General features: G+C 52.5%; 1 pseudogene; it reads right to left on the bottom strand.

Annotated features, from left to right (window-relative positions):
* Window positions 1–14872: 14872 nt before the first annotated feature.
* On the bottom strand, window positions 14873–53143 carry LOC130038755 (patatin-like phospholipase domain-containing protein 4; annotated as a pseudogene).
* Window positions 53144–71932: the final 18789 nt, after the last annotated feature.

The following is a 71932-nucleotide window of genomic DNA, read 5'->3' as shown; positions in this document are numbered from 1 at the left end:
TGTTCCAAGGAACAATTCTTCTCCAGTGTCGAAAACGGCATGATGAGATTCACGCCTTCTTGTCTCAGTCAGACCAATGATGTCGTACTTGATCTTTCGCGCTTGTACCATCAGGTCCTTGATGGATGCATCTGATGCTAGCATATGTGCATTGAAAGTACAGATGGTCATTTTTGTCTTCCTTCGTTGTGGCAGCCTAGTTCGGCCTTGAGATTTTATCGGCCTCTCCTTTCTCATCCTTCTCAGTGCTGCCATGTTGGTGAAGCCTTTAGGGTCAGGTGAATGAGACCCATTGTAATTACTGTTTCTGGCATATCGAGTACACAACGAATAGCTTGCCAGGCTCTGCCGTGCGGGCGGAATACTCTCAGTAGCTTGCCAGTCTTTCCGAGAGGGATAGAGGCTTTTGGGGCGACCTCTAATCGCCCTCGTAGGTGTTACCATATTTGAACCCTATCAAATATGGTACGGCAATTCCGGAAGATGGGTATTTAGTGTCTTATGATGTGTCGTGTGGCCACGAAGCAGCCACGCGGGTCCGGAAAGCATCCTGGAGTGTGGCGGCGGCTGGGTAGTGGAGGTAGTGTCGGTAGTGCAGGTCTGCCAGTGGGGTATTTATCTGGTCCCAGTAGGAGTAGGGTGGGTCTTCTGTGCGCAATCCGATCCCTGGGTCTCTGGTGGTTGGTGGAAGCAGACAGGCAGGGTATGGTGGGGCTCCTGATTATAATCCCTTTGTCACCTGTGGTTGGTGGGAGCAAGCAGAGAACCTCTGTCCCTGGGTCCGTTGAGCCTGGAGTCCAAGGTATCAGAGAGTTCTGCTTATCTTGTTCTGTGGGTCTTCAGTCATGCATGAGTCTCGGCCGGAGCTGCCGAGAACCATTTATTAAAAGGATTATATAATGTATTCTGACATTTTATCTAAAGTATTTCACTTTATTTATTTATTTCACCTGTAAAGGTGATTAGAGGCTGCCCCAAAAGCCTCCATCCCTCTCAGAGAGCCTGGCAAGGTACCGAGAGTATCCCGCCCACACAGCAGAGCCTGGAAAGCTACCCCGTGGCGTACTCGATATGCCAAAAATAGTAACAATGATGGTCCTCATTCCCCTGACCCTGAAAGAGCCTTCAATATGCCATCGGGCTACAATAGCACGTGACAGGGACGAATAGAGACATTACTGGTGCCCGCTCAAGCAAATTGATGAACAATGGGATGACAGCGATACAGTGACAAGGATATCATTTCTGACTTTAAAGAGTTTAGCCTTCTTTATTTGGAAACATGTAATGTTGGAGAACTACAAATCATCCCTTAACTTCAAGTTGTTTTTTTGTTTTAACTACGTCCTTTATCTTCCATTGTACACAATGCCTGCCAAGACCAACAGCCTTCCTGTTTGTTCTTAGCGATATTGGCAGTGTGAATATTATTCTTAAAAAATAAAAAATTAATTTAAAAATATTATTCTTCATTCTGGGATAATGCTATGAGCTCCAATCATGTTAATTAAGTATGAAACTAAAACTGTTAATGTAAGCTAGTACTTAATTAGTGCTATGACTAATCCTCAAGTCCCTATATATTGAAATATCCATCACCCTCCACCTTCTTCATGAAGAAACTTAGAGAAAAGTCCTTCAGAGTTTCCAGCATCTCAGACGTTGTTTAGCCAGTTTCTGCTGTGTCTTCTTCTAGTCGTGCCAAGACTAGAAGCTATTCATGATGCTGCTTCCTCTCTGCAGAAACAAGAAAAGACATTTCTTATATTCCACTGGACCTCTCACCACAAGCCATTTCCTGGGTCTTCTGTTGGAAATTTGAAATTTTATCTGATGCTTTCTTTACTTTAAGAATACTGGGGCGGGGCTGGAGCGATAGCACAGCTGGTAGGGCGTTTGCCTTGCATGCAGCTGACATCGCCAGGTGTGACCCAAAAAGCAAAAGAAAAAAGAATAAACTGTAACTTTGACTGTTTCAATGTAGTTTTTTACCCCCCATTTGATTGTTTGAGCCTCTGTGATTGAAAGGCAGTTAATGGTGCTTTGCGTGCACATCATCCCGACACACATCTGGCACTGGGTACCCACCTCCCTCCCCCAAGGGCCGGGCTCAGTTTGCCCGCGTGTTGCCTTTGGCCCTCCTTGCTCCCTGGCTATGTCTCTGTAAGTCCTGCAGTGAGAGAGCACCGTGTCAGCCCCTGTCCCTCGGACTGGCTGGACTGCGCATGATGCTCATGGCTCCATTCATGGGGCTGCAGGCTGCATGATTTTGTTCGTAGAGCAGAGCGGGTCCCACTGTGTGTCTACGTCTCACAACTTCTTCATCTCTTGGTCCGTGGTTGGGCCTTTGGGTGGTTTCCACGTCTGGACTTAGCACTGAGTGGACACAGGCGTGCACGGGTCCTTTCGAATGGAAATCTTTGTGTTTGGGACAAATCGAAACCTTTCAATGTAGCTTGGAGACTCTTGCGAGCTGGAAAAAGTTCCTTTGGGCCCTGGGAGACGACTCACTAGGTTTGGGCACTTCTTTGCATGTTGAAAGCTCAGACTTTGAGGCTCTCGGGCCTCGCAGGAGGAATACTGAGCTGGGAGTACTTCTGAGAGCAGAAACAAATAACTTCCTGGAGCTTAGTTGTTAGTAACATGCACAGTTGTTCTGTCTAATCCAGACCACAGAAATGCCCTATTGAGGCGTAACATCGATGACGCTTACATGAAAGATATTTCAGTCAGATTTTGAATGAGATAAGTGGAAGTATTTTCTCCTCCAACTCCCATTTTAAGGGAATCTATTTGTCTGGAGGTCAAGGTTTCTCAGCTTTGACACTCGATCATTTTTTTGGCGTTTTCAGAGGGTGAACAGTCGGCGGTGCTCAGGGGGTACATGCTCAGGGGCTACTCGTGGCTCTGCACTCAGTAGTTACTGCTGGCCGTGCTTGGGGGACCAAGTGGGATGCTGGGCATCAAACCCCAGTCTGCCGCTGCAAGGCATCCCACCAATTGTTCTATTGCTCTGACCCACCCCCTGGATAATTTGTTGTTGTTTGTGAATTATCTAGTCTCCCTGAGATGCAATTACAAAGTTGTTGCTGATTGGGTTTCAGTCATACAGTGTTGCAATGCCAGCCCCTCTGCCAGTTGACATTTCCCACCACCAATGTCCCCAGTTTCTGTCCCGCCACCCTCCCCCCAGCCTGTCTCTATGGCAGGCACTTTCCTTCTCTGTCTCTGTCTCTGTCTCTGTCTCTGTCTCTGTTTCTGTCTCTGTCTCTGTTTCTTCCCCCTTTGGGCATTATGGTTTGCGATACAGGTACTGAGAGTTATCCTGTTTGTCCCTTTGCCTCCTTTCAGCACACAGCTCTTGTCCAGAGTCACCATTTCCAGCTGTCTTTGTCCTGGTGGTCCCTTCTCTGTCCCCCCGCCTCTCCCCCAGCCCCTGAGGCACGGTGGGTTGTTTGTTGGGGGCTGGCTGGCAGCAATTCTCCCCTCTTCCACCAGGTGGCAGTGGTGCACTCTCCCATACAGATAGTGGGACTGGTGGTTCCGCGCCTCCCTTCCCCTTCCCCTTCCCCTTCCCCTTCCCTCCCTTCCCTTCCCTGCAAGCAGACCGGGTGCGAGCAGCAATTCCCAGTCGCCGTCATGGGTCCTTCCTATTTAATTCACGGCCTCAGAATCACAGCCAAAATCAGATCGAACAGGACTGAGCACGGCTCCTCATGATATTATGCCCCCGCACGGTCCCCTGAGCCCCTCGCAGGTAAGACCTGAGTGCAGAGCCAGGAGTCAGCTGGGCATGGCCCCAGCGACCCCCAAAAATCAATAGAAAATCATTATTATTTACATATACTTTTTCCCTAAAGGCACTCTTCTGAACCCGGTAACCATTATTAGGTTCTAAGAAACCTTCCCAGGCAGCACATTAAAAACAAATAAATGTGCCTTTCTGACATTATCGTCAGAATCTTAGATGTATGTTTCAGATTTTCTGGGTACATGGCAAGTTTCTACTGTGTAACAAAATCAGCTCTTTTTTCCCCCACATTCTAACCCCTCATATCCTATGTCCTGTCTTGCAAAGTAAGCAGCTGAAATAGTTCATCGTACTGAAGGAGTTAGGATGTGTCTCAGAGAAGACGGTTTGAACCACAGACGAATAAATTGCTGTAGACATTTGTACGCTTGCTGACTCCCCAGCAGAAAGTGGTCACTGAATGAATGTGTCCATATTTATCATAGGTTGCATAAAGAAGAATAAACTGACATCCTGTTGCTCATTGTTCAATTTTGAATAAAGTGATGGGCTGTGCTGTATCGAATTGCAAGTTCTTACCCCACAAGAGATGTGATGAATGATATCCCCTTTCAACAAATGTATCTGCTAGTTCTGGCCTCCGGGAAGGAATTAGGAGACATCTATAAAAATTCAGACACTGTCCCATTAATCCGGTGAGACTTTATGATCTTACTTTTCCTCTGTAGTGAATAAAGAACACAAACATGAAAGATAATCACCCCAGAAGCCTTCCCGTTTTATGTGTTCTTTATGTGTTTTTAACAGAAAGGAGAATACGGGGCATTTTATAAGATGAAATACAGCGAGGCTGGCTGCAATTTAATCAGCACGGTATTCCCTGTGTTAGGACAGAAGGTACCTTTGTGACTCCATTGCTAATCTGCCTCCGGTAAGCAGACATCTTAATCTTTTCACAATCTAGGTCTTGTTCAGCCGGCTAGTTGATTTCACAAGTCAGAAAACCGACTCGTCTGAGCTGCATTGATGATGGAGTTTGGTGGTATCAATCCCTCTCTTAAACCTTTCAACATCCTGCCAATTCTACCCAGGTAGAGGAGATGGCGGTAAATAATTCTTGCCCTTGCTGTTTCTTCCTTTGAGTGGAAAGCTCATCCATAGTGTTAAGAGCCACCAACAATCTTTTCTTTTGCCTTTGGTCCCCAGACTAGAGCTTGGGGCAGATCCAACCTGCCCTCTGTTCTTGTTGATAAAGTTTTGTAGGGACACAGTTGCATCCATGACTTTCTCTATTGTCCGTCAAATCCAAACTGTCTGCTATTCTTGTCAGTAGTCTTATTCAGACACAGCCACATCTATTCCTCTTGGTACTGTTAAAGTCAAAGTGCCTGCTGTTCTTGTCAATAAAGATTTATTGAGGCACAGCCATATCCATTCCTTTCTCTGCTGTCTGTGATATCTGAACTGCCTGCTGTTCTTGTCAATAAAGTTTTATTGAGACACAGCCACATTCACTTGTCTCTGTCCCATCCAATTTGAACTGCTGGCTGTTCTTGTCAATAAGTTTAAGTGGGACACAGCCACTTGTCAGTAAGTTCTATTGGGACACAGCCACATCCATTCCTTTCTCTGCTGTCTGTGAAACCCAACCTGCCTGCTGCTCTTGTGAGTAAAGTTTTATTGAGACGCGGCCACATCTATCCTTTCCTCTGCTGTCAGTGGGTACTTCGGTGATGGAGCTGGGAGTTGCCATAGGGACAGTTTGAGCACAGGCTAGCAATCATGTCCTTCTGCCTCTTTCCAAAACACCTTGGCTGGCTCCTGCCTTAAGCTTCTCCCGTGGATTCTCCTGGTAGCTGGTGTTGCTTGAGTCTGGGCAAAGCTGGGTTCACTGTAGGTGGTTTTGGATGCCACGCCGTGGACTTTGGAAGGGCTTCCTGATGCTAGTACATTTACTACGCTTGCTTCTAGCCGTCACCCTTAGCATCTGTCTGCCAGATGTGAGCACATCTTTCATTTGCAGCTTGATCAAAGCTCGCTTGATCAAGGGGATTTTTCCCACCCAAATCTTCCTTGAGTTTGCAACCAATAGCACTCTCTCCTTGTGTCCTAGTTTTAAATTTTGTTTACAGTTTTCATGACTCAAAACAGATATTAATTTGTTCTCTTCAATGTTGTGGTAATGGCTCACTTCACCAGTTAGAACCAATACAGGATGCTTTGTTAAAATCGATTTTCAGGTCAATGGCAGACAGATCTTTAGTAGCAATGTGTCCCTTGAAGATAGAATTCAAAGTCACAGGGTGTCTTGTGTTTGAACCTGGCTACCCTCATCCCGAAGGAAAGTTTTAGTACATCCCATTTTCTAGTGGAGGTCTAGGGAAGCCAACCCAGGTCTAGGGAGCACAGACCCAGGAGTTTTCCTTTAGCACAGAGATAGGAGGAATCTAGAGCACAGACCAGGAGTCATCCATGAGCACAGAGCCAGAAGGAGCCCTGAAAACAGAGCCAGGATTCAGCTCTGGGCATAGAGCCAGGACTCACCCCGAGCACTGAGCCAGGAGTCAGCCCTGAGCACTGTCAGTTGTATCCCCCTGAGAGATAAGGCAACACAATGGGGAAACAGATCGTTGTTCGCAGAAGGGAGAGAAATGGATCCTGTGTTGATCCTCCTCGTTGGGTCGCGCAGGCAGAGCACTTCCCCGGGACTGTGAGCACCTCCTGTGCCCACACCAGACCCAGCGGGGACAGAGGAAGAGATCCCCGCTCCTGCCGCCCTGTGATGGGCCCTGTGGCCCTCAAGCACTGTGGCCCTGAGCCCTGTGCCATGTCCTATCTGGGGGACACCGAAGCCCATGGTCGGGGCCGGGGCTTGGCCACTCTGGACCGTGCCATGGAGACTGTGCAGAGGCACGTGGGCATGCGGGGAGCCGGGGGCACTGTCAGGCCGAGGCAAGGCCTGGTCGGGAAGGACTGGCCTCTGTGTTGGCCCGTTTCCTCCCCAGCTCCTTCTGCTGCCACAAGGCGCAGTCCAGTTGGAAACACCTCTTTCCCTTCCGTTCTGGCCCCAGGGAGCTTTCTCAGGCCGGGGCTGGTGAGAAGGCGCTGGGCTGGACATTTATCGCCTGATAATCCCATTGCAGCTGCTTTAAGTCGTGTTGGAGCAATAATGTGGAATCGATGAGGGGTCGTTAGGGGTGGGCTGGGAGGGGGGAGGGCGAGGGCCTTGGTGCAGGGAGGGAGCACGGCGGGGTTGGCGCTGGGACATTGTATGCCAGAAGCAACTGTTAGCAATAACTTTATGTATAACGGCCGTGTCATAAAAGTAACTTTAAAAAATTTAAAAAGCAATAAAAAGAGGAAGGAAGAAAAGGAAGGAAGGAAGGAAGGAAGGAAGGAAGGAAGGAAGGAAGGAAGGAAGAGCGGGAGGGAGAGAGGAAGGGGGAGGGAGGGAGGGAGGGAGGGAGGGTGTTCAGGCTGCCTTAGTGACACTGGATCTCTGCTGGGGGTCTCAGGGTACAAAGCATCCCCTCAAACTTTCCCACTTGTTCAGTTTGACCTCGCGGCTATTGCTGCCCTCTGGTCAGGGGAACTTTCATGCTTGTACCACAGCCTGAACCTGCGTTCCCCGACCCTGCAGGCTCCTCAGAAGCCAGCAGCCCAGAGCTGCAAAGAGGCGTTCAGGAAGGGAGCAGCACCTTCCAGAACAATCCCCAGGCAGCCCTCCTGGGCCCTGGAGCTGTGAAGGGGGAAGAGCCTGAGCCATGTCCACCAGGTGCCCCCAGAAACCCACATGCAGAGCCCTGAGCCCGTTTCCCCAGCTCAGGCCGGTGTGACGCAGTGAGGCAGGGATCTGCGCCACCCCCGCTCTGGAACCCGTCCAGCGGCTGGTCACTGCGAACAGGGCTCAGTGTCCAGGCGCTCAGCGTGACTGAGGTACCTCCTGCCCGTGTATGAGCTGTTTGTCCGTGTGGACACTGGGGGGTGCTGTTTCCTGCCAAAAGCTGCCTGTGACCTTTTCCTGATGCTTCTTTCATTCTATTATTTCCAAGGTTCGAGGAACATGGAAAAAGAGAGTGAGAGAAAGAGAGAGAATGGCAAAGAAAGAAAGAAAGAAAGAGAGATAGAGAAAGGAGGGAGGGAGGGAGGAAGGAGGAAGGAAAGAGAAAGAAAAGAAAGAGAGGGCGCTAGAGAGATAGCACAGCGGGTAGGACCAACCCGGGTTCGATCCCCAACATCCTATATGAGCACTACCAGGAGTAATTCCTGAGGGTCCATGCGCTTTCTAAACAGAACAAAGCATCCATATTTATGAAGAGCACCTGTCAGTCCTTTCCATGTTTAGGAACGAAAACCAGAACACAAGTATGTTGGTTTGAAGAGCATTTGTTTAAAAATGCCTTTCAAAGTGTCACTGTGCCACATTTTCATCGTGGCACTTTGGGGAATGGGGAACACATCTGGCAGTGCTCAGGGCTTCCTCCTGGCTCAGTGCTCAGGGATCACACAGGACAGCGTTTGGGGGATAAGCGACACGTTGGGGGTCGGAATGGGGTGCCTGTGTGGAAGGCTAGCACTTTGCCTGCTCCAGTGTCTCTGGCCCATAGATATATTATTTTCTGTAAACAACGCATTACCTGTTCCACATCCAAGTAGGCTGCTGAGAGGTGCCAAGTTTAAAGGTCTGTCCTTTCAGATTTAGCCCAGACCCTCTCGTGTAGGTCTCCTCTGATTTGCCTGGCCTGGGGCTTCTATAAATGGAAGGTTGGGACCGAGGCAGCAATGTTTCAGTCCTGTCGAGACCCGGACACTAGGCCAGAGAGTGGGACAGTGCCAGCAGCCAAGCCCACTGGGGTCCTGGCACCTTGCGGGGTTCCCCAGCACCCTCGGGAGAGATCCCTGAGCTCTGAGAGGAGGCTGGGGCTGAGCTGCAGGGTCCCCAGGAGGGGGCCACGAGGCACCATGTGCCCCTCGGGGACCAGGACAGAGAAAGGGCATCCTCTGGGGTTCTTTCCATCCAGCACCAGGGCCATGAGAGTCCCCCTCAGTGCAGACGCCTGGACAGTGGCCTGCTCTGTCTGCCCATCCCCCACAGCCTCATCCCACTTTCCTTCCAGACCCTGCCCTGTCCTGATGCTTGGGTCCTAGTCATTTTTAGATGTTAATTTAACTCTTTAAAATTTAGTGCTTTTTGGGCTGGAGCGATAGCACAGCGGGTAGGGCGTTCGCCTTACAAGCGGCCAACATGGCCGACCCGAGTTCGATTCCTCCGCCCCTCTCGGAGAGCCCGGCAAGCTACCGAGAGTATTCGATATGCCAGACACAGTAACAACAAAGTCTCCAATGGAGACGATACTGGGCCCGCTCGAGCAAATCGACGATCAACGGGAGGGCCTTTACCTTACCTTACCTTAATTTTTTAATTTAAAATCTTAATTTTAAAATTTTAAAATCTTCAGGCTGGAGTGATAGCACAGTGGGTAGGGTGTTTGCCTTGCACGCGGCCGACCCGGGTTCGATCCCCAGCATCCCATATGGTCCCCTGAGCACTGCCAGGAGAGATTCCTGAGTGCAAAGCCAGGAGTAACCCCTGAGCATCGCCGGGTATGACCCAAAAAACAAAAATTTAAAATCTTTTTTTAAAATTAAAACTTTTTATTGTGAGCTTTTAATTTTTAGTTTTTTAATTAAAATTAATTTTATTTTAATCAATTGTTTAATTCAAATTTTATTTTTAAATTTGGTAAAAAGGTAAATGCCCTCCCGTTGATCGTCGATTTGCTCGAGCGGGCCCAGTAACGTCTCCACTGGAGACTTTGTTGTTACTGTGTCTGGCATATCGAATACTCTCGGTAGCTTGCTGGGCTCTCCGAGAGGGGCGGAGGAATCGAACTCGGGTCGACCATGTTGGCCGCTTGTAAGGCGAACGCCCTACCCGCTGTGCTATTTAAATCCTTTATTTTTCCCCCATTTAATCACGGTGAGATACACAGTGACAAAGTTGTTCACGATTGGGGGAGGGCTGTCATCTTCTGTCCCCCTTTCATGATCTTCCCCTCTGGCCCCTTGAGAATCCCCTGGGAATACTCTAGAGATGCTGATACAGACTAGATTTCCTGCCGAATCTAGGCACCAAACACGTCAGTCTCATTGATGGTGTTTTGGGGTAAAAGTCAATGCGAAGGGAACTCCTGGGAAGCAGTAGAAGCTGGCCAGCCTGCTGCTGGACAACCTACCTACTTCGAGGCGTTTGGAAACTGGTTTTCTCCTGGCTCAGGACCTTGGTGCAGTCACTGGCAGAGGCACCTCTGCTACATCTCAACCTGGATCCTGTTGCACTTAGTGAAGATCCCTCTTGAAAGATCCCGGCTGGCTGGTGACTGGTGACTGGTGCCCTACAGGTGCACACACAAACCTGCATTGCACCGTTTCCGAAGAGGCTATTCATTGCGTTGCTGGCTGATGTGGTCCTTTCGGGGAATATCTGCTTTGCAAGATCTCTTTCCTTGTCGGAAATAAGAGCATGCACAAAAACCTTGTACCAATTCCATCCCGGCCACTCCACAGGATCCCCTGTGCACCGTCAGCCACCACCCTGAGCACAGAGCCAGAAGTATGCCCCGAGCTCTGCCAGGTGTGTCACAAAAACAAAGAAGAAACAAGAAATCTCCCTGTGTCCAAAGGCTGCCTTGCAGCGGGCCATGATGGCCGTGGCCACCAGCGATGGGATTGGTTCAGCTGCATCACCTTTGTGCTCACCTGCAGACGTGGCGGGAGAGAGGGCAGGAGGGAGAAGCCCAGGGCCCGTGGCTCTTCCTTCTCGTGCTCCTGGCTTCTCAGTTCCTTTTCTTCTCTGGGGTGTCCAGGAAGACGGGGCTGGAGCACACTTTTGGGGGACCAGACTGAGGGACGCTCTGCCCCGACATTGGGGCGCCCTCACGGGGGACTGTGCAGAGGGTAGGCTGGGTCCCTGCTGCTACTGCTGCATCCCACCAGGGCTTTCTCAGACGTGAATTCCTGCTTCTGAGAAAACATGCCAGTCTAGGGAGCAAGACTCCATATGTGACACCCTCCGTCTCCTTCCTGGGCCCCATAATCCTCGGTAACGCCCTGACTATAGGGGTCAGCAGTGGCACCAAATTACGTGTGTGTGTGTGTGTGTGTGTGTGTGTGCATTTCCCCCAGTTCTGGAGAGCCAGTTGCCCATCTGCCTCTGAAAAAGACAGTTCAGAGGCCAGTTATGGCCCTTCTTCTTTTCTTTTCCAGGATTGCCCAGAAGGCCTTAGAAAGACAGACTGAGTGTCTGGAAAGGTCCCAAGTGAGTCTGGCCAGAGACGGATGGAGGAAAAAGCAAGGAGGTCTGGGTGTTTATGACGAGATGGACACAGCCAAGCCCCAGGATCGGCTAACGCACATCTCAAGGAAAGGGGCTTGGCTCGGAGGCTGCCACAGCCCACGCTATTGAGACCTAAGCTTGCACTTCGATCCCATGCTGTGGCTTTTCCAAACAGTGGTTGTTCCCTGCTTCCCGCCTTGGACCCTAAGGAGGCTTTTAGCCTCGAGGCACTGGAGCCCCAAAGGTGAAAGCTCACAGGCTGGGAGGGTGCTTGGTGCATGGGAGGCAGCATTTGCTTCCTGGCCCCAGTCACCTCCTGCTCCTCGGAGCACTGTCAGGAGCCATCCCCGAGCACTGAGCCCTGCAGTCATGGGCACAGCCAAGCCACAGAAACGAACACTGAGAGCCCAGTGTTCTGCCGTAGACAGATTGAATCTGGCTCTCTGAGAGTGGGCGCCGGGCTCGGCTCTTTATAAGGTCCTCAGAGGTTCCTAGTGACCTAGGGTGGGGAGGATGGTGGACGAGAGGGAGAGGCAGGAGCAGCGGGAGCTGGAGGGGTGTTTCGCCTGTGAAGAGACTTGCCCTGCGTGCCCCTATGGTGGCCTGAGCAGGCTGGACCCCGGGCGCGGCTGTGCTGTGCTGGACAGGCATCCATGCGGGACCTTGTCCTTGCCCACCTGAGTGACCGCCTGTGCTATGCTGAATTTCCTCTCCAGATGGTATCAGGCTGTCTATACTAGGCTTGGTGATTGGCTCCCCGGGATGCACAGCAGGGCTCGTGCTTGGAGAGCACCATTGCGGGTAGGCAGGGGAGGCCACTGGGTGTGAGAAAGGCCTGGGCGGGCTGGTCAATGTCTTCTGTCTTCCTCTCTGAGCTCTGTGGTCGGGAGGAGCGCTCTGCAGAAGGAAGGCGAGGACGTGGATGGATGGCCACGAGGTGGAGGCTCTGGAAAGGGTGTGCACACGCCTTTGCAAACGCTGCCTAGGGGAAGGGGCGTTCCAGGGGAAACTGAGGGAGAGGGGAAGGCGGCAGAGGGCCGGGTCACAGGGAAGGAGAAGGAAGAGAGGAAGGCGGGGAGCGGAGGTGAGGGTCCCAGGACCTCCAAGTCTTCTTGGACCAAGCCCAAGGGAAGGTTTTAGGGGCGGAAATGGGGCGCCTTGGGGGCCCCCTGGGTCCCCTCCAGCCCGGGCTCACACCTGACTCCACCCGGACGGTGCCGTGGGCGCGGCCAGGAAGGCGTCCGCGTGCGGGGAACCGGGGTCCGCTCGCACCGCCCCTTAGACGCGCCCGCGCTGTCCCTCGGGCCCGGGCAGCCAATGCGGCAGCCAACGGGGCCTGAGCCTCGGCCCGGCCCGTCGAGGGCGCGTGGGAAGGCGGGGCGCGCGCGGGCCTGGGAGTCGCGTGGTCCAACTTTGCAGCCGAGTCGCGGCAGCCGCAGCGCGGAGCGGGGACCCGCAGCCATGGTGGCCGCGGCGCCCGGCGCCTCCCTGACCCTCTGCCTCTGGCTGGCGGCCTACGGGGGCGGCCTGGCCGCGGGCCCGCGCGGTGCGGCGGCCGGACGAGTCGCTGGGTGCGCCTCCAGGTGCCTGAGCCTGCACCTCACGCGCATCCCCGCCCAGGTATGCGGCCCGCGCCTCAAACTCCTTGCAGCTCCCCGAGGGTGGGGGCGGACAGGGGTGCCGAGGAGTAGTCCTGGCAGACCCCCCTGCGCCCTCCTCCTGGAGATGCCCGGGCGCGTCCTGCGCGCCTCTTCTTCCCGGGGGTAGACGCGGTGGGAATTTCCTGGGTGCGGCGGGAGCGTCGGTGACTTTCCCGCAGCTGGAGCGTGCTGGGCGCCTTGGCGGAGCGAGTCCCGCGATCCCCGGGACCCCCGGCCCCCGCGCGCTCGTCGCAGGTGGCGGCGCCCACACCTTGTTCTTGTCCTGGAGCGCGGGCTGTCTCGCCCCGGCCCTGCGGGCGCGTCCCAGAGCGGGTGTTGCTGGCGGCCGAGCGTCCCGGGACTGAAGCCTCCCAAGCCCCTGCTGGGGTCTGGGAGTTGCGCGCGCCTGGGGGTAGGTGCGTGGTGCCGAAGCGGGGCAGCCGGCCTGGCTCCGGATCTAGGGACCCCCGCAGTGGCCTTAGCGCCTGGTGCGGTGCCAGCGCAAGACAGGGAATCCCCAGGGTGGGCCCCTGACTTTTGCCGTCGCGCCACCACCCCTCTCGCTTTATCTCCTCCGACCGCGGGCTTGTTGGTGTCTGACTTGTTTCTGCCCTCACCTGCTCCAAGCCCCAACTTCTCAGCCTGGGGACCCGCTGAGCGCCGAAGCGCCCACTTCCCACCAAGTCCTTCGGGATAAATCGGGCGTGCCTCTCACGGGGGAGTGAGGGGGCACTTCCCTGGTCCCCAGGCAGGGCAGCGCTCTGTGGGGGCGCTTCTCCCTGTCCCTGTCCCTGGCTTCACCCATTCTTGCCTCCAGGGAGCCTCCGCGAAGTTTGCCCGGGCGCTTCTGTTTGTTCTTGAGAAGCCTGACGTGGCATGCGGCTGGAGTTGGCAGCTCTCCGTGTCTGCCTGCCCCACCCTGGGCTCCAGAGAGAGGCCTCAGGGAGCTTGTCCTCCTGGGCTGGCTGGCACCTGGTTGGAGGCTCTCTCAGGTTTCAGCTGCAAGCACCCCCCCTCCCCTCCCACACACACACTGCTGCGTGGCCTGCCCGCCCCAAACCAAGCTGAAGCATTCCCCCCCGCCACACACACACTTTTTTTTATTGAATTGTCAGCTGTTGTGATTTGTTTTACAGTTTCTGCGGGCTAAAGCAGGAGTTTAGACCAAGCCAATTTCCGTGAAAGCCTTTTCTTGTGGTCTCTTGGCATGATTTCTCTTCTGAAGACAAACTGCTGAGGGAACCCTGATTACATTTTAATTAGCTGGAGGTGAATTGCAGTGCAAATTGCTCAGTTAGGACTTAATAACTTGCTTTGGGTTCCCCCCTTTTGTTTTTGTTTTTGCAGTGAATTGCACAGTCCTTCCTGGGGGTTTATTCCGACGTAGTAATGCCTGTCTGACATATCCAAATGTCTGCGGGGATTAAGGCTTCCTTGGGATTGATAAAGACAACCAGCCCTGAGCTCTACCTATAAAAATCTCCTGCCCCCTAAGTAATTAGAAGGAACGTGGTGGCCTGGCACTGCAGCCAAGTCCTTACCCGCAGGTGGTATTGATTAGCTGTGTTGGTGGAAACCTTGGGGAGAGCCTGGGGTCACCCCGCCCCACCCACCAGCTTGTGCAAATAAGCCCTCCCCAGAGCTGCTCTTGGAGCAGGTGCCCTGTGCCGGCCAGGGCCCTCCTTGGGCGTAGCCACAGCTGCTGCTTGGAGGCAGGGCCCAGGGTTCTCCTGCTGCGTGGGGCCGCAGGGTGGACCTGGCAGGCTGTGGGCAGCAAGCAGCCAGCCGGGGATTCTCAGCGAGGACCAAGGCAGGCTTGCTGGCCGGTGAGCACAGCAGGGCCAGGTCTTGCCCAGGAAGGAGGCCCCAGACGCGTTCTCTCTGTTGCATGCACTGCAGGCGAGGCCTGGGGGTCACATGGCCCCTTCATCCCTGCACGACTCCAACAGCGGCACCTGTCATCCAGACCACAGGTGCCAGGATTTAGGGGGGGGTGGTGGCGCCTGGCATAGGCCCTGGTGAGAGAGCTCCCGGAGTTCCGTCCTGTTTCAGGCTCACATGACGGTAGCTTCTGCTAACGGCCCTGGTTGAGGCCGTTGTCCAAGAGCAGGCGAGGTCAGGAGGCGCTGTCCTCAGCAGAAAGCATTAACTGGAGGCGTGGGCGTGGGAGGCGTGGGCGGAGCACACGGTGGGAATGGCAGGCAGTGAGCAGGCAGATGATTGGTAGAGCAGGAGGTGGGTGTGGCACATGATGGGCGTGGCTTGTGGTGGGTGGGGCATGTGTGGGCTGCAGATGACTGGTGGGCTAGAAGGCGGGTATGGAATATGGTGCGTGGAACCTGTGTGGATCTGCTGGTGATTGGCGGAGCAGATAATGGGCCGGCAGATGGTGGATGTAGTAGACGATTGGTTGGGCAGAATCTAGGCGTGGCAATGGCAGGTGGGCATTCAGGTGTTGGATTTGATTGGTGGAGCAGATGATGGGCGGGCTTTGTGGTGGCCGGGCAAATGGTGGATGGGGCAGGTGATTGGTTGGGCAGAATCTAGGCGTGGCAATGGCAGGCTGGGCAGTCCGGTGCTGAATTTGATTGGTAGAGCAGATGCTGGGCGGGCAGAGGGTGGATGGGTCAGATGATTGATTGGGCAGAATATTGGCGTGGCAGTGGTAGGTGGGGCAGTCAGGTGCTGAATTTGATTGGTAGAGCAGATGCTGGGCGGGCAGAGGGTGGATGGGGCAGGTGATTGGTTGGGCAGAATATAGGCGTGGCAGTGGCAGGCGGGGCAGTCAGGTGTTGGATTTGATTGGTGGAGCAGGTGGTGGGAGGGCAGAGGGTGGATGGGGCAGGTGACTGGTTGGGTAGAAGGTGGGTAAGGCAATGGTAGGCGGGGCAGTCAGATGCTGGATTCGATTGGTGGAACAGTTAGTGGGCGGGGTAGATGGTGGGTGGGAGATGACTGGATGGGCAGAATGGGTGTAGCAATGGAAGGTGGGGCAGGCCGATGCCGGCTTGACCATGTGGTGGACAGGTCAGGTGCAGGCAGGGCAGCCCATGGGCCTGGCTGCCTTGGCGCTTCTGAGTTATCATTGTGCGTCTGGCCAGCCTGGGTCGGTCCCGAACTTTCTGCTGTCATGGACACAGTGAAGGTGCAGACACTCCCGTGCTGTGGACAGCGACCAGCAGGCCCGAGGGGCACGGAGCTGCAAGAGGCAGGTGGGGCCTTGGCTGGCTTACAGGGGTGGCTTCCCCCACGAGGGCCCTGTGACTGGGGCAGAGTTGTTCCCGCCGTGAGAATGTCCTGGGCTTCTGAAATGACCCCTGGGTCTCAGCGCCCCCGTTTAGGCCTGTCACATAGCCAGGAAGAAGTGAGAGCACGTGTATTTGCCTCCCCGCCTTTTTGGTACGTTTTCCCAATTTTCGGCCATCCCCAGGGGTACAGCAATTCTTGGCTCTGTGCTCAGGAGTGACCCCTGGTGAGGTTCTTGGGGGCCATATGGGGTGCAGGGAATTGAACCTAGGTTGTCTGCACGCAAAGCCAGTGCCTTCACCCCTGTACTATCTCTCTGGCCCTTTATTTGCCTCATCTCTCATTTATTTCTGTGACTTTCCAGCTTGGGAGCACTGTGCAGACCTTAGGGGCTTGAATGGGAAGCAGGAGGATCACCCCCGGCTGTGCTTTGGGGGACCCCCAGGGGTCCACGGTTGGAATCCAGCCCCGCCAGTAGCCTCCCTAGCACCAACAGGTTTCGTGAAAGAATGGAAATAGACTCGCTTCTCTCTTCCCGCTTTCCTGTGAGCCCTTTGGCTGGGCCATGGCGTTTTCACTACACTCTGCAGACGCTTTTCTGATTTAAGAGAAATTTATGGCGAACAACCATAGATTCGGCTGCCCTGCCTATGCCCTGCACTATGGCTGCGGGACAGACGTCTCTCTGCTCCGCCCACTGCCCACATCCCCCACGCCGCACGCCTGGCCTGTCCCCCAGTGAGCCTGGGACGGCTGCAGGGACGGTAACCCGGCAGGCCTGGGAAGTGGAGCAAGGAGGCAGAGCTGCCCCATCCTACTCCAATGGTCAGTGGGCCGTGTGCCCAGTGATCACCCGCTTGAATGCCTTGAGGGGTGCATGGGGTCCTCCACAGGCCCTGCTGACCATGTGTGTGCCACTTCCAGCGACAGGGCCCTGTGTGTCTGCCAGCGGCTGCAGGGACTGACATTCTGCTTTGTTCATTTGTGGGTGCTGTGTGTGTGTGTGTGTGTGTGTGTGTGTGTGTGTGTGAATGCCATCACAGATCACATCGATTGCCTTGAGCAGGCCCCAGTAACGTCTCCTTCGTCCTAGCCCTGAGATTATATTCAAGGCTCTTTAGGAGAATGAGACCCATCATTGTTACTGGTATTTGGCATATTGGGTACGCCACGGGGAGTTTGCCAGACTCTGCCGTGTGGGCAGGCTACATTCGGTAGCCTGCCAGTTTGTCAAAGAAGGAATGAGATGTCAGTGCCATGCATCTTTTTATTTTATTGTTTTGGTTTTGGGACCACATTGGGTAATGCTCAGAGCTTGGACCATATGGGGTGCTGGAGGTCAGACTCAGGTCAGCTGCATGCAAGACAAGCGCCCTATCTGCTGTACTCTCCCTCCCGTGCCCTGGAATCTTTCATGGCCTCACTTTAAGCTTCAAAAAGAGAAGAAGGGCTGGAGTGATATCACAGTGGGTAGGGCGTTTGCCTTGCACACGGCCGACCCCGGTTCGATTCCCAGCATCTGATATGGTCCCCTGAGCACTGCCAGAAGTAATTCCTGAGTGCATGAGCCAGGGGTAGCCCCTGTGCATCTCCAGGTGTAAAAAAAAAAAAAAGAGAGAAGAGTAGGGTGCTGGGCAGAAGTCAGTGCTCTGTGTTTTCAGGAATGTTTCCTTGTACTGAGAGTGACTCTCTCTCTCTCATGCTTACTGGGATGTGCATTCTTATACTGAGAGCGACTCTCTCTCTCTTTCTCTCTCTCTCTCTCTCATGTTTACTGGGATGTGCATTCTTATACTGAGAGCAACTCTCTCTCTCTCTCTCGCTTACTGGGATGTGCATTCTTATACTGAGAGCAACTCTCTCTCTCTTTTTCTCTCTCTCTCTCATGTTTACTGGGATGTGCATTCTTATACTGAGAGCAACTCTCTCTCTCTCTCTCTCTCTCTCGCTTACTGGGATGTGCATTCTTATACTGAGAGCAACTCTCTCTCTCTCTCTCTCTCTCTCTCTCTCTCTCTCGCTTACTGGGATGTGCATTCTTATACTGAGAGCAACTCTCCCCCCCCCCCCTCACTGGGATGTGCGTCCTTGTACTGAAAGTGACACACACACTCTCACTTACTGGGATGTGCATCTTTGAACTGAGAGTGACTCTCTCTCTCTGGATTACTGGGATGTGTGCATCCTTGTACTGAGAGTAACTCTCTTTCTCTCACTTTCTCTCTCTTTCTTGATAACTGGGATGTGCCTCTTTGTACTGAGAGCAACTCTCTCTTACTGTAATGTGCATCTTTGTATGGAGACCGACTCAGTCTCTCTCTCTTTCTCTCTCTCTCTTTCTCTCTCTCTCTCTCTCTCGCTTACGAGGATGTGCATCTTTGTACTAGAGTGACTCTCTCTTGTGCTTATTGGGATGCGGATCCCGGAGACATCTCTGCCACCCATCCCCCTACTTGTGCTCCAGGCCTGGATGATGGAATGGTACAGGGTGGAGTTAGAGTTGTCAAGAGAAGAATGATTCCACACCTCACGGGCCCCAGAGCCTGCTCTGGACCTGCATCTCCTCTGAGGATGCACCAGTAACGGGGTCTGCAGAGCCGGTCATGAGTGGGGTGGATGCAAGAGAGAGAAGGTGCCTCTGCCGGCATTGAGGCGCTGCTTGGGCAGGGGGCTGGGGGTGGCGTGCTCCACAGGCAGCTGGCTCCAGAGTGCTCTGCTGAGAGTGCAGCCAGAGGGGACATTTGTCACCATCCCAAGCAGGGGGCCAGGCTCCTTTAGGTAGCCCTCAGGGATCAGAGACCCTCCAGCACTCACTGGAAGATGCTTGTTTTGGCAAGGAGAGCAGTGAGTTGGCGATTAGCTCACTGCTCTGAGAGCCAGCCTCTCCTCTGGGAAAAAGTCAACAAACAATTAGTGACTCCCAGCCCTCAAAGTAGCCAGGCTGTAAGGCTCTTGGCAGAGTCCTTGTGGGTTTTTATTGGGGGGCGAGGGGGTAGATGGGGCATCTAGTGGTGCTCAGTGCTGCGGGGTCAGTGCCTGCACCACAGGGGAATGCTCCTGCCTGCTCAGCCCCTGCGTTTCAGTCTGCAGGGCACTTTGTGCTGGGCGCTCTTGCTGGCAGGCTCCCTCTTGCAGGGAGCCTGTGGGTACTGGATGCCGGGTGCTGTGCTGGCGCAGACGGCCTTGCTACTAAGGAGTTTGGTCTGGACCCTTGGGCTGCCCCAGCAGGGAACATCTTCACGGGTCTATTCTGGGGGACATGCAGGGACGGGCACGCCCAGGTGTCCTGCGAGTGAACTGTGCGTTCCATGGTCCCCACCCCCTGCTTTCCTGGCCGTCAGAGCTTACCTGGGGCTGGGACCCACAGCCTCTCTGCCTGGAAGTACACCCAGTATTTAAGAAGCATGTCAGGAGATACGCTTGGCGGCTGGTCTTTTTTATATGTCTTTAGAAGCTAGATATGTGGACATATGTATTTATATTTACTTGTACAGGTGCATAAAATAGAAATACACAGCATTTTTGCATATATAGTAAAAAGAATTTATGTATTAAAACTTGTATAACTTTATATGATCTGCCCCACTCCCAATCAGAGGCGGATCCCTGGGGAATAGCCACGCGGAGTTCCTGGCTCATTGCTGCCCATGTCACAGCTCCTCCGTGCTGGCTCAGGACTGGGATCAAGTCCACACAGCGGGGCTGGGATCAAGTCCAGGCTCTGGGGCTGGGTCTGAGTCACTTCACTTAATCACTTAATCACTTAACTTCCCATTAGTTGTCGATTTGCTCGAGCGGGCGCCAGTAACGTCTCCATTTGTCCCTGTCGCGTGCTAGTGTAGCCCAATGGCATCTGTTCGCTCCGGGAACATGAAGGGCCTCAAACTGATCGTTCATGATCTTGAAGAAGAAGTCTGACCATCTGGTAGGTGGGCGGTCACGCAGTCTTTTGACATCCCGTGGAATCCAGTCGGTAACAGCTCTAGTCCAATGGTCGTCTTTAAATCTCATTACGTGACCAGCCCATCTGATTTTTGACACCTTGGCAAATGAGACAGCGTCCCTGATCCTTGATCGTCGACAGATGTCAGAACTCCGGATTCGTTCTCTCATTTGAGTGAAACGTGATATTCCAAACATAGCTCTTTCTATTCTTCTTTGGGAGACCTGAATAGCGTTCTCATCTTGTTTGCGTAGGGCCCAGGTCTCTGAGGCATATGTTAATGCAGGAAGAACAGTGGAATCAAAGAGATGTGCCCGGAGCCAGAGGTTCTTCGTCCTCTTAGCTATTTCTTGGACGTTCTTGAAGGCGTTCCAAGCCGCTCTCTTCCTCCTGCGCAGCTCGGGTGCCAGGTCATTTGTCATGTTGACCTCTCGACCTAGGTACACATAGCTGTTGCATTCGGAGATGGTCATTCCATTGAGAGCGAATGGGGCGTCAGGAACAAGGCTATTTCTCATAAACATTGTCTTCGTAAGAATCAGCTGTAGTCCTACCTTTCCACACTCACGGTCAAAGTCGGCCAGCATTTGTGCTGCTTGGCTGATGTTTGGTGTTATTAAAACAATGTCATCAGCAAAGCGGAGGTGGTGTAGTTGCCGACCATCTATCTTCACTCCCATTCCTTCCCATTCCAGTCGTCGCATGATGTTCTCGAGGGTGGCACTGAAGAGTTTCGGTGAAATGGTATCACCCTGCCGCACCCCTCTCTTGACATCTGAGTCAATGGTTTTGGATCTCAGTCCCCGCAGCTTCTCGGTGCAGGAAATGTACCCTCGGGTTGAGGATCCTGGGAACTCCGTGAGAGCCGGAGTATTCCAGCCTCCAGCTCCTGCACGCTGCAAAACTGCCCTTTGTGGCGGGTCTCCAGAGGCTCCCGGTGGAAATGATCCCTTTCCCGTTGTCCCAGGGGCTCCCGACAGCACCCTTAGAAGCCGCCCAGATGGGTTCAGATGCAGCCTCTCCTGCCCCCTCCACTGGGCCTCAGAACCCCCTCCTCCTGAGTTTGACGGGGTGAACTGAATGCCAGGGGCCCATGAGCTGGTCCCGGGGCGGATGGAATCTGTGGTCCGTGGGGGCTGGAAGGCTGATGCACACTCTCCACCTGCTGCCTTCCTGCGCCTTCAGGGCACGCCTGGGGCTGACGGCGGCGTTTCTCTCTGAGACATCAGGAAGCCTCGGTCCTGGTTAGGAGATGGCACTCGCGGAAGCCAGCACTGTGTGTTTGACTCCCAATGTTTATGCCGAAGGCGTCTCTCGCTACTGAGGCTGAGAGGAAGTAGCGAGACCCTCTGGGTTTGGAGGCAAGGAGACTAGTGGGGGCGGGGCTCAGGCTACTCTTCACCCTGGAGGTCTGCCAGGGAACACCTGCAAGGAACTGAAATGGGGAGAGAAGTTCTCGTGTCCCGGCATCATCCTCGGTTTGTTTTTTTCCCTCTTGGTTTTGGAGCCACACCTGGCAGTGCTCAGGGATGACTCACGGCTCTGTGCTCAGGGATCACCTACACAGAGCTGGGGCTCAAACCTGAGTCAGTGCAAGACCAGCACCCTCCCCGCTGTACTCTCATATCTCTCCGGCCCTAGATCCTTGACCAAGAAACTCGTGCTCATACATCAGTGCTCCTTGGCCTTTTCCCAACCCTGCGCCCTTTCTGACCTTGTTTCCTTCCTGGGCCTGCCCCCTCCTACTGAGTGACCCCTGCTCCAGTCCCCGTTTGGCACGATTTCCACCTGTGAGCTCCTTGGCACATTCCGGGGTCGATGGGGGCCCGGATGTGCCCTGGCCGTGACAGGGGAACCCCACCCACCCGCCCCAGGCGTCCTCCTCTGAATCTCCGTCGGTCTCGGCACAGACGTCCTGGCTCACTGTGTGTGACTTGGGTGGTTGTTTGGTTTTCAGGGATAGCGCTGGGCAAGGCTCAGGGCTTCCTCCTGGGCCTGTGCTCGGGGTCCCTCCTGACGGGGTGGGAGGATGGTTACATGTGGGGTCAAGGGCAAAATCTGGGCCGTGTGCAAGCTCTGCCCACTGTACTCTCCAGCCCCAGCATTTTTGGCAGTTTCCTGGCGCCCTGTCACCCCATTCCCCTCCGCCTCTCTCTCACCCTCTGCCCCTTTCTCCTCCCTCCCCCAGTGCCTGCCTCTGTCTGCCCCTTTGGCTCGCCACCATTGCGAAGGCAGCAGTGAGCGCCCCAGACATGTTCTGCATCTGTCAAATTCTTTTCCCGTTGGCACAGAATCTTATTTTTTAAGTAGACAACGTTTGTTCTTTTCTTTGTTTCTTTTTTGTTTCTGTATCCGCAGTTATGAGATAATTGTCCTCACAGCTGCAAAGACAGGGAAGTCCTGGACAGGGTCTGTTCCCATGCTCAGGGTGACCCTGGTGTAACGAGGCGTGTCTGGAGTTGGAGAGGAGCGGACCATGTGCGCGGCCAAGGTGGGTCTCACTCTTACAGAAGGCTGCAGGAACAGCTTCATCAAAGCTTTAATGAAGATTAATTCCTGGATGGAGAGGAGAAGAGACCTGTGAATTCGGGGTCATCTGCTTCAGAAAACACATCTCTCCTCTGGGCTCCCAGTGGTTAAAATTCTGCAGAGAACACATTTATCTGGGGATTAATCTTTTTTCTTTTTTTTTTTCAAATTGAGGTGTTTCCTTTCCCCCAGCGGTGATTGCCATTCCTCCGGCATTCCGCTTGTTCCCGCATCTCTCCTGCAAGCATGCCACCTTCTGCAGCTCAGAATCGAGCATCCCGGAAGCCTGGTGAACTGGCTTCTTCTCCTTAAGTCTGGGTGGGTAGACTGGCGAGCTGTCTTTGTGAGACGATGAATTCTTCACTCTCTCAGAAGTAGCACGTAAGAACCATTACAATGGAGAGCCTAGCCCGCAGGAAAACAATGTTGCAAAGATGAGAGCCTTTATTGCTACTCATTCTTTTGTTCTCCCTTCCTTTTTGCCCCCTCTACAAATAGAGCTCAGTTCACCTCATCTCCTTTCTGCCAACCTCTCTGGATGGAAAGGTGAGAGATTGAGTTTAAAGCCTCAGATTAGGTGACCCTGGGTTTATAGAGTGTGTTCCAAAGTGCGTCGGCTTCAAGTACCCTGTCGGGACGCAGCCAGAGCGATGGGTTTCATTGACAGGGTCACCATGTGTTGTGATGAAGTTTTGTTTGGGTCGGGCCCAGGCTTGATGCACAGTGAGGCTTTCCCTGGCTCGTGCCCCGGGAACTGTGTGGTGCTGGGGATGAAATCCAGGCCCCTGGCTTGTTGTCATCTCCCCAGGCTTGCTAGAATGTTTCTCTCCTGTGGTTCTTGAGCCACAGCTGGTGGTGCGGAGGGCTGCTCCCACTGTACCTGCTCTCCGAGCTCTCCCCACGGCCCTAAAGGGAATCTACACACGTGTCTTGAATGGTTGACATGGTATGAGCAACAGATTCCAAATGTTCCTGCAGTTACTGAGACTCTTTAGCGCTTTAACAGCAGAGAGCACCTTCCTGGAGCTGAGCAGAGGAAGGGGCGAGCTGTGAGCACTCCTCGCCAAGCCCACCCAGCCAGTCACCGAGTCCTGGGGCCGCATCACACCTGGAGATGCTCAGGGATGACTCCTGGCCCTGCACTCAGGAATCACTCCTGGCGAGGCTCGGGGTGCCGGGGATGGAACCCAGGTCTCCTGTGCGCGATGCCCCTACCCGCTGTGCCACTGCCCCATCCCCCGGGTGCCCACATTACCCCCAAGCGCCTCCCTTGACTCCTTCCAGGCCGAGGTCCGTGCCGTGCGTTGAGGTTTAGCTCATTCAGTAGCTCTGTGGCCCGCACATCACTGAGGGCACCTGGTCCCGCCTGGCGCATGGGTGGGTGGACAGAGCCCCCCTTCCTCTGTGCAGGCACATTCTGCTCGTCTGGCTCCCGGAGACAGCGTCCACGCCCAAAAGCTTACAAAGCAGGAGGGCTCAGTGGTCAGCCTGGTAGAAGGGGAGGTGCGGGACAGGATGGCGGGGAGGGCATTGACCTCGGCCCTGCAACTCGGGTCAACCCCTCCATCCCGTAGGGTCCCCCGAGCACCTCTCGGAGTGATCCCTTAGTGCAGAGCCAGGAGAAAGCCCTGAGCACCGCTGGGTGTGACCCCCAGAGAAACCGGGCATGCTGGGTCTGGAGAGGGAGGAAGGCGTGCGCAGAGGTTGGCTGGCCGCTGGGGAGGCTGTCTGCGTCCCTCGTGTCTCGATGCTGGCGTTTCCTCTCAGCTCAGCCTCCGGCTCCCCCAAGCTGTGCTCATGGACCCTAAGCAGCTGCCGTGTCCTCGAGGAAACGCTCCTCCAGAACTTTCCTTGGGGTCTCGTACTACCAGCATTGCTGGTGCTGTCCGGAGTCCACGTCTGTGACAGACCGTGGCCTGCATGTCTCCGTCCCCTGGTGGGGCGTCCTGGTCTCAGGCTGCTTCTCTTGCCCAGCTCCGGGGAGCCGGTCTCCTGCCTCCTCCTGCCATGCCTGTCTCGGGCATGTGCGTCTCTGCCTTCCTGATCTGCTCTCTTGGGTGTCACAGGATGTTTGATTTTTGGTGTTTGTCCTGATGAAGCTACTCGTGGACTCTGGAGGTAGAATACATCCTGTGTGCTGCCTTTCTCATCTTGTCCCGGACTTCTGTCCTCTTTTTAAAATTGTTTTTGGTCACCCCAAGTGCTACTTAGTGGCTACTCTTATCATTGCCAGCATCCACCAGGCCTCTTACCTGCAGACTCTGCCTCAGCCATCTGGTCCATTTCTCCAACCTTGCACTTGCCCTTTTCCACACACTTTGCACACAGTGATAGTGAATTTGCTTCACGAGAGGACGCAGTAGCAGGAGGCAGGAACTCTGAATGTCAGTCCAGGCCTGTTGGTCTCTTCCTGGGTGAAGCCGGCCTTTCTGCAGAGTGGATTTTGCAGGCAGCAGAGAGCTCCTGGGGCGCGTCACGGTTTCCTTTGGAAAGTTGCCTCTCCCACCCCGAACTGCAAGTCAATTGCATGTCATTCGCGAGTGGTGTTTCCTTTGTTTTCAGCAAGAAATTGGGATGATGTGGGTCCTGGCGCATCTTCTCTGACTGTAAATAACCGGGTATCGTCTGACGTGGAAATCCCCCACATACGAACATGGTGGCTGCCTCCTGCCTGGCATCCCGGCCCCCTTCCTTATCTGGTTATCTGCTGTGAGCGAGCCCTCTCTGCTTAGACCTCCTGGGGGACACGAGGTACAGAAGTGCCCGGGGAGGCAGAGGCTTCATGCCGAGGGGGCTGTGACCAGGACTCATTCTCATGTGCTGCCCTGCAGGGAGGGCGGAGTCTGGAGAGCCTCCGTGCTGACTCCCTCAGGACCCAAAGGGCTTCAGGACCAGAGGGAGGTGGAAAGGGCTGAGAACGCGGTTTGCATGCAGGAGGCCCTGGGTCCAGCCCGCAGACCCCCAGATCTAGACGTTGTACTGAGTCCCAGCAGGAGGGGCTGCGTCATGCCACCCCTCTCCCCTAAAGAAAAAAAGAAAAAAGGAAGCAAGGAAGCGGTTCTAGTCCCTTCTGGAGCAAGGTGCAGCAGCGAGTCATTGATTCAGTCTCTGGAGGGAGCCTTGCGCCTTGGATCATTGTGAAGATTTTTCCTGACTCGTTCATAAAACGAAATGAAACCACAGAAAACAGTGAAACATAACAAAAAAAACCAACAAGGTGCTACAAGTGCAGCGGCAGCAGGAGCTCAGCCATGGAGCCACGGAGCTGCTTGTATGTCTGCGCACGTGCGCACGTGTGTCTGCGCAGGTATGTTTGCTGTTCCCGCAGGGGATGTAATTAAGAACCCTGTAAAGTTTGTTTTGAAAGTACTTTTCTCCCCTCACCACCGCCCCCTCCGTGGGTCTTGCATTTTTCCCTCCTTTGATAATGGAGTTTTCACAGGAACTTTACAAAGGCGCTGATACATTGTTACCAAAAAAAAAAACCCAACCCCGAAACATATCTTTTGTTCCTTTCCCTTGCTGACCCGAGGCGGACTCCCTCTCCAGTTTCCTTTCCAAGCCCAGATGGACACTTGCCTGCAGAGCAAGTTGAAACAGAGGCGAGTCCTTGGACGCAGCCTCTGAGCATGAGCGTCTCCTAGCTTCCTGATGGGTGCCTGACGCTCCTGTGTGTCTGGCCGTGGACGGAACTTTCCGCATGCACTGGGCAGCCTGTCCGGGCCTGGCCGAGCCTTGCTGCATTCCCAGTGGAGTCGGGAAGGCACCCCAGTCTGCCCCACCCCTCGGTGCAGAGGCCACGTCTGCCCACCTTCACAGTGGCAGCACTGCTGAGGTTACCCAGCTCGCTCCATCTTGCTCCCCACGTCCCGGGCCCCAGGGCAGCTGCCTGCCACGGAAATGCTGTGTCTCAGCCGGAGGAGCTCGCCTCCTTGCACTGAGTGTCGAACCCGATGGGTGGTCCCTGCCGGCGGTGTAGTACGGGGACCTTGGGGTCCCAAGGATCTGTATTGTGCCCTGGGACCTCCCAGGACACTGGCATGGTGCTGAGGGGGTGCGTTGTGCTGCGTGTGAATGCCGGCAGGTGGTTCTTGCGGGTTGTCCCACTGTTGTGTCAGGGGGGCTGTGGGGGCTAGTAGGAGCAGCAGTTGGGGTGCCAGAGCCCGCACCCCACAGACCTTCAGAGACCCCCGAGCCTTAACCTGACAGGGCTTAGTCCCAGGTGCCTCAGTGCCCACCATCACTGGTGCTGAGGGTCTTCCCCGACCTAGTGGCCCGTGGCCCTCCCCGCGCTCTGTGGGTCCACATTCGGGGTGTCTGCTCTCAGTCCCCTCAGATGCTGCAGGGAGGCTGGTTTGGGTGGGGGTGTGGGTGGCCGGGGACAAACCCAACACGCACTGTTCCTGCCCTTGGGACCACATGTGCCCCCCTCCTGGCTCCCCTTGGGACTCCTCCACCTGGCACTGTGCAGACTGTGGCTGGCTCGGACCCCATCATCCCACTTCCCCTTACACCCATCCACACCAGCCTCATCCCACAGATGCTGCCGTCCACTCTCTCGCGGATCGGGGCCCTGTGCATGGAGCTGTGGTCTCAGCAGTGTCGAGCAGATATTCACTTCCTGCCGGTTTCAGCATCCCATCCAGATGCTGGTTCCAGTGCCTGGTGATTCTTGACCATTGCTGCTTCATCAGCGTTGCCTGCCCGGCCCTCTGGGACCCTGCTGATTCTTACGCTGCCCCTCTTGAACTCAGCCCCCAAGTTCTCTTCTCGCCTCTTTGCTTCTTTTCAGGCTCTTCCCCCGATCTTCTTCTGCTGTCGTCTGAGGTTTTCTGCACCTCATCCTGGATCTCCCAGATTCTGCCCTCAGCAGCCGTTACTCTGGTTTTCCGTTTCACCCACCAGGGTTTATTTTTCCATTCTGACTTTTCTGTGTGTCTGCTTTCATATTCTCTTGTGTTCTGTTGCTGGTCCATTCCACGGTTTCCCTGGGCCGGTTAAACATGTTAAACACGCTCTGTTTGGGGTTCTCTCGGGGTCTTCAGGACTTCAGTCTTTGCCCACTGCCCATGGCTGCGGTCTGCGTGGCTTTCCCAGGCTTCTCTTTGTAATCTGGGGCTGCGTCTTGCCCATGTCACTCTCGGCGTCCTCCCTCCCTGCAGGGAGATGTCTCAGGGAGCTCTGCTGAGGGACAGAGAGAATCTTGCAGCTCTGCTAGCTGCCACCAATTGGGGACTGGAGCTGCTGGGTTAGGGGTTAGGGTTAGAGGTTAGTAGTTAGGGGTTGCGTTAGGGTAGGCTAGGGTTAGGATTAAGGTTGGATTGGGTTGGTTGGTTTAGGGGAGTATTAGGGTTAGGCTTAGGGTTGGGTTAGGTTAGGTTGGGTTAGGGTATGGTTAGGGGTTAGGGTTAGAGGTTAGTAGTTAGGGGTTGCGTTAGGGTAGGCTAGGGTTAGGATTAAGGTTGGATTGGGTTGGTTGGTTTAGGGGAGTATTAGGGTTAGGCTTAGGGTTGGGTTAGGTTAGGTTGGGTTAGGGTATGGTTAGGGGTTAGGAGTTAGGGTTAGGGTTGGGATAGAGTAGGGTTAGGGTTAGAGTGGGGTTAGGATTAGTGTTAGGGTTTGGGGTTAGGGTTAGGGTTAGTGTTGGGTTTGGGTATGCATTAAATGCATTATGCATTTAATGCATGTATGCACTTACATGCATTCATGGCTATAGGTAATACTGAAGTCACCTGGGTTAGGGTTAGGGTTAGGGTTCCCAAGTACTTGGGAAATAGGATGCAAATGAATCACTACATCTTTGGGTATAAAGCACTTCACAGGATGTACTTGGACAGATAGTATAGCACGCAGGGCACTTGCGCCCTGCACACTTGGTCCCCTGAGCACAGAGCCAGGAGTAAGTCCTGAGCACAGCCCAAACGACCGATAAAGACTTGTCACAGGAGCACGTGCTCCTTGAGTGTCATATAGAGTTTGTTTTGTCTCTGTTCCGGGGATGACGGGAATGTTTAGGGCTGTGGTGGGTTTGGAGGGAGCTTCTGTGTGTTTGGTGTTGCGTCTCCACAACCGCCCATGGAGGGGCTGGGGAGAAGGCGCCAAGGGCTGCTTGGGGATCTGGGTGCTAGTCCTGGTGCTCCACAACCCCCAGTGTTTCTGGGAGATGCAGCAGCAAACAGAGAACTTACTCCTCTTTGTGTAGTCACCCCTCACTACACCTGGCTATGTTAACGTACGCATCGGCGCGCACACACACACACACACACACACACGATGTGTTTCCAATCTCTTATTTCTTTAAATAATAGAAATAGACGGTCATTCATCTTTATCCTTCCCATGGGTGGCTTGCCTCGGAATGAATGATGTGTTTTCTTTACTCGAGGCTTTTGAAGAATTTTTTTTTCTCAAAGGAGAAAAAAAGAATCAAAAGATTGGAAATGGACAGACTTTGAACATGCCATTGAAAGAATATGTGGGTGTAGTGGGTCGAACGTATATACTCTTTGAACCTCGGTTTGTGTTTGATCTGGTTAAGCCAATAAAATACAAGATGTAATCTTTCGTAATTACTGAAGTCCGGGTGCCTGACGCTGCCTGCAGGTTACGTCCGCTGCCTGCAGGTTACGTCAGTGATCCGCGAGGAAAGGGAGTCTTTGCTCTGATGACTCGAGGCTCTATCTCAGCTGGCAGGGCGCCAGCAGCAGGCTCAGGGCAAACACCCGACTTCACTTCTGTGGTGTGCCTCAATGATGAAGGCTATCGTCAGTGCCGAGACCTCCCCCAGGCAGGACGCCGAGACGGACGGGCTGGTTTCCCGGAGGCTGTGCAGCGCTCGGGGTTCGCGGGACCAGGCAGCATCTGGCAGAGCAGCAGCGCATACCTGGCCGAGACTCAGGGGTGGGGCTGCAGCTGAGGATGCCCCCTGCCCTTCTCCCCACCCAAGACTCCCGCATGGCAGCAGCCAAGATTCTTAGAAGCTCTTTGTGGCAATAAATCAGACGTCAGATGCCAATGGAAGAAGGGCGAAGCGTGGAGGGGCGGCTGGAAAGCTTTGATGGGGGAGATTTGTTTTAAGACAAACAGGAAACCCCAAAGCCTAGTGGAAATAGAGACATTTTGGGGGGTGGGCGGGTGGGGGGAGCATCTCTGTGCTGCCGGGCGTGTCCATGCTCATGTCTGGGACATCTCAGAAGCTTTCTATGAACGTGAGTCCGTGGGTGATTCCCAAAGACCAACCGTAACGCCCCAGAACTTCTCCACAGCCTGTGGAGTCTGGTGGCAGCCGGGGTCGACGTGGCAGATGATGCCCAATGGTGCCTGGGTCGGCCGGAATAGGAAGGGCAGGGAAATAGCGCCGCTCCAGACACTGGGAACACAGACTCGGCCAAGAAGGGCAGCTTGGGCTCCCCGGCCCGATCTCTCCCCACAGAGCACAGGGTCCTGCACAGGAGGACGGGTCCTGGCCCAGAGCTGCGAGGGGAGCTAGGGGTAGCTGGGGGTATCATTCCGAGGGCAGCTGGGTCCAGCTGCTTCCTGCCCCAGCTGTGAACTGCAGAGAATTCAGTGTCCACGTGCTGGGGTTTGGGCAGTGGCATCTTTCTGGGCCTAGCAGGGCCATCAAGGGTCACTCGCAGGGCCGTCCTGTGACACGAGGCCTCCAGGAGGCAGGCGGTCACTCCCAGACCCACATGCGCTCCATGGGCACTGGCCATCCAGCCCTTCCAAAGGGTTCTGGGTATGCCCCCTCCCCGTGAGGTTTCTCCTATGGGTAAACTGAGGCTTGGGGTGGCTAGTCCCTCCTCTCCTGCCCTTTCCATCGCGTCCATCCCTGGACATCCAGTGAAAGGGACTGAGAAGGGCTTGCCCATGAGATGAATGCCCATGCCCACAGTGTGCAGTCAGTGTTGGTATGAAGTGTCCAGATGCCCACGTTGCACCCCCCTCCCCGCCCCCTCTCAGTGCCCAGGAGACTCTGTGGATGCCATGGATAGAATCGGGCTCTGCCGTGTGCAAGACAGGTGTCCCACCCACTGTACTATCTCTCCATCCCAGTAATTTGATTTTCAAACAAGTCATGCCTTTTCTGATGCATGTATTCCAGACATCACACGTATCCTACGCATCTTGTGTAGATTGGATTGTGTTATCCGTTTGCCCAAATCTCCAACAAAATACACACACACACACACACACACACACACACACACACACACACACGGTACTCTACCTTCAGAATGGCATCAGATTTTACATTCAGTTTATGCCACCAAATGCAGTTTACAAATGCAGCCAGCGTTGAGTTCTTTTTTATGAAGGACAGTTTTTGACAGAGATCCCTTTTCTGAGTGGGCGTCCTTTTCACTTTGACTTTCCATTAGCGCAGCCCTTGTAAATGAGGGGCCAGCTGGCAATTTCTCACCAAGGCCTGAGAGTGGATATTTTCCTGTCACCCATCGGATCCCCAGCTCCCCCTGAGTCAGTGACAGACAACATATAAGCCTTTCCATCATTGTAAGGAACCTTTTTTATGGTCACTAATATGGGTCCATGACATCATCTTCCTGTCATAAAATCTATTTTCCCCGACTCTTAAAAAATGAAGTTAGAATCATTCTTAGCTTCCCAGATCTAGCAAGATAGTTTCCAGGCGGAATTCTCTGTGGTCCTTTGTGAATCTCTTTTCTACGCTGTGACACTCACGTACGCAAAACCAACCTAAATTCCAACTATTCCTTTGCATTCTTCTGTCCAAAGAAATAGCTCTTTCCATGTGCTCCAAACCAGATGGTGGGGCTGGAGCAATAGCACAGCGTGTAGGGCATTTGCCTTGCCCACAGCTGACCCGGGTTCGATTCCCAGCATCTCATATAGTCCCCTGAGCACTGCCAGGGGTAATTCCTGAGTGCAGAACCGCTGGTTGTGACCCTTCCCCCCCCCCCAAAAAAAAAACAGATGGTTTCTGTCCTTTGCTGTACGTGTTCTGCATTGTCTTGGGGAGATGTTGTGAGTGAATGAATGGTTGACATTGGTGAGAAAAATCTCACCTCAGTCACCGTTCATTTCTGAAAGTTAAAAATCTGATGATTAGAGCTGGTCAAAATGAAACGAGGTCCGCTCAGGGGAAGGAAGACTCTGCATGTCTGTTGTCTGCCCCGTCCCCTGCTTTCAGCATCTGCCTGTGTCTGATGTCTTTGAGCTTCTTGCTTCTGGTGCCTAAGTACGTTTGTGTGTGAGCTGTGCGTTGCCCCTCGGAGAGACCCGCGTCCCGTTACCTTCCCCCTGCATGTCTCTGTGAAGCATCCGCCCTCAGGACACTCGCCCTTCCACCTCTGGGTGTGAGAACTCCCTCCCTGGACACTTGTTTCCCATTTGGTCTTGAGGCTGCGTGTGGGAACGGTGGTGATTCGGGGCCTATCTTGGCCTTGCATGCTGCTTTGATTTCAGTGGGCGTCTGGGTATTAGGAGAGCTATGGCTATGAATTCTTCCTCATTTTCTGGGTGTATTCAGAGCCAAATTTAGAGGTGAGGAAAATCGGTTTTGTGTGAACATCTGGCCATCTTCATTTGACATCTGTGAAATTTGTTGGATGAGAGTCAAACCTCTGAAACACAACCAAATGGGAGTGTGGAAGGTTTCTGGTTTGTGTTCTGCGCTTCCTAGGATCCACGTGGTACTGGCTGTAAAGGGAAACAGAGCTCACTGTCCGTGAGGGTGCCAAATGCCAGTACCCCTCTACCTGCCAGTGTGATTCACGTCAGGGACCCTATATGTGCCTGTAGGACTCAACTCAGGGACCCTTAGACCAACCTGTGTGGCTCTCCTTAGGGACCCCTGTACTGCTTGTGTGACCTCACCTCAGGGACCCCTATACCTGCCTGTATGACCTCACCTCAGAGATCCCTAAAGCTGCCTATGTGACCTCACCTCAGGGACCCCTATACCTGCCTGTGTGACCTCACCTCAGAGATCCCTAAAGCTGCCTGTGTGACCTCACCTCAGAGATCCCTATACCTGTCTGTGTGACCTCACCTCATAGATCCTTATACCTTCCTGTGTGACTCACCTCAGAGACCCCAATACCTGTCTGTGTGACCTCTCCTCAGGAGCTCTGTACCTGCTTGTGTGACCTCACCTCAGGGATCTCTATACTGCCTGTGTGACCCCACCTCAGGGACCCCATACCTGCCTATGTGACCTCTCCTCAGGTGCTCTGTACCTGTCTGTGTGACTCACCTCGATGACCCTATCCCTGCCTGTGGGACTCTTTTCAAGGAGCCCAGCTTCTGGCCATCATGACGTCACCTCAGGGACCTTATATCTTTTTATGATCTCAAGTCAGGGGCCCCTTTTCCTCACCGTTTGATTCACCACAGAGCCCCGTGTGTCCTTACCCCACAGCCCCATCCCTGCCTCTGTGACCTCAGCTCACAGCCCCTGTGGTCCCTGTGTGACCTCAGCGGAAAGACCCTGTCCTCCCTGTGTGACCTCTGCTCAGAGAGATTCCTGTCCTAGCCTCTTCAGAGCTTCTTCACAGCTGCTGGTCTCTACCTGTGTGACGCCACCTCACAGCCTCTTCTCTGCCTGCGTGACTCCACAGAAAACTCCATCTCTGTCCATGAGACCCACCTCAGATACCTGTCCCTGCTTGTGTGACCCACCTCAGTGCCCTTGTTTCTACTTGTGTGACCCTGGAGAAGACCTTTTCCAGTTCGTTGCAAGGCCTCATAAACCATTCTGCCCTATCCAAAGGTCCCCACCTCACGATCCCATGTCCCAGCTTAAGTGACTCACCTCTTCTGTGACCTAACCTCAGCATCCGTGTCCCTGCCTGTGTGACCCCACCTCACAGTTCTGTGATCCTGTTTGTGTTACCCCACCTCAGAGCCCTTGTTCTTGCCTCTGTAACTCCACCTGAGTCCTGTGTCTCTACTTGTGTGATCCTACTTCAGAGCTGTGTCTCTGAGTGACCCCACCTCAGAGTCCTGTCTTCCTGCCTGTGCGATCCCCACCTCAGAACTCTTTGTCCCTGTTTGTGTGACCACATGACAGAGCCCATGTCTCTGCCTGTGTGATTCCACCTCAGAGTCCCATGTCCCTAATTGTGTGACCTCTTGGTAGAGCCCATATTCCTGCCTTTGTGACTCCACCTCAGAGACCTGTGTCCCTTTCTGTGTGACCCCACTACCTCTGTGACCCCACCTCATAGTCCTGTGTCTCTGCCTGTGTGACCCCACTTTAGCTGGATGTGTGACCACACCTCAGAATGCGGTGTTCCTCCCTGTGCGACCCCTCCTCCGAGTGCTGTGTTCCTGCCTGTGTGACTCAATGTCTGAGCCCATGTCCCTTCCCGTGTGACCCCACCTCAGAGTCGTGTCCCTGCCTGGGTTCCGGAGGGCAGGACCGTGGGCCACTGGCTGCTTGTCCCAGAGGAGCAGACTGCATCAGGAGGAGGCGAGTGTCCTGTCCGCAGGTGTCGCTCAGGTTACATTGGGGTCAGGATGAGCTGTGGCTGTGCGGCGCTCACAGTCACCCCCTTCAGTCCCTCCCAGCGCCTGGGTTTGATTTCTCCACCCCGACTCCAGCCCCTGGCCCCTGCAGTGGGGGCTGCTGACCAACGGGCAATAATCTGTGCAGTCCTCAGAGAGAAGCGGGCAGCCCTGGGGTCCGCTGCCTGCAGCCTAGAGGCTTTAAAACAGCTACTGATCCCTCCCACCCCTCCCCTATGAGTTGATCGAAATATTTTCAAGTTTGGCACCAGCCCCAGTACTTCTCAGGGTCACCTCTGACTGCTCTCGGGAGTTATTCCAGGGAACTGGGGGCAGGTACAGGATGCCGCACTTGGAACCCGGGTGGGCCTTGTGCCAGGCCAATGCCCGCCCACTGTCCTCGGGCTCTGGCCCCACGCCCCGATGTCTCAGTCCCAGTGTTAGAGGTGTTTGGAGTTTGACCTCACGAGGAGCGAGCCCAGGGCTGTCTCTGCCATGCGGGTGCCCCCGCTGAGCCCCCCGCCCCATCTCTTTTCCTGGTCCTCAACCGTTCGGCTGCTTGTCTGGAGGGCACAGTGGTGCTTCAGATGGGGGAAGGGCCTGGCCTGGGGCAGGGCTGAGTGGAGCTAAGTGTCCCACCGATGGGCAAGGGCCCTCAGCGTGGTGGAGAGGGGAGCCGCGCTGAGCATGTCAGCGCTCAGCATGGGGAGCACTGCAGAGCACCCGGCTCCTCCCTGCCCTACCACACCCCGACGGGGTGATGCCCGCTCACCTGCTCGGAGAGAAAAGCACAGTGCAAGCGCCACGCAGGTTGCAACAACTTTATTATAGAACATTATGCGATCATATTTTCTAAGTTAAACTATAGGAGAACATACTTCATGGAGTGACTCCTACACTGAGGAGTTGATCTAAGGTAACTGAGCATCATCAGCTATTGACCTTATGATGAGGATAGTCCCGGTACCCTTCTGGTGACAGTGTAGACCAATGTTCAGTCATGATACTCAGGGGAGAAAATTCTGGGACGGTGGGGAGGTGGGTCGGGAGGGGAGGGTGGGTGCCCAGATGGTGTCTGGCAAAGCACATGTCCATGGTGGGCAGCAGGGACGGGTACCAGATGGTCATGGGGAGACATTTCTGGAACAATATGGATGGTAATGGGAGGTGCTGAGAAACCTTTCAGACTGGGGGGCCCCAAGTTGTCTGAGTAGGGGTGTCTGACTGTGAGGCCTCAGGCCAGAAGGGCCCCATGAGGCAACAGCTCCTGAGCCCTGTTCCCCCTAGCGCCTAAACTTCCGGGCTGGAGCACCCTGACCTTGCTGCCCACAGGGGACAACAAGAGATCGCAGGTGCCATGCCAGGTGGGTGGCACCGCCGCTCGAGCCCTGCTGGGATGTGGTCACGTGTGGGGGCACACGCTGCCATGCAGGTGGGACCTGGTTGGCGCGACTGACTTGTGCCCCCTGGTGCCACACTCGCCCCTTGGCACTACTGTTCAGGCCCTGCTGGGGTGCGGACACATAGGGGGGCACGCGGTGCCATGCAGGTGGGACCTGGTTGGCATGACTGATAAGTGGCTGCTGGTACAATGCATGTTGGGTGGCACTCCTTGTTGAGCCCTGTGGGGGTCTGGGCACATACAGGGCCACGGCTGCCACGCAGGTGGGACCTGGTTGGGGGCAGCCACAAGTGGCTGCTGGTACCATATCAGCTGGGTGGCACCACTGGCTGAGCCCTGCTGGGTTGGGGGCACAGGCTGCTTCAGAGTAGCAGGAGCCACAAGTGGCCGCTGGCACCACCCCTGCTGGGTGGCACTTTTCAAGCCCTGCTGGGGTGCGGGCACATAGGGGGCCACAGGTTCCGGCACCTGTGGGATCTGGGTGGCGGGTGCAGGCACAGGTGCCCCCTGGGTACCGCTTGGCCCTGGCATCTTGGGAGGCACGAACTGCCTTGGGGGTGCAAATGGGAAGGCTGGCACAGACACAGGCCCACCCTGGGGGCCACTTGGCCCTGTCATATTGGGAGGCCCGAGCTGCCGTGGCAGCGCAGACTGAAAGGCTGGCACAGGCACATGAGCACCCTGGGTGCCACTTGGCCCAGGCACATTGGGGGCATGAGCTGCCGACGAGGTATGAATTGAAATGCTGGCATGGGCACAGGGACTCCCTGGGTGCCACTTGGCCCTGGCACATTGGGGGGCACAGGCTGCAGCACCGATTGGAACTGCATGGCAGGCACAGGGGCACCCTGGGTGCCACTTGGACGTGGCACATTGGTGGGCATGGGCTGCCGCGGAGGTATGAATTGAAAGGCTGCCACGGGAATAGGAGCACCCTGGGTGCCACTTGGCCCTGGCACACTGGGGGGCACGGGCTGCGGCGCCATTGGGAACTGCATGGCAGGCACAGGGGCACCCTGGGTGCCAGTTGGGCCCAGTCCAGCGCCTGGCTGGTGTCTCTTACTCTGTGGGTCTTGCAGCTTCATAAGGTTGTTCCACTTCCTCTTCGAGGTCTGCTGCGATGTCCCTGCAGCTTGTACACGGTTCGTCTGACCCTGGGGTGCAGCCACCACAGCACGTGGCTGGGTCACAGGGACACTGGGTGGATCCACCTCCTTGTCGCTGAGTGGTTCCCCTTGGGATTCAGTGTCCATGTCGCTGAGTGGTTCCCCTTGGGATTCCGCATCCATGGACTGAATGCTGCTCCCGCAGGACACAACTTCTATCTATTCCACGTCACTAAGATAGGCCTGCGTGTCCTTGGTGGACACAACCTGGCCATCGTCAGGGGCTTGTGGCCACCCTATGACTGCGGGTGCAGCTGGGGCGGGCACTGCTTCTGGGGGCTGAGGCAGAGGGGCCTCCTTCTGGGGCGCTGGGGCCCCCTTCTGGGCTGGAGCGGGGGTCACCACCCGGCCATGAGGGGTCTTCTGGCCTAGCAGGGCCTGACAGTGATGCGTGCCCCTCTGGAAGCAGGGGGCTTTCTGTGGACAGTAGACCACTGCCTCGCCCCAGTCCTCCTCCTGGCGAATGGGGCATCCGTGCTGGTCAGAGGGGACTAACTGCGGGCCCTGGGGGCGAGCCCGCTGGCCATAGTGGCCCTGGCCAGAGCGCGGGTCTAGCTAGCTATGGGAGACAGGCCCCTGCCCATAGGCCCCCGTGGGCTGGCCACTGGGCCCCGGCCGTGGGTAGTAAGTTGGTGGGCCGTGGAGATAAGGCCCCGGGTTGTAGGGATAAGGAGCGTGGGGCTGAGGCTTGTGGGAAGCTGGCCCTTTAACTGACCAAGGCCTAAGTGCCTGTGCTAGGTATGGTCATCTTGACCTACGACCCTGCAGCAGGCACAGCCTGTGCTATATGTATGGTCATCTTGACCTACGTGACCCCAAAACAGGCAAAGCCAGTGCTATGTATGGTTATCTTGATGTATGGTTATCCTGAGAGAACATCTGTCATGGCTGTCAGTAATAACAAGAAGTAACTATCTCGTGTCTGGTACGTGATGCATGTAAATTTTATAAATCATATGGACATGGCCCTTTGTGTATCTACCTCATGTCTGGTAAATCATATGGACATGGCCCTTTGTGTAACTACCTCGTGTCTGGTACAAGATACGCATAAACTTTATGCGTGATATGTGAAAACAAACCTTCCTAACCATATATGGGCACGACCTTTTGTGTAGCTGTCTTACTAATGGATATATACCCTGATTGCCCCCAATAAAGTCTGTCCCTTTTTCTCTCTGATTCTGAACTGCATTCTGTCTCTTGTGTCTTGTGTTCATTCGGTCGGTCCTTCCCTGCACCTACAGATCCTAGAGCCACCTCTACGGGCCGGAGAGTGGTCTGGCGGGGCCCCCCTAGAGGTTGCCCCGGAGAGCTGTGCCCACAGTAACCCCGTGTGCATGGCGCCTGGGCTGGTCGCGGCATCCCGGGTCAGGGCTCTGCAGATCACAGGCCACACTCAGACCCTGGCAGCCCAGAGACGCACACCCCCTCCCTGCCAGTGGGGCCCTTCCTCCACCTTTAGGGTCTCTGGGGTCACACAAAAACCATTTTGTTTGGTCGGCTTTGGGGCTACGCCCCACGGTGCCCAGGGCTGACTCCAGGTCTGCCTCAGAGGTCCCTCCTGGTGTGTCTGGGGGCCCATCTCTGGAGCCCGGGAGCAAGTTCAGGCCATGCAAGTCAAGTGCTGTCAGCCCAGATGACACCTCCTATCTGGGGACTCCCATCCTCCTCCCTACGGGCTCCCTGAACTCCTCCCACTGTGCTCCCACCTTGGGCTCCTCCCTTGGGATTTCCCACCCTCCTCCCTGGGGACTCCCACCCTCCTCCCTATGGGCTCCCTGGACACCTGCATCTGGACTCCCAACCTTCTCTCTGGGGACTCCCACCCTTCTCTAGGGGATCCCCTCCCTCCTCCCTCAGGTCTCCCACCCTCCTCCCTCGCAACTCCCAGCCTCCTCCCTGGGGACTCCCACTCTCCTCCCTAGGGGCTTCTCTACTCCCCTCTTGGATTCCCACCCTCCACCCTAGGGACTCCTTGGAGTCTTCCCTCTGGAATCCCACCCTCCTCCCTAGGGACTCCTTGGTGTCTTCCCTCTGGACTCCGACCCTCCTAATTAGGGGCTCCACTCCCTCCTCTCTCGGACTCTCACCCTCCTTCCTAGGGGCTCCTTGGACTCTCCCCTTGGGACTCCCACCTTCCTACCCTGGGCGTTCCCTCCCTTCTCCCTCGAGACTCCCACTCTCCTACCTAGGGACTCCTTGGAGTCCTCCCTCTGGTCTCCCACCCTCCTCCCTGGGGACTCCCTCCCTCCTCCCTAGGGGCTCCCTGGACACCTCCATCTAGACTCCCAACCTCCTCTCTGGGGACTCCCACCCTCCTCTAGGGGATCCTCTCCCTCCCCCCTCAGGTCTTCCACCCTCCTCCCTAGCAACTCCCAGCCCTCCTTCTTGGGGACTCCCATCTTCCTCCCTAGTGACTCTCACCTTCCTCCCTAGGTGCTCCCCGCACTCCTCCCTGGGGACTCTCAACCTTCTCCCTAGCTGTTCCCCAATCTCCCTGGGAATTCCCATCATTTTCCTAGGGGCTCCCCATTCTCCTCCCTTGTGGCTCCCCACCCTCCTCCCTTGGGGTCCCCCCTTCTGTCCAGGGGCTGCCACACCCCCTCCCCTGGGGCCTCCCTCCCTCGGGCAGGTCCCGTTTCCCTGACCCCTGGTCCCCCATCCACGCAGCCCCAGGTCTCTATCCCCCCGTTGGGCACTCACCGTGGGCGGAAGGTTCGCAAAGTGGGTGATCAAGCAGTGGGCGGGTGCGGGTCTGTTGCGGAACAGTCAGCGGGCAGGCCCAGGCGCTGGGCACCAAGCTGGGCCTGGTCTGTAGTGGGAATTCATGTCCCGTGTTGGCAACCAGCGTCCCAGCGGGAGTGTGCCGGTAGGGTGCATCCCTAGGAACCAGCCTTCCTTCCGGGATACTCTTAGTGACCTGGCGCGTGGCTTCAGAACTCGGGGTTCGGGTGTCCCGCATGTTGGAACCTCCCTGTGCCTCCACCCCCACCCCCACCATATGCGCGTATGGGAACATCAGGAGCACAGAGCGGAGGCCACGTGGGCTTGGGTGCGTCCAAGGAGTGCCCGGGCGCGCTGGGGCACGGCTTCTGGCAGAATTCAAATCTCCCCGGTAGCCTCACGCGCCCAGTACCGGGTCAGGCTTCAGCCCATTGGTCCTGCATGTGCCGGGCCTTCGCCCCTACCCACACCCCCAACTCAGAACTTTGTGCCCTGGCGCTCTGCGGCCACCTCTGCGCACTCTTGGGCATCCTCCGAGCAATGCGGGGTGCGCCCAAGGTATGCGTGTATTTAAGACACTAGTCCTCGAAGTAGGGTCCTTGGATTCTCTCAGGATTTGGGGCAGGGTTTGGGCGGAGATACTTAGGGGACCGCAGCATAGAGGGATCTCTCTGGGTCCTGATATGGTTTAGGGTCCCCCTCTTTCCATCCTTGGGCTGCCACGCCCCCTCCCCTGGGCTGCCACGCCCCCCTTGGGTCTCCCTCCCTCCAGCTCGCCCCGTTTCCCTGACCCCTGGTCCCCCTCCCTGTATCCTGGGGTCCCCACCCTGCTGTAGCAGGTCTCTGCCACCCCCTCGTGGGCACTCACCGTGGGCGGAGGGGTTGGAAAGGGGGTGATCAAGTTGCGGGTGGGTGGTGGGCGGGTCCAAGGCGAAACACACATCAGGCAGCACCAGGCGCTGAGCACCAAGCTGGGCCTGGTGTGTCATGGGAATTCACCTCCCGTGCTGGCGACTCACGTCCCAGCAGGCGTGTGCCAGTGTGGCGCATCCCTAGGAACCAGCGTTCTTTCCAGGATACCCTTAGTCACGTGGCGTGTGGTCTCAGAACTCGGGGTTTGGGGGTCCCGTGCGGTGGAACCTCCCTGCGTCCCGTCCCCCCATGTGTGCGCATGGGACCGTCAGGCGCACAGAGCGGAGGCACAGGGCGCGTGGGCTTGGGTACGTCCATGGAGCGCCCGGGCGCAGGGTCCCGCAGAATCGAGCCTCCCCAGAGCGCCCCACCTGCTCGGAGGTCAGGGTGTGGGTGAGGCCCAATGGGAACGGGGCGCAATGGAGACTCGGGGTGCATCGGGGGAGGTGGGGACCAGGCAGGGACTCCAGGCCTGAGATGCTGCTGAAGGGTGCACCGCACGGGCCTGGGAGTTTTGTTTGTATCCAGTTGGGGTCCCTCCCGTCAAATAATACGAGTTGACCCTATTTGTATTTATTGGCAACAAGGTCAGCCCACGCTGTTATTGTTGTCCCTAGTATAAAGGGAGGACAGTGTGGGTATCATTTGGACAAACATGGATATCTTAAATAATGGTTAGTCATGACCCAACTGTTTGCACGGTTGACTTGCCTAGGTCCAGTTTACACACACCAGACATTCAAATGGTGAGCTGGTTCCCAATGGAGAACCTGTGAAAACAGTAATGCAGTGTGAACGTGTCACCTGCTTTTATGACGGGGCTCAAGGGCCACAAGCGGCTGTGCCTAGGCTTGCTTAGCACTGCTCAGACATCTCCCCTGGCAATGCTCGGGTACAAAATTCGGGAATTTAGAGGGGATGTCTAGGACACCTCTTACCCCTTGGACTTTCATTCTCAGCCCTAAACAACATAATTTTGTTTTTAAAATCTTTTTAAATTGAATCACTGTGAGATGGACCCTTACAAAGCTGTTCATGATTGGGTTTCAGTCATACAGTGTTCCAACTCCCGTCCCTCCACCAGGGCACATTTCCGTGTCCCCAGTTTCCCTCCTGCCTGCCACCCCCTACTCTGCCTCTGTGGCAGGCACTCCCCCCCACTTTCCCTCTCCCTCTCCATCTCTCTCTCCCTTTCTCTCTCCCCTGGCCCCCTGGACCTGCATGCACAGTGCCCAAAGTTTTGCCATTTTTTCCTGATTCATTTCTATGTTCCATTACAGTTGTTATTCTCTTAGGTGTTGAGAGCGTCTTTTTCATTTTTTTAATCGAATCACTGTGAGATATAGGTACAGACTTACAAACTTTCATGATTACGTCTCAGTCATACAATGGTCGAGTACTCATCCCTCCACCAGTTCCCATTTTCCACCCCCAATGATCCCAGTATCCCTCCCGCCACCCCCACCCCTTCCTAACCCCTGCCTCTGTGGCAGGCACATTTCCTCCCACTCTCTCTCTTCCTTTGGGTGTTATGTTTTGCAATACATGTAGTAGGAGGCTATTATGTTTGGTCCTCAGTCTACTTTCAGCATGCATACAACCAACGGTATGCACATTTTCCCTTTTTGTATTAGGAAATAATGCCTGCACTGAGGCTCACCCTTCCCCTCCTCCTAAATCCTTCCACAAAAAGGTCCTTGCCAGGGCTGGCATCCTGAAACCCTAAATGCTTCTTTGAATTCGCTTTCTCTGGTTCACTGAGCACGGTGTCTGCGGAATTCCCATTGCGGGCCAGCGTGGCCGCCTCTATTCTCTTCCGCTCTGGGTGCAGAAATAATCCCTTGCTAGAATCTTTTGAGAGAGGCATACAACTTTGCAGGCTAATTAACTGCGCACCTCCACATCTCGGAAATATTGCATGAGGTTGCGTGGCTGCACTTTCGTGGCTCGAGCCTCCACTCGTGCAGATGGCTTTCCAGGGGCCGTGGCCATCCGGGACTGGCCGGTGCATTTGCACTCTTTGCAGGCAAGCTCCTAGACCTGCCCTCTTCTCCACCCACCCTCTGCTCTCCGTCCCACACACTCCGTGTTTGTTTCCCTGTTTTGTTTCTTTGTCACTCTGAGACAAAAAGATGACCATACCCCTTAGAACTTTTGTTTTCCAACTGGTAATGGAGAACATTATGAGGAGGCACGCACGCCGGCAGAATGTTAAGGCACAGGCACTGGGAACTCCTCTCCGGCTCAGTTCTGCATGGCTCTGCACAGGCCGGCCTCAGCAGCTGCTCTCTGGCACCCAGAGAAGCATCCTTGGAGAGGTACACCTTTGCCCAGACAGCGGCAAGCAGCACACTGTGGCCCACAATGCCCTGTCCTGGGGGCAGGCACACGTGGCACTGGCCAAGGCACGGGCTGCGTCCGGGCAGTGAACACGGCAGCTCGGTTGTACCCACTGTCCCTCTGGAAAGGAGCCTGCGGCTGGACATGGCAGGGCTCAGCTCTTCCAGACACGCCTGCACCGGGCGGCAGCAACCAGCCCACGGGACTTCACTTCTCAGCGTCCGTTGGTGTAAAATCTTATCACGCTGAAGGTTGTGTGTTCACGGGCTCACTGGATGGCACTGTCTCACTGCCCGCATTTGGTGCTCTTGAGCCACTGTGTGTGGTCTGGATCAGAACGGCTGTTGCCAAGGGCAGACGGAAGAAGAAACGAGGGCCAGGCCGGTCTATAATAATAGTAGTTTATTCCAATCCTCTTCACTCCTGTCTTTCTCTGCCTCCTTCTCTCCTGGGCCCCAATCTTGGAACCTCTCTCCTTCTGGCTCTGACTCTGGATCTCTGGAGCCCAAGCTCTCTCGCTTCTGACTCCCTTCTCCGAGCTTAAGTCTTAGTTTATATAGCAGTCACATAAGGCGGTGACATAAAGGTGGGTTGAATACTGATGAATCAACAAAGAGAGGTAAGACCACTCCTCCAGGAGATTAACTCAAGGATAAAATCTCATCTACAGAGATTACTTCAGATTACTAGGAGATCCGCTCAAGGGTGGGATCCCAACAAGGGTGTGGTCTTCCCTCAGTTAGTAATTTACTTAAATAGTTGTAATTAATCTACTTCTAATATTTCTAGCAATGTCATTCTGTATGAGCACAGTAAGCGATACAAATTTAGTTTGGTTCTTCCTGAGAACATCTCACTATACATTCCGTATTCCGCAGTCCTCAGGCCAGGTTAATCTTCCTAGCTCCAGCAGGGTCCTAGTCTCGTCGTTACTTACTTTTGGATCATGACAGCATTTGTTCATGATCATGCCCTCAACTTATAGTTGAGTATCGTGGCTCTTTGGCCTGGCCCATTTCGATGCCAGGGTAGCTCACTGCTTGCCCTGGGTCCATTCAGTCCCTCGTCGGGACCCTGCTTTTGGGGTGCTAGGAACTAAGGGCAACTGAGTCAAGAAATCAGATGCCCAGGAGTAAATATTATTCGGAGTCAATCAACTCCCAAGTTACAAAGCATAATATTAACTGTCTTCCTGTGTCCACACAGAAAGGACATTGCTTACAATACAAGTTCAGTGTCCTTAGATGGGTGTGACCTGACAAACCTAAGCTACCTGAGGAAGGACAAAAGAGTGTTATCCTACACCTTGGGGCACACCCATGCATTTCTCGTCTTTGTGGCGAAGCACGGAAGGTCCCACGCACCACAGCTGTGTCACAGCTGGTGGGGCTCTTGTGCTTCAGGGGGGCTAAGGGACGTCTGGGTGTGGCTTGGGACTTGGCGGGAGCAGAGAGTGCCTCTCGCTGCCGGCTTTGCAGCTGTGTCTGTCCTGAGCACGTGACACCGGTGCTGTGATTTGCGTTCCATACTCCCGTGGGATCCAAGAGGGTATACCAGCCCTGGCATTAAAGTGTGGAACAGAGTCGCTGTGATGCTCAGGGACCACGAGAAGCCTGAGACTGAATCAGGGAGGCAGCCGTGGCAGGGCGTCTGTCTTAGGCCCTGCACCGTCCCTCTTGGCCCCAACACACCAGTTTTGTTGGAGGCCACACCCGGTGGTGTTCAGGGTTTACTCCTGGCTCTACACTCATGGGCGAGGCTTGGGGGAACCTGCTGGGTGCCGGGGATCAAACCCAGAGCAGCCACACGCACAGCAAGTGTTCTCCCCACTGGATGTTGACTCCATCAACATCATTGTGTTTTATTTTTTCTTATTGCTTTATTGAATCACCATGAGATACAGTTACAAAGCTGTTCACGATCGGGTTTCAGTCATACAATGCTACAACACCCGTCCCTTCACCAGTGTCCCCAGCTTCCCTCCTGCCACCCCCTCTCCTCCCCAGCCTGCCTCTTGGCAGGCACTCTTCTTCTCTGTCTCTCTGTCTCTGTCTCTGTCTGTATGTCTGTCTCCAACCCCCCCCCCCCATTTGTGCATTATGGTTTGCAATACAGACACCGAGAGTCATCACGTTTTGTCCTTTACCAAACCCTTTCAGCACACATCTCCCATCCCGAGAGATTCCTCCAATTATCCTTGTCATAGAGGTTCCTTTTCTAACCCAGCTGCCCTCTTCCCCAACTCTTCTTTTTTCTTTATTGATTCGCCGTGAGGTATAGTAACAAAGCTTTCATGTTTGTGCTTCAATCATACAATCATCAAACACCCATCCTTTCAAGAGCACACATTTTTGTATTTTGGTCACTGTTTCTTTTGAGGTGCAGAAGCTTCTTAGTTTCAAGATAGTCCCATTTGTCTATCTCTGTTTTCACTTGCTCGGCCAGTGGCATGTCATCTTTGAAGATACCATTAGCTTCAATGTGCACTCTTGAAAGGATGGGTGTTTGATGATTGTATGATTGATATCATCTCACACCACAGAGACTGGCCCACATCCAAAAGAACAAAAGCACCGGAGTTGGTGCAGATGTGGCGAGAAAGGGACCCTCCTTCACTGCTGGTGGGAATGTCAATTGGTTCAGCCCTTTTGGAAAACAGTATGGACGCTTCTCAAAAAATTAGAAATTGAGCTCCCATTTGACCCAGCAATACCACTCCTGGGAATATATCCCAGAGAGGAAAAAAAGTACAGTTGAAATGACATCTGCACTTGTGTGTTCATTGCTGCACTGTTCACAATAGCCAAAATTTGGGGAAAAAAACCTGAGTCCCCGAGAACAGATGACTGGTTAAAGAAACTTTGGTATATCTACACAATGGAATACTGGTTAACTGTTAGAAAAGATGAAGTCATGAAATTTACATACAAGTGGTTCTACATGGAAAGTATCATGCTAAGTGAAAAGAGCCACAAAGAGAGGGACATAGAAAGTGTGCACTTATCTGGGGAATATAAAGTCACAGAATGGGAGACGAACACTCAAGAATAGTTGAGATAAGTACCAGGAGGTCTGCTCCATGGCTTGGAAGCTGGCAGCACATGCTGGGGGGAAAAGGCCGCTCAGATAAAGAAGGGAACACCAAGTAAAGGATGTTTGGAGGATTCACTCAGGATGCGAGATGCGTGCTGAAAGTAGACTATAGACTGAACATGATGGCCATTCAATACCTCTATTGCAAACCACAACAACCTAAAGGAAAGAAAGAGCAAAAGGGAATGCCCTGCCACAGAGGCGGGGCAGTTGAGATGGGAGGGCAACTGGGATCATTGGTGGTGGACAATGGGCACTGGTGGAGGGATGGGTACTTTATCATTGTATAACTGAAACCCAAGCATGAAAGTTTGTAAGTCTACAAATGCACCTCTTGCTGGTTCTCTAATACAAAAAAAAAAGAGAGAGAGCACGTTTTCCACCACCAAAGTCCCTGTTATCTCCCCGACACCCCCCCCCCACATTCACCACCTACCGCCTCCTGTGTGGCAGACAATTTGCACAATAATGTCTTTATCTACTTTGGTTAACTTCGATATTTGCGTCCAGTTCCAGCACCACTCATTCTTTCCAAAAATACAATGCTAGACAATGAGTTTTGTATTGCTTGCTATGGATACAATATAATGCCGTGCAGCTGCTCTTGCAGCCATGTATTCTTGCAGTTCCAAAATTTTAATAATTAGGTTCTGGAGGATCGCTGCAGCAAGTTGCTCAGGTCCAAGATTCATTTGTGTGTCTCTGGATCATGGCCGTGTGGGAGCTTAAGTAGATGGTGGCTGTGTGTGTGGACGTATTCTCAGAGTCCCATGGGAGTGGGGAGAAGGAGAAGGACCGACTCCTCTCCGATCCCGTGAGGCCTGGCGTTTCCTGCCACCGCCACCCATACCTGGAGGTTTTCGCTGTGTTCTAGAAGATGGTGTCTGCCGGGGTTCCTAGAGGACAGGTGGAGGGACGGCACCTGCCCCCAACTGGAGTGGCCCGGCAAAACACTCTGCAGTAGCAAAGTCCAGAGCCATCTCTGCAGCAAGTTGCTTGGGTCTGACAGTCATTGGTGTGTCCTAGATCATTTATTTTCCCTTGCTCATTTTATGTATCATGAAAGATCATGTGGCTGCATAAGTGGCTGTGTGCTTCTGAGATTCTAAATTATAAATGGTTGGTTCCAGAGACATCGCTGTAGGGAGCTATTCCAATTCGGTTTGGAGAATTAGTCCCGACACCTGCATACCGGAGTATTGCTTGTATGCATGCTCATAGTTGCCGGGATTCCACCTGGAGAAGGCAGGAGACTGCAACTGCTCCATCTGGGGCATCCCGGTGAAGTCAGCTTGGTATCGGGTCTGGAGAAATCTCCAGTGCTGTGATTCCCTCTGGGATCATCACTACTATGTGTGGCAAGATGGTTCCTGGAGGCAGGTTGGGGGCCTGATTCCTGGCATCGGGAGCGGACAGGAAGGCGGGATGAAATTGCCTGGTTCCAGTGCTGCCATGTGGTTTGGAGAGTTAGTCCTGACACCCACATACCGGAGCCTTGCTTGTAGAAGCTCATGATCACCGGGATTCCATCTGGAGAAGGTGGGGAGACTGCACTTGAAGAGTCATTATTTCTTACCATGTATTCCTGCCCCTTTACCTCAGCAGTGCCCACTGAGCATAGCACAAGAGAGATGAAGTCTTTCCTGCACGCTCACTCACTGCCACGGATGCAAGGTCAGTCCTCACCTGCGGGCAGGGGTTGGGGGAAAACAGGTTTTCCTGTGCATTCCACAGGATTAATGGTGCATGGCATGTTAATAACGTGGAATGCAATTTTATTTCAGGGATTTTGTTTTTCAATGTCAGCATTAACATTTAACTCTTCACCCGTTTTCTCCCCTTCTGCTTTGAATCTTCTGGATTTTTTTCTGTTGATGTGTCAACACCATGGCCTGGCCATGGTGAGCTCAGCGGTTCTGTGTGAAGATGCCGGCCCCTCTCGGGTTTATCAGCTGCCAAGACAACCACTTTGGAATATCTGGAAGCCTCTTTGCCCCACGGAGCTCCTGGATCTGAGCCAGGAGCTTTTGATCTCGCACGATGTTACTCAAGTTTGCTGGAATCTTCTCTGCTCAGCAAGATCCTTTGTTTGTGGCCCAGCAACTTCCTGTGGGCTTTGAGGTTGGCCGAAGTATCAGCTGGCCAGAGTGCACACTCTCCAGGCCAGTGTCCACCCAACTGGATGCAGAATCCCATGATTATGATGCCCGTGGGGTGCCCAGGTGACTTATGTCCATTGGAGAAGAGAGACGGAAGCCTTGAGAAGGGGACCTGCCACTTTCTCCCCATCAGTCTCTTCCACCCTGGGACCAGCTGGGAAGACTCCAACTGGTGACGTCTGCGATGAGCCCCTGCATGGCACTCACCTTACATCCTGCCAGCCCCGCTAGGCAGACACTGACTACACCTACGTCTCCTTGTTGGGTGCTGCATGGGAGTTACTCCCAGCACCCAATTTCTTGGGGGACACGGGCTCAGGCTTCAGCCAGCCACAGCTCTACAGCAAAGGAAGTAAGTCCTCAAGCTCCCCCAGGCTTCTCTGCTCTAAGGGATTCCAGAAGGATACAGCATTCAAGCGAAAAAACAGATGGTATTGGGAGGTTTTAAGGAAGGGGAGGGAGGGAAGAGAGAAAGAGGAAGAGATAGATAGAGACAGACAGAGAGAGACAGAGAGATAGAGGGGGAGGATGAAGGAGAGAAAGAAAGAGAGTACAGTCCTTCTGGTTTTCCACTGGGATGGAAACTTGCATTCAGACAGGTAGCATGTGAAGAGCCGAGCCAGCATATTGATGAGTACTGACGGCAGGTTCTTCAGGTGTTCAGGTCTGACCTTGTCTGGGCCAGGTGCTGTTCGTTTCTTTTCCGATGAAATGGCGTGTCAGATTTTGGAGGGGAGAACATTGGGAACGACATATCCATCCTGTGGAATTTGGTATGTGGGCAGGTGGACATGGCTATCGAAGAGATCTGAGTAGAAGTCATGGATAATCTTCTCCATTGCCCTTCTGGAAGATGTGATAGATTCATCAGGACGCCGTAGGGTAGTCATCTTGGTCTTGTAATTGGCGAAGGACAGGCAGGCATTACGAATGCTTTTCCCGGTTTCTGCCGCATCTACCAGTACTTCTGCTCTTCTCTGTTTGAGGTCTTCCTTGATCGCATCTCTGCACTGCTTTGCGAACTCAGACGTTTGCTTGCAGTTGCCTGAGGCATGCGCCAAACCACGTTGGCGAATAAGCTCAAGAGTTTTTGAAGCCAGTCGTCTTTTTGTGACAATCTCTCTTTTGGCATTCCTCGCACAATCATGGAGGTGCTGAACCAGTTGATAGTATTCCTCATCAATGTTGTCAACAATGTCATCCTCCCATGTTGCAGCATTAGTGCCAAAGAGCTTCTAGTTGGTGGTCGTTCTGGGAGTTCTCTTCTTAAACTTTGCAGCCCTTTCTCCCTGCTCTGTAAAGTAGAATTTTGCATGAAGGAGATGGTGGTCCAATCCTGTTTGGAATTTTGGGACAACAGCAACATCAGTCAGGGAAAACCACTGATTGAATATGATGTGGTCTATTTCGTTGTGGAACCATCCAACGGGAGACTCCCATGTCCAACGTTTAGATTCTGCCTTCTGGAACTGTGAGTTACCATGGATGGTCTTGGTCAACATGATGAACTCAGACAGTCTCTCACCCTGTTCGTTCCATTCTAGGCCATGGGTCCCGATGTGGAGTTCTTCGGCTGATCTTCTCGGTCCTATCTTGGCATTAAAATCACCGACAATGATCTTGTAGAAGGTGTGGTCTTCTTTATAGAACTTCTCCAACTCCATGTAGAACTTCTCATTTTCTCCTTCATCATAATTGGATGTTGGTGAGTAGATAACAAAGATAGAAACTGCCAGCAGAGAGCCACATCTATTCAAGTGTAAACGTCCGATTCGGGTTGCTAGGCATTTGAATGAATCAATGCTTATGGTCAAGTTCGTGACGCTCCATTCACTCTCAATGGAACGACCATCTCTGAATGCAACAGTTATGTGTACCTAGGTGAAGAAGTCAACATGCCAAATGACCTGGCACCTGAGTTGCGCAGGAGGAAGAGAGCGGCTTGGAACGCCTTCAAAAGCATCGAAGAAATAGCTAAGAGGACAAAGAACCTCCGGCTCCGGGCACATCTCTTTGATTCCACTGTTCTTCCTGCATTAACATACGCCTCAGAGACCTGGGCCCTACGCAAACAGGATGAGAACACTATTCCGGTCTCCCAAAGAAGAATAGAAAGAGCTATGCTTGGAGTATCATGTTTCACTCAAATGAGGGAAAGAATCCAGAGTTCCGCCCTCCATCGAAGATCAAGAATCAGGGACGCTCTCTCGTTTGCCAAGGTGTCAAAAATCGGATGGGCTGGACACGTAATGAGATTTGGAGATGACGGCTGGACTAGAGCCATTACTGACTGGATTCCACGGGACGTCAAGACTGAGTGGCCGCCCACCTACCAGATGGTCAGACTTCTTCATCAAGATCCTGAACGATCGGTTTGAGGCTCTTCGTGTTCCTAGAATGGACACCATTGGGCTACACTAGCACACGACAGGGACAAATGGAGACGTTACTGGCACCCGCTCGAGCAAATCAACGATTAACGGGAAGTCAAGTGATCAAGTGATCAAACATAAACCACACTATTCCTGGAGGAAACCGCATACTGCTGGCTGACTTCTCATGCAAATACTTCTTGTGCATGACTTTCCAAGGCCAAGCACTGTCGGGACCTCCCAGTCCTTGCCAGGGAAGCACCTGCCTGCCCTGTGTACTTAACCAGTGTCAGCCCAGTGTAGATGGGCACAAAGCTGCTAGCCAGCAGCACCTGGGTGGGCAGAGAAGAGATGGCGGGTAAGCCTCGGGGCCCGCACATGCCCTCGCTCTCTGACCTCAGGCCAGCCAGCGGGAGCTGGCATTTGGCAGCAGGAGGGTGGCGTGCCACATGACGGAGGCAAAAGGAACTGGACTAAAAGCGAGCGCTGCAATGTCACCTGCCCGAAGAGGTGCTCGAGTGACTCCCGGTGGGCTTGACATACGCTATGGGGCCCTGGGAATAGAACCCGGGTGCCTCATGCAAGGCACAGGCCCTCCCCGCTGGACCATCACTCCGGGCCCTGTTCATCTCATGCGGGCTGGCAGATCTGGAGCCCCTGGTACCTCGTGGGCCAAGTTGGCAGCACCTTGGAACATCTCCCTGGGGTCCCGAGACGGCCGTGGCTGATGCACACTGGCTGTGTGTTCCCCTTCGCTCGCCCAATGAGCCACAGGTGCAGCAAAGAGCTTCTGGTGGGGGGCCAGGAAATGCGGGGTGCGGTGGCCAAGACAGCTCTGCCCGGGAGGGAGAGACTGTGCAGGCCACTCCAGCAGCTGGACGTGCTCCCAGCCACCCATGGGCGTCCCCGGGAACCCAGGAAATTCAGCGACTGGCCCTGAGCTCAGATGAGCCGCACTGACTGTCCCTCCGGGGGCTCATCCCCCGTTCTGAGTTTTGCTCTGCAGGGACGAATCGGGCATGGCTGGGCAGGTTTTCCCTTTGCAGTTTGCCAGTCCACAGCTGATGGTAAGAAGAGGATGGGGAAACGTGTTTCTCTAAGGTGGGACGCCAGAGTAGAAGGAGCCTGGGCCTGAGGGGTGCTGAGTGATGCTGGAACCTAGGAAGTCACGGACTCATTTCTCCTGGGCGTCCGTTTCCTTGGGCAGCTGCGGTCACAGCCTTCGAGCACAGGAGCAGCTGTAGGTGACACCCGAGGCCATATCCAAGCGTCTGCTGCCCCCACTCATCTCAGCCCGTTCCCCACGGCTCTTCCCAGACAAACTCTCCATGCGTGCCCTTGCCTGCATGTCTCCGTGTGTGCATGAACTGTGTGTACTATGCACACGGGGACAGTGAGCTATCACAGGATGGTGTATACACACACGCGGGGACAGTAAGCTATAGCAGGACGGCGTATACACACATGCGGGCACAGTGAGCTATAGCAGGACGGTGTGTCCCACGCACGTGGGGACAGTGAGCCAACAGGTCCCGGGTAAGGCCGGGGCACAGGAAGGGTGGCCGAGCGCTGGGCAGAGGTGTCAGGAGTCAGTGCGGGCACCGCCGACCTTGATGAGGTCCTCCCGGGAGCTGAAGCTGGACACCAAGTAGTTTTGCCTGGTCCTGGTGTTGGTGATGGACACGTGCAGTCGGCGGTGGGCCAGCTGGTGGGCTTTGGCGGGGAGGATGAACTCCATCCCATACCTGCAGGGCACAAACGGGTGCTGCGTGAGCCCCCCGCACACCCGCAGGCCCGCAGGCGGCCCAGGCAAGGCCCTGGCAGAAAGTGGGCTGGGAGGGGTGGAGCAGGGCGGGCTGTGGGGGCCACTGACCTGAGTCGGGCCATGAAGTCATAGCTGGGCATCACAGCCCTGAAGGACTGCCTGCGGATTTCTTCAGCAAACATGAGGTGAACACTTTACATTCCTGAGAGATCATGAAGAGTCACTGCCTGCGGGGCGGGGGGTGTCCAGACGGATGTGTGGGGTTCTGGATGCAGAGTCGCATTCTCTGTGAAAAGCACCTGCACCCTCCCCCTGCCCCATCTGGCTGTACCCCCAACTTCCGACTCTGCCACCCTGCTCTGGGCCTGGGCGAGCAGGCTTCTCCGACCTCCAGTCTCCACCCCTCACCCCCTGGGTTCTGAAACCGTCCCGGCCCCGGCTGGCCCAGACGTGGGGAACCCAGGAAACATCTCACGTCTAATCTAGCACTTTCTTCTGCTGCTTCCTCTCTCATCCTGAAGCCCTCACCACCCTGAAAAGGGATGGGAACGATTTCTGTGTCTGTGTCAGTGTATTCCTATGTGTCTGTGTGAATCTGTGTGTCTGTGTCTCTGTATTTCTAAGTGTGTGTCTGTGTATGTCTGTGCATTTCTATATGCTGTGTCTGTCTCTGTGTGTACATCTGTGTGTCTCTGTATTAGTGCGTGACTGTGTATTTCTACATATGTGTCTGTGTGCGAGTCTGTGTATATGTCTCTGTGTATTTCTATGTGTGTCTGTATCTCTGTGCACTTCTGTGTGTGTCTGTGCGTATGTCTGTCTGTGTGCCTATGTGTATCATTGTGTTTGTGTTTCTGTGTGTGTGTGTGTGTGTGTGTGTGTGTGTGTGTGTGTGTGTGGTTGTGGGGCTGTGGGCAGGAACTGAATCCGGAGCTTCTGCCATGTAATTCAAACACTCTGAGGCTGAGCCTGATGCTCAGCCTGGGGGATAGAGGGGAGGGAGTTTGCTGGCCTGTTTTCCTGCAAGAGGAGGTGTCTGTCCTCCCTTCTGAATGTCCAGGCCAGGAGCAGCCTTCGTTTCTACTGAATTACCTCTAATTTCTGCGGTGCTATCAGCAGGACCGTGGACGCCAAGGAGCCCGCAGAGACACCCGGGAAGGCCTTCATGTCCTTCAGCAGCTTCCTGCCGTGCTTGCAAAGGGCAGACGCTGCCCCCAAGTGGTAGATGCCCAGGAACCCACAGGCGGAAAAGGACAAATTGATGTGCTTCATTGTAACTGTGGAAGCGCAACAGAAAACAAACAGACCAAAAAAAACAGAGGCTTCGGTAAGCTGGGATCGTTTCTGAAACTGGGATCTTTTGCTACAAGCTGTCATCCCCAGGGGAATGTCATCCCCAGGGGAATGTCGTCCCCAGGCTGCCCAATTAATAACTAAGACTCTCTGGGAAGCCCCCAGCTGCCAACTCCTTGCCCCTTCCACACACACACACACACACACACACACACACACACACACACCCCTACACCCCTTTGCAGGGAACATTTTCTTTCTCCTCTCTCGCCTGGACCCAATAGTGTCACGAGAGACACAAAGCTAGCTGCCAACTCCTTGCCCCTTACACACACACACACACACACACACACACACACACACACACACACACACCCCTACACCCCTTTGCAGGGAACATTTTCTTTCTCCTCTCTCGCCTGGACCCAATAGTGTCACGAGAGACACAAAGCTACAACAGACCCATAACTGACCCCTGGGGATGCATCTGCTATGGCTATATTGGTGCCAATTTTTATAATCTTTATTCCTTGACCAGAAACACGAATAAGGCCCAAGGTACTTGCCCCCCCTCCCCGTTCTTACTTTATTATTTTCCCTAGATTTTTATGGAACTTTGGGGAAGGTTGGAGAGAGGGTAGAGAAAAATAACATCTGCTGAGATCAGAATTCCAGATGCCAAAACAAGTAACACCTGCAGATCCGAATTCCCATAGATCCCAAAGGAATGCATCCCAGTTTGCCAACAGCACAGGGGTCAGTGGGGGCAGCAGTCCTAAAGCTTGATATTACTGTCTTGATAGAAACGTTGATGCTTTAGCAGATTTGAAACAGAGGACCCTGACCCCTAGGCTTGGCCAGGGTGAGGCTGTATCTACATAATTTATGTAGATACTGTTAGGGCGGGATCGTGATCTCCCTCGTGATCGAGACTCCAGAGACTGCAAACAGCAAGCAAGGTTTATTGTAAGACTGGCTAGCCAGGGTCAAGCCGCCTACACAGACACGCAGGTCAGTTAGGTGAGGCAAGACCCCGAACTTCTTCAAAGGGGATCTTATATAGGCCTTCACTGGCCGTTACAGCAAAGCCCGCGCATTTCATAGCCAATAGATTTATAACAACATATGCTTTCTTAACCAATCCAATTAAGGGTACATCACTTCTTAGCCTATCGTTTAAAGGTCAGCATTTTGCGTCAGTGCTTAGGAACTGACAGGTTTTTAAGGCAGTCCTGGGTCTTGCAACATGGGTCTTGTGAGAGACATCCAGTTATCTGGTCTGAGCCCCACCCTTCGAGTACCTGTATCTGAATTCCTTGCTCAGGGGCAGAAAAAAACAGTTATTTTGCAGTACAGGCTCCTATAAAGCGGATCTGAAAAAGCTTATCTAGACCTGTTCCTTGAAAAACAAGTTATTTTGCAATGCAGGTTCCTATTAAGCTAAGCTAAATTAATTCTGGTGGTAGTCCATTTTGGGCCTGTCCCTTACATTCCTCCCTCTCTCCACTTCATACTGAGGAATCTTCCTCAGCAGGCTATAAAATCTGATACTGTTGTTTTAGTACCAGTAGCTGGACAGTGTTATTTTGGTGCCTAACAAAGTTCACAAAGCGGTTGAGGACCCAGGGACCAACAGTCACCAAGAGCAAGGGGATGACAACCAGTCTGCCTGGAAGCAGGATGGCGGCGGCCTGAGGGGGCCGGCTGGGCGTCTGGGTCACCGCAAAGCCATCTCTTCGGAAGTGTCGGCTGCGTTGTCGGACAGCAGCTTTGGGCCACTCACCGTCTGCTGGGGGACTGCGGGTGCACAGCTCCTGCCGGGCCCAGCCAATCATGGCCTGCAGACTGGCCCCACTCGGCAGCCCGCTTGCTTGCTGCCTCTGGCTCCTGGAGCTCGGGCTGTTGATGCGCACCTTTGCATAGCCTGCCAACCACTCTTCTGCTCAGGACCGAGCCAGCAGAGATGAGCACGAGACCCTGCCCCCCAACCACCTGTCCGGGGTGAAGCTCGAGCTGGACGGGCACCTCAACCAGGACTTCCATCAGGAGGTGTTCCTGGGGATGTACACGAAAGGATTTGAGGGGGACACCGAGCTGTGCTGGAGCAGCGGGAGCTGATGGTCATCTTCTCCAAGGTGGACGCTGACACTGACAGGAGGGTAGATAGCCAAGGAGACTGGTTAAACCAGGGCTTGTGCCAGCTTTCCTGGGCCTCCCTTTCTCTTCGGCGCTGCTCAAGGCCCTCCCCGAGCTTGGCCGTGGAGTCTCAGACCACCCCTGTGTGATCAGTATAGAGAAGCAGCATTTTTCTCCCAACACCACACATAAATCCCCATTCTTCATTGCCTTGGAAGGGGGCCTTCCCTGTCTACCTGCCTACATCCTACTGTCCCCCCTAGAGATTCCACCACCTTGAATCTTTAAGGGAGAATGGCAGAAGGTCCATCTTCTGGAGCTGCTTCATGCTGACAATGGGGCGCTGGCCCTGTCTACACAAGGGGTGAAATCTCATGCTACCTCAGGTTTTTAGTGGCCCTCAGCAATGAATTGGTTGGGTTCCTGAAGTTATCTGAAAGAAAAGATCAGTTTGATTAGACTGAGGGATATTACTTTGAAATGGTTAGACCCTGGAGGAGGAGAAGTTCCTTTCTGACCCAGTAAGGACAGAGTTCTCTACCCATAGGTTTGGCTGATAGAAAAATGACTTCCTGTGTCCAGATTTTTCTACTGGACACAGAAACACCAAGCCATTCTCTGGCTTTCTCAGTGCAGATTGGAAAAGCTTCTGCCCATACACTGAAGCTATCAATAAGAACCAACAGATATTTATACCTTGAACATATGAGCATTTGATCATTTGCATAAGGTCAAGCTGTGATCCTCCTCTAAGTTCCTTGATGCTGAACAGGTGTCAGGAGAGGAGGATCAAGATTTCCACTAGGTTCATTAATGGCACAGAAAGCACAGTTCTGAGTTAACTTCTACCTTACTTGCTACTGAGTCCCTTCCCATGGAAGATGGTTTTCACTAGTGTTAAAGCATAAACCTTTAATAATATTCCACTGCATTGGTCCAGGAGTTAGCAACTTTCCTTGTTGGTAAATCATCCATCAGCTTCCTTTTGGAAACCTCCAATGTCCATCGGTCCTCTTCTGCAGAGCATTCTGGCTCAGAGGAAACATTCTCTGGTGTTAACCACATGATGCAACAAAAATTAAGAGCTGTTAACATCCTTATTCTCTCCAAATGACTTCACAGAAAATGAGATGCAATACAGAAAGTATAGAAAGAAAATTCACAGTATTTTAGAACTAGATATTAATCCATTCTAATTTAACCAGTTTAGATGCCCTTTCTTGACACTTTGGCCAATTCACAGACTGGGGGAAAGCAATTCTGCCCTTTAAGATGAGCTCCACCCTAGTAAAGCTCTGGCTTCCAATGCTCTGATCAGACTAATGACAGCATGTATAACATTGAGTTCCTTTATAGATTAGGCTGTTTTTCTACAGTCAGTAAACCAAGTTTTATCTAAATTTCCCAAAAAGGGGGTACCTTTTAGATCAAGATTAGGATACGTTTATTCAATCATCTCTTGTAGAAATAGAATCTGATTCTTACAAAAAGCAAGTGACAGAAACATGGTTTTCTCTCTACCTTCATTTTAAAACGTTGCAAGAGAGCTTAACAAACCTGGCTTGTTCTTTTGCATAAACGCAGTAAGATTAGAGAACTCTCCATTTGGGATACCCCATTATTTACTGAGAAGTCCTGGGGATCGGCTAAAGACAGGAGACACAGCAATAGTGGCATTAATCTGATTTGGCACGTCAGAGCTACCCAGGCCTGGCCAGAAGATGTCCCGCGATGAACTGGAATGGATGGCCTCGAGCCTTCAGGTTGAGCTGGATGTAGCTTTGGGCCTCATTTTCCACAGAGATGTCCTGGCAGAAAGGAGTCCATCCTATCCCTTCTTCAGGGCTTGGAGAAATCCTGGTTTCCAGGTTTTTCCTTGGCGCTGAGAGTAGGCCCAGACTGAGTTAGTCATTGCAGAGTCCTAGATTCCGTATTCTCCACAGCAGTGATGATTTCCAGTCTTTTCTTGAGCCGGCCTGCCTCTAGGGTCGCCCTGAGGTTTGTAGGGTACTTGAAAACAGTACCTGTTAAATCCCTGCTCCTGTCATTTAGACAGATCCCCTGACTATTCCCTGGAAGAGGGCTTTGGGGTCCCATAGTTGGTTTTTCCTGTCTGCATGAGGGGAAGACCCTATTACAGAGAGGAAAGACTTATCTGGATTTATGCAAACCAACATAGTGTCATGAAACATCAAAAACATACTGAGGGTACAAAAGAAGAGAAAAGCAAGCATTTCACTTTACTCACAGAGATGTAATACACCCGTTTGCTGTGAGTCCTAGTCAAAAGAAGCTAAAATCTGTAGAGATAAAGCATACTGGTTAACATGTTTTCAATCCCATGTCAAAACCCTTGATTCCCTGCAACTTTTGAAAAATTCAATTATCTAAGAGCACTGTAACAGGAGTCCAGATAATCCACCTATCGTCTTTTTCATAAATCTTACTGAAAAGGTACTAGAACAATTCTGCATGTGATTTAAAGAGTTTCTTATAACAAAACAATTTGATCAGTTCCTTTTCTTAAACCAACCTCAAACCTCATATACACATTCCTTTTACAAACATTCTGTAACTGGATTCCTTTCCTTTTCCCACTGATATCTCCATCAATTATCTTTCTGACTTAAGACACACATCTATATTCCTAATAGTCATCCCACAAGTTTAACCTCTTATTTTACTGAACTTAGTACAACATGATCTCCCAAGTTTAGACACTAGTTACCAATCATCTCATTTAACATTGACAAAAATACCTGAAGTACCATTTCAAAAGCATTATATCAGTTCTATAGGTATGCAAAAGGCTTTAGAGATGCTCACAATTAAAGTTCTTACAACATACATTCACTGGGCAAAAGTTCACTTCACATTAGAAATTAACCAAGAGACATCTTAGAATTCTGATTTTTAGGAAAACACAAATACAAAAAGATTAAAACACTCATAGATGACCATGAAACAGAAAGCATTTCACACTTAGGCACAAAGTTCTGTGAAGGTCAGGACTAGGTTGATACCTGGAGACAAAGCTTGGCATGAAATAAAATTATCAAAATAATAGCATGCACTTTTAAGCAATAGACAGGCTGATTAACAACATAGTTAGTAAAATTTCCCACATTTTCCATGCAATTATCCATTCTCAGAAACTATTACAGAAGGCTGACATCTGAGGTGAACCCATTTTATAACTCTTAGTAGTTCTAGAAATTTTAGTTAACCAAGAGTCTCAGAGATCATATAGAGCACTGGTAGGGCAAATTTTGCAACCAATTTTATAACTCTAGAAACTCATGTTTAAACTAAACCATTACTTTTTGAACCTGTTTTCATGTGTCATAGTTATTTTAACTCCTTCTAGGTCAAATATTCTAATCCGATGCAGATACAAATATGTACATTAACATAACAGCATAAGACCTATAAACAATAAATTTTTATAAAACATGATAAAACCTTCTTTGTCTTAATTTTAATTTCAATAGTTCTTGTACCTTAATTATTTAAAATCATGAGCTTTCTATACCAGACATTTTTAACAATTCCACAAAAATACAAACATGCTTTCAGACACAGAAAAAGCCCTTTGGATTTATTTTTTTTTTTACCAAACTTTGATATCAGCATAAGAAAATATTTGAATTGCTGTGTGAGCACAAAAAGGATGGCAACAATCTATCTTTCCCACCGCCCGCGTTCGGTAGTTTCCCCCACTCCAGGGAGGTAGATGGAGATGGGCAGGAAAAGGAAGGAAATCTTATGGCCAGGCTGCTTGATCTTAGTTGCAGTTTATTCCAATCCTCTCTCCATTCACTCTCGTATCTCTTCTTAGATGTGGGGATAGGCTTTGTTTCTGATACCAAACAGTTAATCATATGATCTTGCATCTTCCTGCCTCCTCTGCTTTGATAATCCTATTTCTTTTATTACCTGCAAAGATCTGACTGCAAAATGATCTGGTAATGCAAACTGCCATTCACTGTATATCCTTCCCAATATTCTAACTTATACTCAGGCCACGTGGTGTTACAGAGGTCAACAAGATGTTTCTTATTTAAGCTATCTAGCTTCAGGTTTCTCTGGTGTTTTAACAAGCAACCCAAAGAAGAATGTTTAGGTACTGATGTAGAATTTCCATATCTCCTAAGTGTCAGCAATAACCTATGAAAGGGAGGGAAAAGAAAAATCCAGGGTAGGATAATTCCTTAGCAAGCTCTCCTCCTAATAGTTTCTAGTGTTGTGGTTCTAGAGAGAGAGAGCGCGGACACGACCACAACTGCATGCCGGCCCATCAGAAAAATCTCTCTTTAAAGGACGTCTCCTTTAGAGATTTCTGAGTCACCCCAGGCGTCCCTGGGTCCTGCCTCCCAAGCGTCCACACAACCATGGCTTGCACCTGTGGAGCCATACCTAGAGTGCCATGGGTTTCCAAGAGGCCTATTAAGGGGAGAAAAGTTCTGCCTTTCTTAGCTTGCCACATATTCCAATGCTCCCTGCTGACGCTTTCTTCCACAAACTTCTTGCCTGTCTTTTTACTTTTTTTTTTTTTTTTTTTTTTTGCTTCACTTTGCTGGAGCGATAGCACAGCGGTAGGGCGTTCGCCTTACAAGCGGCCAACATGGCCGACCCGAGTTCGATTCCTCCGCCCCTCTCGGAGAGCCCGGCAAGCTACCGAGAGTATTCGATATGCCAGACACAGTAACAACAAAGTCTCCAATGGAGACGTTACTGGGCCCACTCGAGCAAATCGACGATCAACGGGAGGGCCTTTACCTTTACCTTTACCTTGCCTAGGGCTAAACCTGCTGACTGGCTCCATTAGCATTTGAATTGACCTCTAGCTGATTCTGCTGGTTAGAATGCTGGGGGAAAGGAATTTCTACCTAGAAATTGATCTGCCTTAGTTTCTCAGGATCTTCTCACTAGTGGGCTCTCCTCCCATTCCTACCATAGTGGACGGTGACGCGAGACAGACAAAGGAGGGGTGCCTCTTTGCAGAGATCATTCAGATGCTTGCCTGGCCGGTGGAGAACTTAGCCTTAGTGGTTCAGCATTGTGACTTGCGACCGGCAGCTATGCCAGTGCCACCATTGACCATATGTTCTCCGTGAAGTCGCAGGCAGCCCACTCGAGCTCTGTGATTTTAGAGGGACTTTAAGAGTGCCAGGTCGTGGAGCTACAAAATCACACCCGACAGGAGGACCTATCAGGGTGCTCATACACACACACATTCACACAGAGGTTATCACATTCCTCCCCTAGTTCCCCTAGAGATTTCCAAGGGAGCATACTTTCACAGCAGATCTTCCACAGATTGCCTCCTTTATCCGAGCCACAAGGTTTGGAGAGAAGGGACCTCCTGGGGGCCAATCCACACCAAAGGAAAGGCCATTCTGATGAACAGTAAGTGTCAAACTTACCTTTCTTGATCATCAAGCCCAGATTCTGAGCTTTCCTGTGGATCTCAGAGAAGTGATCAAGAATTAAAGCTTTGGGGGTCGATTGATTCTGACCCATATTAAACAATCTTAATAAACAGAACTAAGAGAAGGATAATAAGACAAATACACATGTTGGGATCGGGAGTCCCCTGGCCCTGGGAGGCGCGGAGAGACCAGACAGACACAATTCCTGCAGGAGTAAAAGCGGGGTTTATTTAGACCAGCATGCTGGGGCTCCACAGCATACTTCAGAGTGGGCAGCGGCTGAGAGAGCCCTGAGCTTCTTCAAAGGGGATCTTATATAGGCCTTCATCAACCGTTACAACAAAGCCCGCACATTTCATAGCCAATAGATTTGTAAGAACATATACTTTCTTGACCAATCCATTTAAAATCACATCACTCCTTAGCCTATAGATTCAAAGATCAGTCTTTACGTACATTGATTGTCAGCACAAGCAAGGTTATAGCCGGAATCATTAAGCCTTAGGTCATCTCCCGCATTTTGAGTTATCCATTACCCACGACATTTACAGGGGTCTCAGCTAAGACAATACATTCCTGGAGAATGGGCAGTCTGCACGCATCCTAAGTTATCCTTTACCCAAAACGTCGACAGGGGTCTTTGCTGAGACAATACATCCCTGGGATGGTAAATACACCTGAAGCCTGCCATTCTTGGGTTTACAAGAAGTTATGCCCAGTTCACATTCCAGGTTCCCTCTTTCCCCCAAGTGCGAAGCAGCCAAGCAGTTTTACAGAAAGCAATGTAGCAGGTTAGCTGAAGCATACAAGAATTTAATGCCCTAATATGGATTCTTTCAACACACACTAAGGACGCACGCACAGATCACACTCCTGCACTCGCTCGGACCAGTCCACTCTCTCACACGGGTGCACACCACACTCACCAGTCACCCTGGGACTCCCGAATATGCCCAAAGGGCGTGCACGTGATTTTCACCTCCGGAGGGTTTAGTTCTTCCAGGTCTTCTCCCCGCGCCGGATTTTCCAGAACAGGTGAGGCCTCCAGAACAGATGAGGGCTCGAGGAAACCCTATGTCCCCCCAAGTCCTCCCAGTCAGGGTTGGCCACTTCCCTGCCACGGTCCAGAACAGACGAGGCCTCCAGAACAGACGAGGACCCAAGGAAACCCTATGTCCCCCCAAATCCTCCCAGTCAGGGTTGGCCACTTCCCTGCCGCGGTCCAGAACAGATGAGGCCTCCAGAACAGACAGACGAGGACCCGAGGAAACCCTATGTCCCCCCAAGTCCTCCCAGTCAGGGTTAGCTACTTACCTGCTGCGGTCCAGAAGGGGACACCGTCCCCCCAGAAAACAGATGGAATATTCCCCAGAATTTTTTTTTAAGGCCTTTTCAAAACCCGCTCTCTGGGCCCGTTTGCCATCGGGAGATCTCGCTGGGGCCTCCAAATGTTAGGGCGCGGATTGTGATCTCCCTTTAACGACAAAGAGACTCCAGAGACTGCAAACAGCAAGCAAGGTTTATTGTAAGACTGGCTAGCCAGGGTCAAGCCGCCTACACAGACACGCAGGTCCGATAGGTTAGGCAGGACCCCGAACTTCTTCAAAGGGGATCTTATATAGGCCTTCACTGGCCGTAACAGCAAAGCCCGCGCATTTCATAGCCAATAGATTTATAACAACATATGCTTTCTTAACCAATCCAATTAAAGGTACATCACTTCTTAGCCTATAGTTTAAAGATCAGCATTTTGCGTCGGTGCTTAGGAACTGACAGGTTTTTAAGGCAGTCCTGGGTCTTGCAACATGGGTCTTGTGAGAGACATCCGGTTATCTGGTCTGACCCCCACCCTTTACCTGTACCTGTATCTGAATTCCTTGCTCAGGGGCAGAAAAACCAGTTATTTTGCAGTGCAGGCTCCTATAAAGCGGATCTGAAAAAGCTTATCTAGACCTGTTCCTTGAAAAACAAGTTATTTTGCAATGCAGGTTCCTATTAAGCTAAGCTAAATTAATTCTGGTGGTAGTCCATTTTGGGCCTGTCCCTCACAGATACAGTGCTGCACCATGCAACCCTGCAAACTGCCCATCTGCAGCAAATCCTGAACTCTTTCCATTGTGTTTACATGCACACACAAACACACACACAAACACACACACCGTCCCCAGGGCACTTCACCATGCAATCCTGCAAACTGCCATCCTGAGACAATCCTGAAGGCTTTCCATTGTGCGCACGTGTGCACATACACACACACACCCCAACCTGAACTCTTTCCATTGTACATACACAGACACACACCTCCCTGGGGCGCTGCACCATGCAATCCCGCAAACATCCTGAACTCTTTCCTTTGTGCATACGTGCACACATACATACACCCCAATCCTGAACTCTGCATTGTGCACACATGCACACGCGCGCACATGCGCGCACACACACGCACACTCCTCTCCCTAGGGCGCTTCACCATGCAATCCTGCAAACTGCCATCCTGCAACAATCCTGAACTCTTTCCATTGTGCATACGTGCACACGCACGCACACACATATACACACACATACACACATCCCTCTCCCCAGGGCGCATCACCGTGCAATCCTGCAAACTGCCATCCTGCAAGAATCCTGAACCCTTTACATCATGCATAGGTGCACACACGCACACACACCGTTGGGTGCCAGTGTGTGACTGTAGCCGCGTGCCCAGAGCAGGTGCCTGGGGCTCCCCGGGGTGCAGGGGCCACCGGCCTGTCTGCGGAGCCCTGGGGTCGGGGCAGAACCTTTGGGGCGTGCGCCCTAAGCCCCCGGCCGGGTCGCCGACTCCCGGGCCGGGCTGACGTGTTCAAGGGGAGCCGGGGCTGGGGGCGCTGGGGCTAGGGGCGCCGTGGCCGCCTTCCCGGGTGGGCTCCGGGCCGCGCTTTAAGCCCCACCCCAAGTCCCTTTCCTCAAGGAAAACGGCCGGGGCTGAGGGCCGCACTCAAGAGCGCCCCGCCCCTCGCAGCTCCCGTGCTCCGCCCGGCCAATAGGCGCTCGGATCCCTTTCGTACCCGCCCCCTTGCGGCCGTCTCCGTGGCCGAGCGCGCCGCCTCCCCACGCCGAGCGCCTCCTCGGATAGGTCCAGAAGGGAAAAGGGGTGGCGACAGGGGCGTGGCCAGGAGGGGCCGGCCCACGAGACTTTGTGAGGAGTTCACGCTGCCCAGCAGTCCTGGAGGGGAAGAACCGTGGTCTGGGTCGCAGATGCGAAGTCGTTGCAACTGGCGGCCGCAGCCCGCTGGCGAAGGCGTTGGTGGCTGGCTGCTGGACCGAGCGTGCCCACGCCCCCTGGCGCACGGGTGGTTGATAAGGGACCAGCCGGCGCTTTGTCCTGGACTCGCCCCAGCCCTCATGTGTATCCGGGAGCCAAAGGGCTGCCTTTCGGTCGCCCCTCAGCGAGCCGGCTGAGCCCCGCCTGTGCCTCGCCCGGGAAGTGGTTGCCCCCGCTGGCGGGAACCCGGGAATGATGCCCTGCGGCCGGCTTTCGCATTGCCCCTGGCAGTGGGCGAAATGCTGAGCGGCTGCGCCCCCTGCCGGAGTGTGAGCGCGCCCCGCCGGCCGGCTGCTGGCGCGGTGCCTCTGCGGCTGTCTGCTTGGACCCGGGCCCAGGTCCTGCCCCGCGCCTGTGCCATCGGAGCCCGGGAGGTGGGCGGAGGCTGGGCGGGATGCCCCGGGAGGCCGCCCAGCAGCATCCCCGCCTCCCCGCATTCCTGCATCCCTGTATCCCTGTATCCCCGGATCCCCGCATCCCACCCCGGGCGCTAGCCCATGCAGGTCCCAAGCAGAGCCGAAAGCGCAGTGCACAACTGAGGTCAAAAGGCGTAGAGGAAAACGAGAGGGGCTGGTCGATTCTGTTTAATTCTACGTGGAAACGAGGAGGGGCGTTTGAATCTACTTTATTCTATTCAGTAGGGTTACTTTTTTGATGTCAAGATGGGGTAGAGGCATCCTTCTACTGGCTCTTAGCATATTCTGAGCATTACCGTTTGCCAGTTCTTAAAGTCTGGTTGGAATAAGCCAGAGGGACCCATTTCTCACTGTGCCTAGGACGGCAGTGAGGCAGATGAGGCAGGACAGAGGGTCCCAGCTTTCCAGTATTTTCATGAATAGAAATTGGGAGTCCTCAGGATGCTCAGACTCATTGTTGGAAAGTAGAGAGCCTCAGTTTATCAGCCTAGTAGCTAATAGGCTCGTGTATTAGAGATTAGGAAGGGGAAAAAGAGAGGAAGGAACTGCTCTGGTGATGAGTTGTGTGGTGTTGGAATTGTGTGCATATGTCCACATTATTCATAGTATGGTAAACCACAGAATTTCAATTAAACAGTTTTAAAGTAAAGCATAAGTACCAAAGGAAAAAAAGTAGCAGAGAAAACAAAAAGTCTGCAAGTGGGAAGGAGTGTAGGGAAACCACTCTTTGTTTTACAGGGGCTGCAGACTTTCAGGGTAAGCAGGGTTTGCTGCAGACCCTTTCAAATGGAAAGTGGGTTCTTGGCAGGTGCCTGTCTGGCTATTTGCCCTAGGTATTGCCCATTTTCTCAGCCCTCCATGAGCCCAAGCTCTAGGGCAGAATATTTGCACGGACAGTGGCTAACTCCCTGTTGATCTGAAAAAGGCCCGGAATTTTGCTGGAAGCCAAAACTGTAGGATGAGCCTGCCCAACCATGGGCCTTCTCCCTGAGGCGGGAGCAGAAACAGAGGCTCTCTCAGCAGCTCTGCGTGGGGAGGGAAACTGAGGATCTTGGTGGAGGGAAGGTCGTTCTGGTGGTGCTGGAACAAATGTGTAATGAACAACTTCGCAAATCATGGTGTTTTCATAGAAAACTTTTAAATGACTTTTCTTTTTTGGGTCACATCACAGGAGTTACTCCTGGTTCATGCACTCAGGAATCACTCCTGGCGGTACTCGGGGGACCATATGGAATGCTGGGAATCGAACCTGGGTCAGTCGTGAGCAAGGCAAACGCCCTACCCACCGTGCTATTGCTCCAGCCCCAAAAAACTATTTTTAAAAAGTTTGTGGAGCAGAGCCTTGTGGACAGCAGGTATGAGCCGGGAGTGTGGGGGCGACTAAAACCTCATGGGAAGGGGGGCGTTTCGGTCCGCCCTTCACGCCCTACCGAGGCCACCAGTTGCCCCCACGAGCGGCTCTCCAGCACGGCCACAGCCCCAGAAGCACAATGACCTAATGCAGAACCCAGCAGCTTGGAGCAGAAAAGTGAAAGGACTATGCATTAATCCACGCAATCATTTCTGCCCAGAGGGGAAAGGGTGTTGCTCCCTTCCGCCCTCCTCCCTCTGGAAAGAAAGATGGCGGCCACATGGGAGCCTTGTGGACAGCAGGTATGAGCCGGGGGAGTGGAGGCGACTAAAACCTCATGGGTCGGGGGGCGTTCCGGTCCGTCCTTCACGCCCTACCGAGGTCACCAGTCACCCCCCGCGAGCGGCTTTCCAGCACGGCCATGGCCCCAGAAGCACAAGGACTTAATGCAGAACCCAGCATCTTGGAGCAGAAAAGTGAACGGACTATGCGTTGATCCAGCCCATAAAGTCTGCCGGAGGGGAAAGGGTGTTGCCCCATTCGCCCTCTCCTCTCTGGAAAGAAAGATGGTGGCCACATGGGAGCCTTGTGGACAGCAGGTATGAGCCGGGAGTGTGGGGGTGACTAAAACCTCATGGGAAGGAGGGCGTTTCGCTCCGCCCTTCACGCCCTACCGAGGCCACCAGTTGCCCACCGCGAGCGGCTCTCCAGCACGGCCACGACTCCAGAACACAGAAACCAATTTCTTAACTATCTGACTTTCAGTAGAAATACTTCCAGGGTCAATAGGTAAAATAGCAGAAATCCAAAACCAACATTTAATTCTTGAACCCAGCTGTAGAAAGCAAATCACTTCACAATGCTTTTTCAGCATGTCTGATTTGGGGGGGGGGGGGTAAACTCTAAATAATAGTGGTGAATCTTATTGAAACAATGAATCTAATCAAAGCAGATAGAGTGTTAACTAGAATTCATCTGCCTCACAGGGACGGGGAGGGGTGGGGGGTGGGGTTTTATTGGGGTTCTTCAGGGTAAAAAATAAGTATTGGTAAAGGGAAATGTGTTTGATATTTGCATGACTGAGACATAAACCTGAAAGCTTTGTAACCTTTCCCACAGTGATTCAATAAATAAATTAAAAAAAAAAAAAGTTTGTGGAGCAGAGATAGCTAAAATACAGCCACTCGCAGCCGAAACTGAGGCTTCCTCTTGCACTCACTCAACCCGGGGCCCCTTCCTTCATGTTCCAGGTGCTGGGTCCCCCATGGCGTGCACAGATCCTGGAAGACAGAAGGAGCGAAGACCGGGCCAGTGCGGGTCCTGGCCTCAGGCAGTGTCCCCCGTTCTACCTGCTGGTGAGTGACGGCCCCCACCAGATTCCCTTCTCAGGGCACTCTCTGGAAGCCCTACAGTTTTAAAGTTTCTTTTGACTTTGGGGGCTGTGTGTCAGAGGTTTACTCCTGGCTCTGTGCTCAGGGTATTCCATCAGGAAATCCATATACAAAGACAGTGCAGGGGGGGATTAACACAAAGCAGAAGTGGATGAGCCCAGCCCTGTCACAGCAGCTGTTTTCAGGACTGGGAGTGGCGGCCTGGGCCAGGAGGCTTGCTTCACTAACACTGTTCTCTGTGGCTTCCAGAAGCTGCTGGCTTCCTTGCTTGGCGCTGCTCGCGTCAGTGTGCCAGGCACACTGTGTGCCAGTGTGCCAGGTTCTGGGCTCGGTGGCCTCCAGCACCACTCTGAGACTCACCCTGGGGACAGGCCGGGTGAACACCGCGTGGGGACCTCGGCTGGGACTTTGGCCAGGTGAGTACACCAGCGATCACCACACGGAGCAGGGACTCGTAAAGTCAGCACCTGCTCTGCCCACGGATCATGCTAAGGCCAAATAATGTAGACATATGTATATGTGTGTCTATATGTGTATGCATATATATGCAAAATGCAAAGAAGAGTGTGTGTTGCCTGCTTGCCGATTTCATTCCTAATAGAGCCTAAATCATCCTAGTCAGATTGACATCTCAAGGTAGGTCCTCTTCTGCATCAAAATAGTTTACTAGGTAGTGCAACACTTCAGTTAATTTTTAATATCTTAAATGTGTTTGAACTACAATTTGCCAAAATAAGAAAACTAAATGGTTCGAATAAAACCACAGTAAATTAGAATATCTCTCCTGGCTGTGGAGGAAAACTAGATCTACATGAGATCCAATTCCTAAAATGGTACTTATTTGGCACATATAGAAATACAGGCACACGAACATGTACACTGATACACACATGAACACGCAGAAACATACACATTCACAGAGAAGACATACAACACAGGCATACAGACACAGACATACAGAGAAAAGTATATACACATGCACACACTTGTACACAGGCACACACAGACTTATAGACAGATGCAGTCATACCAAACACATACACAGAGACATACATACAGACATATACAAACACACAAAGACATACACAAAACAGACACATGCACACACACAAAAGATACTTCGGTGGACACCCATGTATACAGACACAGGCTACATGTGTATAGATGCACAGACATGTATATATGTGCACACAGATATAGAAGTGTACACATATACAGATGTAGAAATATATTCTTAGACACATAGACACAATCACGCAATCCTAAACAGACATATACACAAGACACAGACACACAGATATTTATACATACATACGGACAAACATTCACAGAGGGACATATACAGAGACACAACAGACACACACATACAAACACAGTCACATGCACACGCACAATACAAATAGACATACACAGACAGACACATGCACACACAAACATAACATAGAGAAATATATAAAAACACATAGATGCAGACCTCTGTGCACACACACTGACAACAGATAATATATACACAGACACACAGATATATGCAGACATACAACATGAACACAGACATAAATACAGACGTGCATAGACACACGTGCACACACAGACCCTGAGACACATGCGAACATAGATATATACACAGATGTATATACACGGAGATGCTTATATTTACACAGATACATGCTGAGACATTTACACAGACACACAAATGCATACAGACAATAGGCATATAAACACTTAAACACCCAGAGACAAGGACAGATTTACACACAGACATGCAGAGATACATGCATGGACACACAAAGACATGGACACAGACATACAAAGACACACCACAGATATAGGACACATGCACACAGACACATACAGTAGGACACGGACATATATACAGACAAAACAGACGTATATATGCAGACATACAGACATACACACATGTACGCAGAGACACATGCAATGCCGCACATAGATACATATACATGTACATATACAGACATATACACAGACACATGCACACACACATACATGTGTCTACAGCGCCACAGATACACAAACATACAAATACAGACATATACACAGCAACACATGTGGGAAGCTGGCCCTTTAACTGACCAAGGGCCTACATGCCTGTGCTAGGTATGGTCATCTTGATGTATGGTTATTCTGAGAACATCTGTCATGGCTGTCAGTAATAACAAGAAGTAACTACCTCGTGTCTGGTACGTGATATGTATAAATTTTATAAATCATATGAACATGGCCCTTTGCATATCTACCTCATGTCTGGTAAGTCATATGGACGTGGCCCTTTGTGTAATCACCTCGTGTCTGGTACGAGATACACATAAGCCTTGTAATGCATGATATGTGAAAACAAACCTTCCTAACCATATATGGGCACGACCTTTTGTGTAGCTGCCTTACTAATGGATATATACCCTGATTGCCCCCAATAAAGTCTGTCCCTTTTTCTCTGTTTCTGAACTGCATTCTGTCTCTTGTGTCTTGTGTTCATTTGGTTGGTCCCTCCTTGCACTTACGGATCCTAGGGCTACCTCCGCGGGCCGGAGAGTGGTTTTGCGGGTCCCCCGCAAACACACAGGTACAGATCCAAACACACTGCATACACACATACACTCACAAACCTGTACAGAACCATACATATGCCAAAACATGCAAGCATACACAGACACAGACATAGACACACAACGAGACATACAGATACACAGACATATACAGATACACGCACAGTGCACATAGACATACCCACATCCATATGCATAGACACACAGATGCATACAAACCCACAGACATATACATAGGCACACAACCACATGCACACATAGAGACACACCCACGAACATATGCACAGACACATGGACACATAGACACAGGCACATCCATTGCATACACAGATACATAGGCACATACCCAAAGCACACACATCATCACACATCAGCAGAGATACACACTCACATACTCACACATAAAGAGCCGTACATACAGAGACACACAGAAATATACAAAGACACACACGGACTCAGACAAGTGTACACACACTGAGATACATACAGAGACACATGCACGTATGCAGAGAAACACTCATGCTCACACACCAACACACAAATTCACACACAGACTTATGGACACACAGATTCAGAGAGAATTAAGCAAACACATAGACACATGCACAATACAGAAATACATATGCACACAGATATATACACAGAAACACACATACCAACACATATATACAGACATATACACATATGCACACATAGCCACACAGCCACACACAGACATACAGAAGACATACAAACACATGCTTGCACATGGAGACACAAACATATATTCACACACATGCATGCACGCATGCATATACATAGACACAAAACATATGCAAACAGACATGCACACACAGACACAAAGACAGAGATACACATATATACACAGATACACAGACATATGTAAACAGACACACAGATATGCATAAACATAAACACAGACGTGCACCCAATGCACACACAGAAACACAAACACATACATATACACAGGCACACACATGTACACAAAATCACAGAAACACTCAGAGACACACAAACATAGAGAAGCACATGTATATAGACATATCAGAGACACGCAGATGTGTACATAGACACATAAGCAGAAGCACACACAGACATATATACAGACACAGACATTTACATACAGACACATACATGCACATGCAGGGACACATTAGACATTTACATAGACAGATGCGTGTGCACACATAGACATAAACACACACACAAATATACGTAGACACACGGATTCGCACACATGCACTTCTACAGACACAGACATATACAGAGGCACAGACACACATCCACACACACAGACATAAACAGACACACACAGAAAACAGATTCACACGCAGATATTTCGACACACATACATATACACAAAAACAAACACATGACAGAGATAACACACAGATGCACACAGAAAGAGACACACAGACATGTACACACAAATACACAGACACGCAGAGACATATAGACAGACACACAGAGAGATGGACAGATCAACACATGCACACACAGACATACAGACACATTTACAGATATGTACACAGACAAACACATGCACACAGACATACAAAGAGACACAGATATATACACAAACAACTGCATACAGATACACAGACGTACACAGTCACACAGTAACACACAAATGCATGCAGAGACATAGACACAGACATATTCACTTATAGCCACACAGTAACACACAGATATATACACAGGAATATGTAAACACATGCACACACAGATGCAGACAGAGATGTACACACATACATATACACAGACACATAAACAACACCACACAGAGAGATATATATAGGAAAACACATGCACACACAGACACAGGCAGAGACATTTAGACAGAGAGACACAAGATACAACATGTGCTTATAGGCATACACAAAGAAACACACACATGCACACACATACATAAAGACAGACCCACAGACATATACACATGGACAGACTCAGACACACAGACATATACAATGACACAGCATGAAGTATAGACATACACACAGACACACACCAGTATACACACAGAGACATAAACACATACATATACGCTGACACAAATATATGCACATACAGACATACTCATATGCTCTCACAGACATATACACATTCAAATGTGCAAGACACACAGACACATGTACACACACATAAAGCATATAGAGAAGTACATAGAC

Source organism: Sorex fumeus, unplaced genomic scaffold (genome assembly GCF_029834395.1).
Source record: "Sorex fumeus unplaced genomic scaffold, SorFum_2.1 ptg000079l, whole genome shotgun sequence".
In the NCBI taxonomy this organism is placed as follows: domain Eukaryota; kingdom Metazoa; phylum Chordata; class Mammalia; order Eulipotyphla; family Soricidae; genus Sorex; species Sorex fumeus.
Note: the sequence above shows the minus strand (reverse complement) of the source record. Positions and strands in the feature narration are given on the sequence as shown.